This window comes from Vombatus ursinus, unplaced genomic scaffold (assembly GCF_900497805.2).
Source record: "Vombatus ursinus unplaced genomic scaffold, bare-nosed wombat genome assembly UNPS02014793.1, whole genome shotgun sequence".
In the NCBI taxonomy this organism is placed as follows: domain Eukaryota; kingdom Metazoa; phylum Chordata; class Mammalia; order Diprotodontia; family Vombatidae; genus Vombatus; species Vombatus ursinus.
In genome coordinates this window covers 5664695-5735498 of record NW_020954571.1, presented here as the reverse complement: position 1 = coordinate 5735498, position 70804 = coordinate 5664695, and the positions used below count along the sequence as shown (strand labels likewise).

General features: G+C 42.9%; 3 protein-coding genes across 6 annotated transcripts in view; 2 read left to right on the top strand and 1 right to left on the bottom strand.

Moving 5' to 3' along the window:
* ADAMTS13 (ADAM metallopeptidase with thrombospondin type 1 motif 13) overlaps positions 1–9610 on the top strand; it is a 58619-nt gene extending 49009 nt beyond the window's left edge. For 2 of the 3 annotated variants that reach the window (XM_027869765.1, XM_027869764.1), the window contains 6 exons: positions 1011–1215; positions 1942–2263; positions 4159–4305; positions 4789–4965; positions 6729–6913; positions 8748–9610. In XM_027869765.1, coding sequence (XP_027725566.1) covers positions 1011–1215; positions 1942–2263; positions 4159–4305; positions 4789–4965; positions 6729–6913; positions 8748–8900 — 1189 coding nt within the window. In that variant the 3' untranslated portion in view covers positions 8901–9610. The remainder of the gene's footprint in view (positions 1–1010; positions 1216–1941; positions 2264–4158; positions 4306–4788; positions 4966–6728; positions 6914–8747) is intronic. The other variant, XM_027869766.1, reaches the window with a different exon arrangement.
* A 13610-nt stretch (positions 9611–23220) lies between these two features.
* On the top strand, positions 23221–41363 carry CACFD1 (calcium channel flower domain containing 1). Its single transcript, XM_027869639.1, has 5 exons — positions 23221–23391; positions 31931–32003; positions 34221–34346; positions 35449–35556; positions 36872–41363. The coding sequence occupies exons 1-5, from the start codon at positions 23271–23273 to the stop codon at positions 36960–36962; spliced, it is 519 nt and encodes a 172-aa protein (XP_027725440.1). The 5' UTR covers positions 23221–23270; the 3' UTR covers positions 36963–41363.
* A 1462-nt stretch (positions 41364–42825) lies between these two features.
* Positions 42826–54907, bottom strand: SLC2A6 (solute carrier family 2 member 6). Of its 2 annotated transcripts, none has more exons than XM_027869816.1 (10): positions 54615–54907; positions 52477–52639; positions 51654–51860; positions 49894–49993; positions 48017–48228; positions 47287–47439; positions 46510–46618; positions 46255–46425; positions 45263–45408; positions 42826–44060 (listed from the first exon to the last, which is right to left on the bottom strand). In XM_027869816.1, the coding sequence occupies exons 1-10, from the start codon at positions 54701–54703 to the stop codon at positions 43905–43907; spliced, it is 1506 nt and encodes a 501-aa protein (XP_027725617.1). In that variant the 5' UTR covers positions 54704–54907; the 3' UTR covers positions 42826–43904. The 2 variants fall into 2 exon arrangements, with proteins under 2 accessions (XP_027725617.1, XP_027725618.1); XM_027869817.1 differs by having other exon boundaries at positions 52477–52598.
* Positions 54908–70804: the final 15897 nt, after the last annotated feature.

The window sequence follows — 70804 nt, the reverse complement described above, 5'->3', positions numbered from 1 at the left end:
ATGCTGCCTTTCAGGAAGGACATTGACAAGCTGGGATGCGTCCTGAAGAGAATGACTTGGGATAGTGAGGGGACTGGAAATCATGTCATATGAGAACAGATCAGAGGAATTCAAGTTGATTAGCCCAGAGAGGAGGAAACTTGGTGGGGACATGATAGCTATCTTTAAGTATTTTGTTGTGGAAGGGGGCAAAGGATTCAATTCATTCTGCTTGGTCATGGAGGGTAGAACTGGGAATAAGAGGTGGAAGCAGATTTTGGCTCAGGATAAGGAAAAACTTTCTAATAATTATATTTCTGCATGAATGGATCCATGATGTCACTGGCCTGGGTATTCCATCCACTAGGGTAGGTCATCACCCATCCCTACCCTCTCACTCTGTGTATTACTTGTTTATGTCTTTCTGTAAATCCTCTGTCTAGGACTGCCATGATGCATTGGACAACTTCCTTTTACTATTTAGTGGATGGCAAAAGATAGACCTGGCTGGTCCATCTACTACTTGTCACTCTTGCTCTGTGGTCAGCCCACCTCCTTTTCCAGGAGTGTCAGTGTCTTTTATGCCATTTCTTATGCATAAGTCAGTTTTGGAAATAAGTTATAGGCAATTTATACCCCCAGCGTATCTTTGTGTTGTCCTTGGGGTTCCTTGCAATTGTGAATCTTCTTAGCTGGTGGTTCCAGGGTTCCCAGGCATATAGCATCTTTTAAAAATACATTAGTATTTTTTAAAAGGGGGGTAAGTGGGGTGGGGCTTTGTAGCAGCAATTGGGTTAACGTCACTGCCCAAAGACAGAAGGTAGTGAGGTCCCAGTTACTGGAGACCTTCAAGCAGGGGGTGCATGACTATATTGTCAGGGATGTGGTAAAATTATATTTCTATTCAGACACAGGTGATAGCTGTGGTTCCTTCCAGCTCTCAAAATCTATGATTCTGAGCACATCCTTGTGAACAACAGGATGGCTAAGTCCTCTGCCTCTGTCTCATTGATGTTTTCTTTTTGATATAGGTGGAAAGTAGCGTCAACCAGCTCATGCTCAGCTAGCTGTGGTCTGGGCACAGCCATGCGCTCAATGATCTGTGTGCAGCTGGATCATGGAGAGGAGGCAGAGGTGGAAGACAAAGCCTGTGCCCCCCTGGAGAGGCCCCCAGCTAGCATCCCTTGCTTTATAACAGACTGTAGCTACCAATGGCATTTCAGTGACTGGATGGAGGTATTCACTTTAGCCAGCTTTGGAGTGCACCCTGGGAAGAGGAAAGGGTATCTGTTTTCCCATCCAGGGGCCTTTAAATATTTGTTATGATTCTCTGAAAAAGTTTGAAGGAAAATTAAACCTAATTTGTAGCCCTGTGTCAGTGTCGGAACTTGGAGCAGCAGCATTGGCATGTTGAGACTAGGTTGGGAGGCTGGAACTGAGAGAAGGGAAGGTCTGCTGTAGTCAGCTAGGCTAGTTGGTGGGCCAGCAGTAGTGTCCAGGGGTCCGAAAGCACGTATGAATCCAAAGGCAGGGCAAGCAAGTGTTTGTGAAACCAGGCAGGCAGTTGAGAATCAGGAGGTGCCACAAACTCAGTTAAAAGGTAAGGCAGCTGGTGGGGAGTCTGGGTACCCACGGGAAGCGAAGGGGTAGGTGGAGCAGACATGAGAAAGCACTCTAGGGGTCAGCACCAAAGGGTCTTTGATTCTGAAGTGATCTTCTATTTAGCCATGAGGCTTCCGATATGTTTCCTGTCGGGGCAGAAGCCAGCCCCAGGGTTTAACCACTTGAGTGTTTGGAGGTATAAGTGGATTGCTGGAAAGGCCTTAGAGGAAATGGGGATATGTGCAAAGGCAGATCCTGATACCCTGGCCCCTTCCCTGTAAGGTAGGTGAGGTGTTTGAGTTTTACCCTTCAGACATCTCTTTGCCGTATATCACAACTTAGCCACCCTTTCTTCTACAGTGTTCTGTCTCATGTGGGAATGGAATCCAGCGCCGCCATGATTTCTGTGTCAGACCCCACCAGACCCATACTCCAGTACCTGCCATCTTCTGCCAGCACATTCCCAAGCCTGTAACTGTGAGGGGCTGCTCAGCCGGGCCCTGTGAGAGGCAGGTGATCCCCAAACCGAAGGCAAAGGAGGAAGCCACTGCTGCTATAAGCCAAACAACAGCAGCTCCTGCTCTTACCTTTGAGAGTCCCCAGTACAGAGCCCTGGCTGTCCCCAACCACCTCCTTTCTTCATCTATTCAACCCAAGGAAACCCCAAAGCAGGAAAACACTGGTAAGTCTAGTTATGTTTTATTTCTTTTTTGACCAGATGGAATCTTGTCTGGAACCACAATTCAGACGAATGATGGTTTCATAAGGGAGTCAGAAAAAACTTGGGACAGTCATTACTTCCTCTGTGGCTAAGGGGAAAGCCTGAAGGCCACTTATTTTCTTAACTGGTTCTCTTAGAACCAAGAGTTAACTAGGGAAAAATGAGAGAAAAGAAGAAGAGGGGGATATTAGGCAATGCGGCAGCAGCAACTACTTTCCCAACCCAAAACATGCCCCTAATTATACTTTGCCAGGGAATCAAGAAGTGTGGTCGTACCACAGTATGGGACATGGGAAGGAGTTGAGCCTAGGCTCATAGGACTTGAGAGGGAATTCCAGTTCTGTTGTAAACCTGGACAAATCACTGAATCTGGGCTGGACTCTGTTTCCTCATGTTTAAAATGAAGATGTTGGACTAGATGACTTCTAAGGTCCTTCCCAGCTCTACATCTATGATACTGTGGATCCTACTCAATGGATAGACCTTTAAGTTGTGATTCTGATTGACGTTAAAGAATCAGTTAGATGGCACAATACATAGAGGCTGGGCTGGAGTCAGGAAGACCTGAATTCAAATCCATCCCAGATACTTGCTGGCTGTGTGATCCTGGGCAAGTTGCTAAACTTCTGGCTCAGTTTCCTCATGGTAAAAGGAGATAATAATAGCAACTAGTTTCCAGAGTTGTAATGATCCAATGAGGTTATATCTGTAAGACCCTTAACAATGCCTGGCAAAAAGTAGGTGTTTAATGAATGTCTTCCTTCCTCCTCCCCTTGCTCCCTCCCTCCCTCCCTTCCTTCCTTTTTCATTATGCCAATCCAAATGGAGACTTAATGAAATCCTAAATAATGAGTGGGTCAAAAAATAAACCATTGAAACAATGAATAATTATGTGAAAGATAATGATGAAATAATATACCAAAATTTTGGGGATACAGCTAAGAAATTATATACCTAAAGCATGAATTAACAAAATAGAAAAAACAAAATTAACAAAATAAAAATTAATGAACTGAATATGCAGTTTTAAAAATTAGAAAGCCAACAAATAAGCAAATTTAAAACAAGCACAAAAGGGGAGGCAGTAAAAATTAGAGGAGAAATAAACTGGAAACCAAAAATACTATAGAAATGATAAACAAAATTAAAAGCTAATTCTTTGAAAAGACTAATAGTGATAAACCTTTAGCCAAGACAATTAATAAGAGGAGGGCAGAAAAATCAAATTAATAAAATAGCAACTGAACAAAGCACAATCACAACAAAACTAGCAAGAATTTTTAAAAATGATCAGAATACACTATGCAGTTATATATGCTACCAAAATTGAGAACACAGAGAAATAAAGGAATACCTTCCAAAATATAAATATAATATATAAATAAAATATAATATCTTGAATAATCTGATCTCATGAAAGGAATTAGAAGCAGCTATAAAGAAACTACTAAAGGAAAAAACTGGTCTTGATAGATTCACAGAAGAATTCTTTTAAAGAACAGTTAGCACAAATACACAAATTATTCTCAAAAACGGAGAAGCAAAGCATTCTTTCATGATTTTAGGAGTAGATTCCTTTTATGAGACAAATGTAGTCCTAATATCTAAACCAGGAAAGGATAAAGCCTAGAAGGAGATTTTAAATTAATGTTATTAATGAATATCAGTTAAAAAACATTTTATCACAATACCTGTAAAAAACAGTAAAAACAACTTCCAGTACTGGGGAATACATCAACACTGTTCCTCTGAGCTCTGAGTACAGTCCAATACCATTTGCTTCCCTATTTCCTCTCCTTCTTCCTTCATCCCTCAACTGCATACATGATCACCATGGGTTTCTGCTCCCTCTTTAGGTACCTGTGGAAAGCAATACCTTGGGCCTATAGGGACCATCAACATGACTGGCATGCAGGTGACCAAGTGTGCAGTAGCCATCGGACGACCTCTGGGGGAGGTGGTGGCCTTCCAAGTCCTGGAGAGCTCCCTCAACTGCAGTGTTGGTTTGTTTGGGTGGCCATTTAGTTTGTCTTATGCCCTCTCGCTGAAACTTCCTTTCATGTCCTTCCTTGTGGGCGCATGTGGACACCCCTACACGACTTTAGGGTCCTTAAAGTCTGTAATTGTTTAAGGAGTCATGCTGTAGTTTGGGGTGCTCAGGTCATTCTGGCTGAGGGTCCCCCTAAAGGAGACTGTTTTCTATCAGCTCTATTTCCCACTCCATCACTGAATGCTGCAATGACAGAACTGATCTTGATGCCAAATGAGCCCTTTCCAATGCCTCTGCTATTTCCCTATCCTCTGACAAGAAGGGGAACAGAGCTGTACTACTATATAATTAAATATTGCTGAAGTGCTTGTGGTCTTGAGGGGTTGCCCAGAAACTGGAGCTGGGACCCGTGTGGTCTCTTACTTCTGAGCCCTCAATCAGGCCTTAAACTGAGGACTTAATAATGTCTGAACCACGTTTCATTGACTTATTTAAGGGGAGATGCTGCTGTTTTGGGGACGGCTCACCTGGAGGAAAACCTGCAAGAATTTGGCAGGTGTGACATTCATCTCCAAAACCAACACTCTGGTGGTGAGACAGCGCCTGGTATTCCCAGGAAATGGGGTGGTGCTACAGTATTGGAGCCAAGTAGCCACAGAAAATTATCACAAAGGTATCAGGGTAGGTGGGGAAGAGGGGGGATTACCGGGGGCATGTTGGAGCTAGCTCTTCAGAGTCTTGAGAGCCAGTTATTAAAATTTCAATGTGTCAGAAATTGGCAAATACTACAAAATAGGGCTTGATTTATTGTTTTGTTGATTGTCTAGACTTAATAAAGTGATGGAGAAAATATTAATAATACAGATGAGATTTTTAGCTAGGACTTAAAGGAAGCCAGGAAAGTCAGTAGGTGATATTGAGGAGAGAGAATGTTCCAGGCGTGGCGGATATCCGGAGAAAATTTCTGGAACTGAGAGCTGGAATGCCTCATTTGTCGAACAACCAGGAGGCCAGTGTCACTGGGTCAAAGAGTGTGAGGGGATGGAAGTGTAAGGTGTAAGAAGGGTGAAAAGTTAGGAGGCGGTTAGATTATAAAGGGCTTTGAATAGCAAACAGAGGTTTTTGTATTTGATGCTGGAAGAGATAAAGGAGTCACTGGAGTTTACTGAGTAGGGGGAAGGAGTTTTGACATGGTTGGATATGCACTTTAGGAAAATCACTCTGGTGGCTGAATGGAGGATGGATTGGAGCGATGAGAGGGCTGAAGCAGGCTGATCCAGGAGGCTATTGAGGCATGAGGAAATGAGGGGCTTGCCCTAGAGTCCTGGCAGTATCAGAGGAGAGAAGGGGGAGTATTTGAGAGATGCCACAAAGGTGAAATCGGCGGGCCTTGGCAATAAATTGGGCATGAGGTGGGGTGTGTGTAAGAGAGTGAGGAATCCAGGCCGACTCATAGGTTATGAGTCTGAGGGACTGGGAGGATGGTGGTGCCATCTATAATAATAGGGAAGTTAGGAGCAGGGGAGGTTTAAGCGGAAAGATAATGAATTCTGTTTTGTACATATTGAGTTTAAGACGTCTACTGGACACCCAATTTGAGATGTCTGGAAGATACTTGGAGATGTGAGTTTGAAGGTCAACAGAGAGGATGGGGAAGGAAAGGTAGATTTGAGAATCATCAGCACAGAGATGGTAATTAAATCCATGGGAGCTGGTGAGATCACCAAGAGAAGTAGTGTAGTGGGAGAAGACAGCCCAACACTGAGGGACATTTATATTTAGAGGGTATAGTCTGGATAAAGACCCAGCAAAGCAGACAGAGAAGAAGCAGTCAGGTAGGTAGGAGGAAAACTAGGAGAGAGTAGTGTCCTGAAAACCTGGAGACAATAGGGCATCAAGGCAGAGAGGGGAGATGAAACATTTCTATATATTTTGGTCTAGACTTGAGATTTCATTGTGCAGGGTTTTCTCAGTGAGGAAGCTTCCTTTACCAATGCAGACCAGTAAGAATTTGTGACTTGTCCAAGTCACATAGCCAGTATGTTTCAGAGATGGGACTTTTAACAAACCTCTTTTTGATGCCAACTTTTTATCTACTATGCTAGACAACTTCTTACAATACACATAAAGAAAGAGGGGCAAAAAAAGTGATATGTGAGATCCAAGGAGGAAATGGTTGTTACCCACCGAAAGGATATGGGAGGCCCACTAATGGACTTTTCTCTCACACTTTTTGGCCCTCTAAATGGATGATCCTTCCTCTTAAGATTGGCTCTAGATGTTAGGTTGGGCCAGAATAAGTCATACAGAAAACTTTTACCACTTTGCAGGCCACTGTAGCCCTCTCTATTGTTGTGTTCTATTGTGTTTTTCATATTCTCAAAGCATTTATTTGTCTACAATTGGTTTACTTTCCCCCCAATTTTTCTTTCCCAGAATGTGATGTGCAACTCTTTGGTCCTAGAGGGGAAATAGTGAATCCTCCACAGGAGCACAATGTAAGAAATCAAGGAGGATGTCGAGTCTTCATCAATGTGGCTCCAGAAGCCCGGATAGCCATCCATGCCCTGACCATTGATCTGGGGACAGAAGCTAATCAGACTTCTGACAGCTACATTTTGGTGAGGCTACCAGGAAAAGGGTAGGACTGGGTCCTCCTCAGTGTTTTAGGTACTAGTATATCTTAGAGACAGGAAGCTGGGCTAGATCAGTCAATCAATAAGCATTTATTAAGTGCCTACTATGTGTGCTAGGCACTACACTGTGCTAGGCACTGAGGATACAAAGACAAAAAATGAAATAGCTCCCAACCCCTCAGTAAGGTTTCCCTTTGGTTCTCTGATTCCATAGTAATTTTACTTTCTTTTACTCCAAAATGAGAGGGTTAGAGAAGATGATCTCTGAGGCCACTCATAATATTAAAATTCTCTGAATATATGTCATTCGTTCAACAGACATTTTTTTTTTGCTTTTTTTTTCCATGAGGCAATTGGGGTTAAGTGATTTGCCCAAGGTCACACTGCTAGTATGTCAACAGACATTTTATTAAAAGTGCCTACTATGTGTACAATACTGCTGGGCACTGATTCTAGTCAATAGAACATCAGTGAAAGAAAGGAATTTCAAATAGGAGTTAAACAGAAAAGGCTTTCCCCCATTTTATCAGAATCAATTTACAGCATAATTTAAATGCATTTAAACCCTAGTTTAACTTTGTTGTTAGTGGTTGAATATAACATGGACACTTTTGATTTTCTGTTATTATGAGATAGATGTGGACATTCAGAAGGACATTATCTGACCCATGCCCATAATACTGTGAAATTTTTTCTAACACGGTGTATCATAAACCATGCATGTGGTCCTTAATTAAGAAGTAATTTGTTTGCATTTGGAAATGCTACTCTTAGGAGTAGGGACATCTCTTCCTGTTTTGGAATATTAATGTTTCCAGGTTACCATTTAAAGGACTAGGGACTGAACCTGTGATTTCACTATTATAGGGAACTTCCAGGTGAGGAAATGTCCTCTCCCAGGCTGATAGCTTCTCTGCAACTTGTAGTCTTAGAGGTGGCCTAGGGTACTAAAAAGTTAAGTAACTTTCCTAGGGTCTGGTAGCCAGGGTGTCTGAGGCTAGACTTAACTGAGGTATTTCTAGTTTTAAGGCTGGCTCTTAAGCACTGCACTGTGTTGTTGTTTAGTTCTTCAGTTATGTCTGACTCTTTGTGACCCCATTTGGGGTTTTCTTGGCAAAGACACTGGAGTGGTTTGCCATTTTCTTCTCCAGTTCATTTTACAGATGAGGAAATTGAGGCAAACAGTGTGAAGTGACTTGCCCAGGGTCACACAGCTAGTAAGTGTCTGAGGCCAGATTTGAACTGCAGAGTCTGCTCTATCTGCTATACCACTTAGGGCCCTCCCTTGACTTACTTCTTAAATAGGCCTAATCACTGAATGGGCATTGCCTCCCTCAAAGTGAGAACCTGAAAAGATCTTAGCTTAAAAAGGCCAAGGTCTCCCACTGCATCCTGGACCATATCTCCAGTTGTCCTGATTTATATCTGGCCACTGGACCCAGATGGCTCTGGAGGAGAAAGTGAGGCTGGTAACTTTGCACAGACCTCCTTCACTTAAATCCAGTTCAATTGTCTGTCATGGCATCACCTTCCTGATGTTATGGTCCTCTTTGAGAATGAAGGACAAACCATAACACAACAGCTGCCCTAGCACTACACCATATATAATTTCCCTTCTAAACATGAGAAACATGAGAAATTTAAATGAGAAAATGAAAACAAAGACCCTTTAATTTTTATAGTAACTGGTTTGAGTTTTCTGTCAATCCCACAGTAGCTCAGTAACATCAGTCTTTTAAAATGGGACACAGAATAAAGAGATCTTGCCTGAAAGCTATTTCCGTGTGGGCTGACACCCTCCTATTCTTTTTCCTTCTAGATCCGTGACATGCACAGCATGAAGATGGTAACATTCCACGGACAGCAGTTATTCTACTGGGAGTCAGTGGGGAGCCAAGCCGAAATTGAGTTCAGTGAGAGCTTCCAAGAGGACCACATCAGTTTTCGGGGTCAATACTGGATCCTTAAATAGAGTGAAGGGAAAATCTTTATCTGGAAATGACCTAGGGTGGGACAGGCCAACCCCCTTAGGCTTCTGAGAGCTTATTCTTAATTTTACTATTGACTTTTCTGCCAATCATATCCCATGTCTGAGCCTCAGCTCAGTCATCTATCTGCCCTTCAGGGATAATAATCCATCCCCTAAAAGGGATTAAGGAATTAAATATAAGGATGGCTTTTGAGATTGTGGGCCAGAAGAAGCTACTCAACTTTTAAATTTATTTCTATCTTTGCCACTATGTGGTATCACTCATATCTCCTTCCCCACCTGTATTGCATGCCTAGAGGGGAAGGCTGAAATGTCTGGAGAAGCTGCTTTTAAGAATCTGATCTTTTTACTGGTGGTTTGGGGGTGGAAGCTCTCCAATTCTTGGAGCCCTTGGGTAGATGGGGCTCACTTTTCCTGAGGGAAGTGGATTGAAAACCAAAAGGACCTGCTTCTACCACTCACTGTGTGACCTTGGGTCTCTCTGGGCCTCAGATTTCCAATCTGTAAAATGAGGGAGTTGGACTCTGGAGTCCCATTTCAGCTCTGACATTCTAGGGTTGTCCTTTGGGCATTTTCTCATAGTGTCCAGAAAGGTATGAGTCAGGGAGATATCTGAGTAATTAAGAAGGGACTTTGCACAGATACAAGGCACCACCTAACTCCACGTATATCAATAAATATGTGAAACAGTTTCTGTTTTGCGTCCTTCATTTAGTCCTATCTAAACTAACTCTCAAAAAGGACTACACTAAAGTATTTTCTCTTTATGGAGAAAAGCAGGATCTAAGGAGCTGGAAGAACTGTTAATAACTCATATGGGTGCATTACTTAGTTTACTGAGTGCTTTTCTCATAACAGTTCTGTTAAGTAAGTAGTACAATTAGTGCTGGTGATACAAATATGAAAAAGAGACAGTTCCTGCCTTCTAGGAGCTTACAGTGTAATGAAGGAAGACGGCATACAAAAAGAAGCTGATAAGTGGCTGGGAGTACCAAGAGTCCAGGGAGCATAAGGCTGGAGGGTGGGGGGTAGGAGAGGCATGATATTCCATAGAGTAAAAATCAAGACCCCTCTGGATCACTGCTTTGTCAAGGTGGAAGGGTTTGCATAGCTCAATGAAACTTTGAGCTATGCTGTGCAGGGTTACCCAAGATGAACAAGTCATAGTGGAGAGTTTAGACAAAAGGCAATCCACTGGAGAAGGAAATGGCAAACCACTCCAGTATCTTTGCCAGGAAAATCCCATGCACAGTATCAAAGTGATAAAATATATGGAAAATGAGCCCCTCAGGTCAGAAGGTATCTACATCATTGAGAAAGAGCTAAGGACAACTACAGATAGCTCCACAAAGAATGACGTGACTGGGCCAAAGCCAAAAGGAAGCTCAGCTGTGGATATGTCTAGTGATAAAAGGAAAGTCCAACGCTGCAAAGATCAATATTGCATAAGAACCTCGAATGTTAAGATCTATGAATTAAGGTAAGCTAGAGGTGGTCAAACAGGAGATGGAAAGCTTAAACATTGATATCTTGCATATCAGCGAACTTAAATGGATGAGAATGGGTAAATTTAATTCAGGTGATCATCATATATACTACTTTGGGCAAAAATCCTTTAGAAGAAATAGAGTAGCCCTCATAATTGATAAGAGGGTGAGAAAAGCAGTACTGGGGTATAATCTCAAAATGACAGAATGAGTTCTCTGCAAATTCAAGGCAAGCCATTCAATATCACAGTAATACAAGTCCATGCTCCAACCACTAATGCCAAAGAGGCCAAAATTGCTCAATTCTAAGAAGACATACAACATGTTCTAGAAATTATACCAAAAAAGATGTCACATTCATTAAAAGGTATTGGAATGCTCACGTAGGAAATCAAAAGATAATGGGAATAACAGACAAGTTTGGCCTTGTAGTACAAAATGGAGCAGACCACAGACTAGAGTTTTTTTGAGATAACTCACTAGTCATAGCAAATACTCTTTCAACAACCCAAAAGGTGACTCTATCCATGGACATCACCAGATGGCCAATATCAAAATCAGATTGATTATCTACTTTGCCACCAAAGGAGGAAAAGCTCTATACAGTCAGTTAAAACAAGACCTGGAGCTGATTGTGGATCAGATCACAAGCTTATTGCCTAATTTAGACTTAATTTGAAGAAAGACAGAAAACCATCAGGTTGTCAAGGCATGACCTAAATAACATTCCTTATTAATATGAAGTGGAAGTGATGAATAGATTTAAGGGATTAGATCAAGTAGATAGAGTTCCTGAAGAACCACGAACAGAAGTTTGAAATACTGTACAGGAAACAGCCACAAAACACATCCCAGAGAAAAACAAGAGTAAGAAAGGAAATGGCTCTCTGATGAGGCTTTAGCTGGGGAAAGGATACATGAGGAAAGAAGGAAAGTGAAGGGAAAGGAGAAAGGGAAAGATAAACCCAACCAAATGCAGAATTCCAGAGAATAACAAGGAGACATAAGGTTTTCTTAAATGAGCAATGTATTAAAATTATCTGAAATAGAAAATAATTTTGAGGTACAAAGTTTCTGAGTAAATAAATAATGATTTAATAGTAATATTTGATAGGTTACCATTAAATCAGGTAACTAATTCCTCAGTAATTAGTGACAAAGGAGTGATTTACAGAATTTATTTTTATAAGAGAAAAGAGGAATAAAAAAATTACAGCAATCTCGGGAAACTTGTCTTGAACATAATTCAACAGGACAAGGCAGGTCATCTGTCCAGTTTGCTTCTCTCAGGCTTTTTTAACCCAAATTTGTACTGTGGCAGCATTCAGTTATCAAAGTGAGATTACCCCAGATATCCTTGCCCTACAGCTGATGCCTTTTATAATCAGAAAGCTTACTTTAAAGGGGCCACTATTTTGAACTAAGACTGGGAAAGAGGAACTTGTGGTTTGTAGTTAGGAGTCATCCTCCAGCTGCCAGAAAGGGAAACTCAACCTCAATTTATACCTAACCTCTAGCTCAAGGGAAAAAAAAAAGGAGCTTATCTACTAAGACTGGAAAGACGAAATTAACCTTTAGTCAACCTCCTTAACTTAAACCTTTAAAAAGAGTCTTATAATCCTGTGATTATTTTATTCCTACAAAGATATATGTCTTACCCTAAATTATCTACTGTTAAATGAGAAAGTCTTATTAATCCACCTATTCACTAAATCTATAGGTAACCCAGACTTAATAGAATATCTATGTTTGGTATAGTTGTTAGGGCTAGCTTTTCCTAAAGAAGGAAGCTTAATCTCCCAATCAAACTAAAAAATAAATCAAAGTAATCAATACTAACTGATTTAAAAGGTATTTCTTTTCAAATGCAAAGAAACAGAAGAAAACAATAGAATGGGAAAAACATGAAATTGACAAGAAAATTAGAGATATCAATGGAACATTTCAAGCAAAAATGGGCATATAAAAGAAAAAAATGGTAAAGACTTAATAGAATTAGAAGAGATTAAGAATAGGTGGCAAGAATATACAGAAGAACTATACAAGAAAGATCTTAACATCACTGATAACCATGATGGTATGGTTACTGATCTAGAGCCATACATCCTTGGAGAATGAAGGCAAGTGGGCCTTAGGAAGCATTGCTAACAATAAATCTAGTGGAGGTGATAGAATTCTGTTGCCAGCAACTAAGAATCACACCTGATGGGAGAGCGTGAACTGAAGAAACATGGGCCAGGCAGGTCAGCCAAGACTGAACCATTTATTCATCTGAGGGTCACAGCATATATAGGAAAAAGTTTGGAACTTCAAAGGATCCCTTGTATGGGAAAACTATGCATATTCTGTAACTGTTACTGATAACTTTCAAGGTTCAGAGCTCGGTAAAAAAATGCTTTCAGGACATACATCAAAGGAGCATACAATAAAAGTATCAAGAAAAAAGGATTACATACATTTTAAACAAATGGTTACAAGATGGAGATTAACAGTGAATTAACAGGCCTTGACAATCATTCTCAGGGCTGTCTCAGGTTCTTATCTCAAAGTTATGTGACTAGTCCTCCCTAGTTTGCCACGTGTTATCCTTCATGCCAGACTTCTATAGTGTCACGGTAGGGCAGTTCCAGGAGCCCCTTAATGAATAGAAGAGTGGTGAGCCAACATCCTGATTAAGTGAGCCCTTGAAGGTAAGAACAGGTAGGAGTTAAATTCCAACCTGAATTCTTTAACCCTTTTCTGGACTGATCAGAGCTGGCCCTCGACATCTCCCCCTTTTAATTTTTGTTGAAGCTTGAGGTGATGAATATCTGTGGCTAGAGACTTTAACCATGACTTTATCAGTGCAGCTGCACATGGGAGAATAAGGCAAACTAGGATTAATAAAATTCCCCAAGAAAAAAGATGAAGTAATAAATCAGTGATATTTTTGGAAATATTTAACGAGGCCAATTTTTCTAAGATCTCTTGTGCTAAACTCTGAGGATTCATCCCTGGGAATAGACTGTCAGAAATAGCCTGGGTTACATTTGTAAGAAAAGATAAATCAGCTGCATTACTGCTGTTTTGCCAAACACCTTCTAAATGATTCTTGATCATATCCCAATGTACTATACAATGTATAACTAGAGTTATAAGCTATGGGAGTAACATATTATAGTAAAACGATAATCACATTTCAATTTTGCTCTAAATTCTGATTCTGCAAGTTCATCTCCAATTTATAGCACAGATTGCTCTAACAGATTAACTTCATATGATAAATCCCTACCAACAGCTTCTTGAGCTCGTAAGGCTAAGCTAATATTTTTTGCAAGCTCATTTACAAATCGTGAATCTTGTATCTCTGACTGCAAAGCAATAGAAGACAGGGTGGATATAATAATTAAGGAAGTGACAGAAATTAATCCAGTAATGAGAAACCCAACAAATCTTTTTGACCTGTGTAGTGATGATGAGATGAGTTGAAGGGCATGTTCCCTAGAAGATTGGAACCATTCATGAGAAAGGTTAGTGGGAAAAAACAGCAAAGGACGGTTGCTGAACCAATAGAACAATTTTGTCATTTTGATCAATACATTGCTTGATAATACAATTAAGCCAGGTTACATTCCATTCTAAAGTACTGGATTGTGTCAAGTTCACAAATCCAGGTTCTAAACCATTGGAGAAGGAGGAAGCTATCATAAATGCTTGTGGGGTTTTATACAAGCTTTAAAGGAAAATAAGTCCAATGCTGGTCACAATGTCCATATGATGGCTGGGTAGAGAGCAGGGGAATCATTGCAAGTCTTTCTTTCTCTTCATAGTTCACTTCCATTTCTGCTGCAGGTTCAATTCTTTCATCTGGGCGGTGAGTAGTGGAACAGTTTCGAACATTTTTGTCTGGAATCCAGACAGGTTTATCAAAGGTTTCTGGAAAGACACAAACATACCCTTGCCCCCAGGTTAATAATGGATCTGGATCTTCCCACTTCCCTGTAAGTGGGTCCTTCCACATAACTCTGGCTTCAGGTAACCTGCGTTTTTGAAAGTGTTTTTCTGCAGGTGTAATCCCATCTTTATTGACATTCAAAAAGTTTAAGGTATATAAAATCTGGGCTAATTGTCTGGAGGGGGTAGTAGTCCACACTCCCCCTTTTTGTTTATTTAAGTAAGTTTTGATGTCTTTTTTTTTTTTTTTTTTTTACTAAGGCTTGTCCTGTAGGATTGTATGGTATTCCTGTAATTAAAGCAATATTATAATATGAAAAAGAGAAAAAAGAACTGATATAAGCAGGAACATTATCAGTTTTTAATTGTTTTGGAATGCCCAAACAAGCAAAAGACAGAAGCATATGATTAATAACGTTTGGTAGCTTCTCCAGATTGAGGGGAAGCAAAGGTGAATGAAAAATAAGTATCTACTGTAACATGTACTTAAAACAGTTTCCCAAAAGAAGATACGTGAGTTACGTCCATTTGCCAAACGTGGTTGGGTTGTAAACCCCTAGGATTTATAGTAGTAGAGGAAGGAGTTGAATATATAACACATTGAGAAGAGCTTTTAACTATTTGTTTGTCTTGTTCTCTAGTAATATGAAATTGTCCATGGAGTGTGTTGCATTTTGATGAAACTAAGTATGGGCATCAATAGCCTTTTGAATTTGTAGGGGCAATAAAATTGGAAAAAATTGTAATTGATAATCAATTTTTGCATTACCAGTGCTTAAGGATCCAGGAAGATTAGAATGAGTCCTAATATGAGTGATATAAATAGGGTTATTACGGTAACGAAGTAGTGGTTGTAGTTGCTGAAACAAAGAATACAAATCAGGTGCTAGGACATGTTTAAGTTTTATGGTCTCAATATTTTGGCACACATGTATGGAGTATTTACTATCAGATATAACATTGAGAGGGTTGAAAACATCCTCTAATAACAGTATAATAGCAGACAGTATGCATTGTTGGTGAAAGGAAATAAAATATCTGGAAAAATTCAAGGGTATTTTGAAAAGAAAGTGAATAATTTCAAAGACGGGGGATGATTGTCTAGTTTCCCAGTGTAAACCATAATGACTACTTGCCATTCTTCTGAAAAGGCAATTAGAGAATTAAGTTGTTGTTTATTGTATGGTTGATGAATAATAGGAATTAGATTGCCAGAAAGTAAAAGATATCGTTTATGTAAATGTAGTATTAAAATTGCAACCATACTAGTATATATAGTTAGTGAATTAGGGAATTGATGGGGAAGGTGTATCCACTTTAGGATTCCAGAATTTTGAAATAATGCACCAGTAGGGGAAACAGGAGTATCTAATATGACCCCCTGTACTTCTTCATTGGGGTTAATTTGAGTAAGCTGAGGCTCAGAGATTTTTGAATCTACTAATTGGAGTTCCTTTTTCGCTTCAGAAGTGAGATGGGGGTGGGGGTGGGGGTGTCTTCTCTAAAGGTAGCAAAAAGGTTAGATAGCTGTTCAGTTGTTATAGATATGGAAGGTCGGAGCCAATTGATGTCTCTTAAGCAAGGGAATAATTCCCTGTTGAGAAACAGGGTGTTGAGATAAAAAAATTTTTCCATAAAGGAGTGGCCGGTACAAAAAAAAGTGTGACAAAGACGTCTGAGGTGGTTACATTAGGAAGGGGGTTTCTTGCAAAAATTGCCTTAAACAAAACAGGTTCTAATTTAAACCTTACTATTGAATAGATACACAATCTTAAACTTGTTTATCCTTCTCTAATTATACTTCAGAAATTGAATCTTTTACATATGATAAATTCAAACACTGATTTTACACTTACTTAGGCCATGGGATAACTACAAATTCAGATTAAAAACAGCAAGATTTCACATACTTACATAGTGCTCATGTCTTTTATTAACCAGTTGCTCTGATCAGAGAAATCTACTATAAAAGGAAAAGTCAGGGACATGTGACATAAAAAATATGACAAGATAGAACATCCTTAGCTCTATTTGAATTCAGATAAGAGTCACAGTTCTCCAATCATGCAGTATCAATTTCACATAATAGCCAGACTCAGGAATAGTCAGGTGGGAAACATTCCTTCTCAAAGGAACACAGTGGGGAAACTAAGCCAGGAGGATCCCATCCTAGATTGAGGCTAAGATTGTCCTCACGGCCTTTTCCCAGATGCAGACCTTGATGTGTTAATAGTACAGGATCACATTCCCTCTGAGTAACTTGTGGCATTTCTCTCAGATACTGATTTAATAGAGACTACTATATTCAAATTCAAACTCAAAACAAAATTAATTATAGTTCCAAGAGCCTTTTACCTCAAACAGCAAGTTTCACCAATCACAGCTTAAAGCCAGATACAGTTAATTTTACTCTCATGGAGTTGCAATAAGCAATAAAGATTTACCAGGACTCACATACATAAGAGATTTCATTTAACATTTTTCCTTTTCAAAATTTAAACTTGTCCTGGTGTAAAAGCCAATCATTAGAAATCATTTCTACACACTTGCAAATTCTCAGCAAGCTAAGTTCATTGTTTAGGAACTGCATAACCTAAACAAATTCTTTTCTCAGGGCAGATGGCCTTGCCCACACAGGTGGTTTCCAAGGGCCTTGGCAAGTTTACAAAATAAGGGGAATTGCTTTATACCCAGGGAGGGGCTAATCTTGGTACCCCTGCCTGCTGAGTCCAATATCCCAAGGAGGACTGTTTTGAATGGGCGGAACCAAGCTGGATAAGGCTTTTACCCAATCCCCTTCTTTTCACACAGTAATCAATTAACAATTCTAGGTTTTAACATTAAAACAGTAACTTCAAATAACTTAGTTAACAATCTTATAACTTTCACAAGTGATAGTCACATTGTTTTAGCTATAAGCCCTTCTTTAACTACAGGTAAAGGTGGAAATACCTGGTTTTCTAAATGGCAGTTACAAAACATTATAATACAGGGCTAATAAGGCTGACAAAGTAATATAATTGGTTTTACACAATTTTTTTCACTGTCCTTTAGTTTCTTTAAGTTCATACTATAATAACATCCAAATTATGAAAAACTGCTTGACATAATGTGAGGGATTGTCTGATGTTGGCTACGTGCCACGTGGGGGTTGTGGCAAGATGGGGCAGGGACAAGATATTAGGAAGTAACTGGAGCTCACGCTCCCGAGGCAGGGGGCTGTGCCATGTGGAGTTGTGGTGAACTGGGGTAGGAACAGGATACGGGGAAGTAGCCGGAGCATGTGCTCCTGAGGCAGGGGGCTGTGCCACGTGGGAGTGGGACGGCAGAGAATGAGCTCCCTTTGTCATGTCCTCTCCCTAGGTGTAGCGCTAACCCCAGACGTCTCCTTCCTGTATCTGGGCCTAGCCTCCTGTGTCACATCCTATCCCTTGGTGCAGCGCTAACCCCAGACATCCCCTTCCGGTATCTGATCCTACAATCATTCACTGGTAGGCGGGCTGAGGAGGAGGGGCTAGGAAGGTATACAGGGGTGGTAGGGGTCGGAGCTCGTTCTCTCTTGCTCCTGCTCTCTTGCTCTTGCTTTCCTGCTTGGCCTTGCTGTGATGGCCTCTGAATAAAGTTCTAGTGTTTGCACCTCCTGATAGGCTCGTCTCTGTGTTTATCCGGGTGGGCTCTGAAGACTGGTAAGTATGACCCTGGCAGCCTGCTCCTGTTAGAAGGAGAGTGCACGGCGTGACCGGCACAACATAACAATAAAAAACTTTACCAATTTGCAATAATTCTAGATGTTTAAAATTTGAAACAAACATAGTCCCAATTAAGTGACTCCCATTCTTTTGAGTGCATTTCCAAATTTCCTTACATAGAAAATCGGGCATCTCTTCACCATTGACATTGTATACTGGTCACCTCTAATTAAGGAACTAATAATAATAGTTGTTAACATTTTTAGTGTCTGTCCTCTGCTAGGTATTGTGTTAGGCACCTTCCAATCATGTGAGATAAACTGAGGTAACTTGCTTAATGTCACCCAGTTAACAAATTTCAGATCCATACATTTTCCCAATTTACCTTAGTGCCAAACAGTATAATAAATTTTGACTTAAGCATTAAGTTAAAAACATCACATTTCATTTAAAATATTACCAGAATGAATTAAATTACCTTTTAGTTGTGTTCCGGTACACAAAAACTTTTCTCTTGTGTGAGGCAGAAAAGATTAAGTGCTACCTCTATTTTTGATCCCCCTTTTTGTTTCTTGTCTTTCCCTCCACATTCAAAACTTGGCCAGAGTTAGAATGTAGAGAGAGAGAGAAGATTTATTTTTCCCAACAATTCTTCAAAAGTTTCAAAACCAAACCCTCTGTACACATTGTTCTTGCAAATAGATTATACTTTTCTTTTTACCTATACTTCTTTAATTTCTATATGCTTAAACTTTGTTACCTTTTCTTCTGATGGATTTTGATTAAATTCCTTTTAAAACTGCATATATCTTATTTCTTTCTAATTTTGACCTGACAGTTCAAGGATCCTTCTTAACTTGCCTTTTACCAATATATAACCTAAATAATGAAGTATTTTCTCTCTTTCTCTGTCCCATTCATCCACTCCTCTGAGGCTGCTGTAATCAGGGAGGGGCGGGGGGGGGGGGGGGGGGAAGAAAGCGGCATTCCAGAGTCCAGCTGCAGTCTTGGCAACTGGAATGCTATTTTTGCTACCTGGCTACAAAGGATGACAAATTACACACAGGACACTCATTCATACCACACAGACAAACACAGAACAGATACATAATTATGACAGGGAAAATCAAAAAACTGGAGTTAGCTTCTCATATAGTTATCATAATAATTAATTTTTCAAAACAAAAAATCCCCCCTTTCTGGACATATTTTAGCAATGGTACACTAGTCAAAAAGATAAAGAACAGTAGTTGCAATATTGTCTAATAAGGTCATGACATAAGGAGCGGTAGGGCCATAAGCCGAAGCTGCCTGTTTAAGTTCTTTTAGTATTTTGAAATTTAAGGTTTCATGTTGTCTTATAATATTAGCAGGATTTGCTGGATAACGGATCTCAAGGACAGGAAGAGCTTGAAGAAACTCAGATGGTACTGTTTCTTCAGATTTTAATGCTCCAAGGATGGCTCTCTGAACTGGAGCAGAGGCCTCTTTAAACATATTATCAGGAAAAGGCTCTGGTGGAGATGGAGGTGGAAAGGGCTGTGTCAGGCAAGCTAAGAAATCTGTAAAGGTTTCTTGAGCACCCTGTTTTATTTTAGTGAAGGAGGTTCCCCTATCCTGTGTTCCGGGTACTTCTTCCCCTATTTCCTCTGCTCTTTTTATTGCCTCTTCTAAAAGTCCTTTACACTGAACTTTCATCCCCTTTGGTAGTTCGTTCTGATGTTCCTGACTATTTTCCTCTCTATAGGAAGGACATCTATAAGAGGGTGGGGGTCTTAACAGGGCTGTAGGTTGTGTGTACATTAATTCACCCTCATCATTCTTTCTAATTTTTTGCTGCTCATTAAATACCTGACTTATCTCTTCTTCCTCTTCAGTCCCTGCCCCTGCATCTTTTTTCAGGATTTTTGTTGCTAAAGGTACTTTTTCTGGAGGAGTGAGGCAGATTTTTAACCCACTCCATATGGAAAATACAGCTATGGAAAATGCACCTGGACCAACTTCCTTGGAATATTCACTCATTTGTCTGCCCACCGTCTCCCACTTTTCTAAGTCTATGTTTTCCTTTTGTGGAAACCACAGGTAGCATGTTTCAACACTGTCTAAAAATTCCTGTAACTGACTGCTTGTGATAAGTAAACCCCTTTCTTTCACTATTTTCTGTAAGAGTCTCAAATAATATTCTCTATCTTTGTTCCCACTTTGTGTTTGACCCATACTTTCGACCTTAAGTGCGCCTCTTAAAACCGAAAGTATGTGCTCTTGGCTGTTCCAAAGTGATGCTGTTTTCTTCTGCTCTAAATACCGAGCCCCTTTGTTTCTTTTCCCTACTATTCCACTTAGCCTGGTGTCCCCTTTAGCCCTAAAACTGCTAAAGGTATGTATTTTGTGCTTTTTGCTCTCTTACCTTGTTTCCACAGCGTCGAGCTGCCAAGGTGTTTCTTTGTCCTTTTTATTTTCTCCAGAGTCCTAAGAGAGCTGCTCCCCTCAAACCGTTGCTTTCAGGTCCCTGTCTAGGCGCCACTTGTTACCAGCAACTAAGAATCACACCTGATGGGAGAGCGTGAACTGAAGAAACATGGGCCAGGCAGGTCAGCCAAGACTGAACCATTTATTCATCTGAGGGTCACAGCATATATAGGAAAAAGTTTGGAACTTCAAAGAATTCCTTGTATGGGAAAACTATGCATATTCTGTAACTGTTACTGATAACTTTCAAGGTTCAGAGCTCGGTAAAAAAATGTTTTCAGGACATACATCAAAGGAGCATACAATAAAAGTATCAAGAAGAAAGGATTACATACATTTTAAACCAACTGGTTACAAGATAGAGATAAACAGTCAATTAACAGGCCTTGACAATCATTCTCAGGGCTGTCTCAGGTTCTTATCTCAAAGTATGTGACTAGTCCTCCCTAGTTTGCCACATGTTATCCCTCATGCCAGACTTTTATAGTGTCACAGTAGGGCAGTTCCAGGAGCCCCTTAATGAATAGAAGAGTGGTGAGCCAACAGCCCTTGAAGGTAAGAACAGGTAGGAGTTAAATTCCAACCTGAAATCTTCAATCCTTTTCTGGTCTGATCAGAGCTGGCCCTCGACAGATTTTTAGCTGAGCTATTTAAAATCCTAAAAGATGATGCTGTTAAAGTTCTACACTCAATATGCCAGCAAATTTGGAAAACTCAACAGTGGCCACTAGATTGGAAAAAGATCAGTTTATGTCCCAATCCTAAAGAAGGGCAATGCCAAAGAATGTTCAAATTACCAAAAAAATTGTGTTCATTTCACACACCAATAAGTTTATGCTTAAGATTCTGCAAGCTAGGCTTCAGTAACATTTGAACTGGGAAGTGCAGGCTGGCTTTTGAAGAGGCAGTGAAACTAGAGACCAAATTGCCAGTATTCACTAGATTATAGAGAAAGCAAGGGAGTTCCAGAAAAACATCTACTTCTGCTTCATTGACTATATACTAAATTTAGCTTTTGACTATGTGGATCACAACAAAATCTGGCAAATCCTCAAAGAGATGGGAGTACCAGATCATCTTACCTGTCTCCTAAGGAATCTGTATATAGGTCAAGAAGTAATAGTTGAACTGAACATGGAACAACTGATTAGTTTAAGATTGGAAGGGAGTATGAAAAGGCTGGATATTTTCACCTTATTTAACTTTTATGCAGAGGATATCATGAGAAATGCCAGGCAGGTTGAATCAAAAGTCAGAATTAAGGTTGCTGGGAGAAATATCAGCAATCTCAGATATGCAGGCAATACTACTCTGAAAGCAGAAAGTGAAGAAGAATTAAGAAGCCTCTTGATGAGGTGAAAGCATCTAGTAAAAAAGTTGGCTTGAAGCTTAACTTAAAAAAAAAACACAAAAACCCAAGATCATGGCATCATGTCCCATCACTTTCTGGCAAATAGATAGAGAAGAAACGGAAGCAGTGACAGATTTTATATTCTTTGGGCTGAATGATCACTGCAGACAGACAATGAAGCCATGAAATTAAAAGACACCTGTTCCTTGGAAGGAAAATTATGGCAAATCTGGAGAGCATGCTAAAAATCAGAAACATCATGTTGCCAACCAAGGTTTGTATATTTAAAGCTATGGTTTTTCCAGTAGTAATGTATGGCTCTGAGAGTCAGATTATTAGGAAAGCTGAGCACTGAAGAATCAACACTTAAGGTGATGGAGAAGAGTTTTTTGAGAGCTCACTGGACATCAAGATGATCAAATCAGTTAATACTTAAAGAAATTAATTCAGACTATTCATTGGAAGGACAAATACTAAAACTTAAATACTTTTACCACATAATGAGAAGACTAGACTCAATGAGATTCCCTGATGTTGAGAAAGATTAAAAGCAAAAGGAGAAGGGGAAGATAGAGGATGAGATGGATTGATAGTGTCATAGAAACACTGAACATGAGCTTGGACAGACATCAGGAGATAATGGACTTGGTGTGCTATGGTCCAAGGGGTCACAAAGAGTCAGATGCGCCTAAATAACAAAAACCAAGAAGAGCTGTGGTGGAAGATGGAGTTAACAGAACGTTGTGAACCTTCTATAAAGGAAGGCTTTGCAGGAGTTGAGCACTTTTCCCTCCAATTAAAGGGGAGAGGTGATTGAGGGTGAGTCGAGGTGTTGAGTATCAAATCCTGAATCATTCTTCGTGGAGATAAGATTGCAGGTTATGCTGGGGCGGAGCACTTTGCAGAAAGCGTAAGGGATGGATTATGCTCAGTCAGAGCCAGGGTTCCAACCACATGTCCTTGTTCTTTCCATCACTAACCTGCAGAGTCATCTTGGGGGGTCACTTTACCTTAGAGTCGGTTTTTCCATGTGTTAAATTTCGGTAACGCCTACATGCCCTTCGAATCTCCAGAAGCCTCAGTCTAAACTTCGAGCTCAGAGGGAAGCACCAGCCTCTCCCGACCCTCACCTAGGCAGTACCAGTACCAGCCCCGCCCCCTCTACAAGCTCCTCCCCACGTTAGTTAGGTGGGCGGATCCCGCAGCTGCTCGCACCTGTGGAGGCTGCCCCAAGCCACACCCCAATATGCTAATAAGACGGGCGGTCCCACAACTCCTGAGCCACATCCCCCACAATTCAGCGCGCCTTCGGCGACGTGGAGCTGCCGATGGGTGGCGGAGGGGGCGCCCTATTGTGACGGGATCCGGCGAGGAAGGGGATTAGGGGGAACCGGGGGAGAACTTCTCCCGCCCGGACGGCACCATGAGCTCCCTGGGTGGGGAGACCTCGTCGTCCGACGCCTCCTCTCCGCCCCCACAGGACGACGGCATGATGTGGTGGTACCGTTGGCTGTGCCGGTTGGCCGGGGTCATGGGGGGCATCTGTGAGTATTCCCCGCCCCCACCCGTCGGCTCGCTCCCTTCTCCCCAGCCCCTTGGGTTAGGCTCGCGCGCACGCGCGCCTCCTATGTGAGCCGTCCTCCTCCCACGCCACCCCCTCCCCATCTTTTACACGCTTCCTGTAGGTCACCTCTCCCCCTCCCCTACTGGAGTCTCTGTCCGGGATGAAATGCCTGACCGAACCTCCAGCCCCCGGGCTTTTGCCTCCCCCACGCCCCGACCGTCTGGGATCCTGGTTCTCCATACGTGTTATATGGAAAAGCACGTTTTGTTTAGGGGGAGGGCTAGGAATGAAGCAGCGCATCCATCTTTTCCTTCCCGACATCCCCCTGCTGTCGATCTCCCAACAGCATTATCCTTATTCACGGCAGCAGTTGGTTGGAAACGTCTTTTTGTCGAGTAGAGTCTTTGGCTTCGTCCTTTCTCACCAGCTCCCCTTCCCGTGGCTTCTCTGTTCCCCCACTCCCCCAATAAATAAATAAAAAGCCCGTGCAACTCTATTCTGACACAGCAGAATGTCACAACAGGAAGCGGATGAGGAAAAATTTCCTAGGGGGATATTCTAGTTGTTAAATACCTACTATGTTCAAAGCTCTGTGTCTGGTGCAAATGAAGAACAGAACTGACCTGGCCCTCAGGGATGTCAGCACATAGACTGGGGAGCATAGATTTAGAGTTGGAAGAGCCTTTAGAAATAAGAATAATTAGTAGCCAACACTTGTATAGTGTTATTATTGTTATAAGTTATAATACTATTATATAGTATTATTATGTGCCAGGCACTGAACTAAGAGCTTTGCAATTATCTCATTTAATCCTTACGAGAAACCTGGGAGGTAGGTAGATACTATTATCCCCATTTTACAAATGAGGAAACCGAGGCAGAGGTGGAGTGGTTTACCCAGAGTCACACTGCATGTGGGACAGTAGGCTCAATAGGACTATGTTACTGGATAGGATCTAGATGAAAGAATAAGGGTTGGCCTTGGGTAGGGATAGTGGACCTCCTACCATTAGCTCAACTTTGCGATGGGAGAGTTGCTAAGCTACTAATGGAAAAGGTTCTGAGCCCTAAGATATAGATGGGAAGGAAATGGCTGGTGATCTGATGTCACAGAATACAGGTACAACAGATATTTGTAGAAATAATAAACGTATTCTTGGTCGGGTGGGAGGGAGGTGAAACTCATTGTTAGGTAGGGCAGAGGAGACTAGTGGGCCTCTCCTCCTTGGCAGCTTAAACTGGCACACTAAGGAAAGAATTTTCTCAACTCCCAGCTCTGACAAATGCTTGATCTCAGGTTGAGGTTCTTCCTGCTAACCAACCCACTTCTAGTTTTTCCTCTTTCACATTTGATTATGTGTGCTTGGTTACAGTTAGGGATAGGGAGTGGACCTGTGATGTTATTGGTATAGAGAGCTCTCCACATGAGGATATTCCCTTTTACCAATACAGGTCAGAAGTAGATTGAGGAACTGGATTTGAAGAAGTATCAGTCTGTATACTGAAACCTTCTATTTTGAGGACAGGATTTAGGTCAGAAAGACTGTGAACCAGGCACTGAACTCATTGCAGAAAGGAGAATGGCATGGAGGTTGGTAGAGAAAGACCACCAGGACCTGGATTTGTTGATAGTGCGATTTAAATGCTAGTTATTTAAATAGTGTAAACCTCAAAAGAAGAGAAGTTGCTGAGTGATGGTGTTTAGAGGGAAAGTCTAGAAGTAGTAATGAGGAGCAAGTAGTATTCTAACTTCCCCAATGAGACCAGTGAATAGTGGGGTATATGAGAGAAAGTATAGAAAGGAAGGAAAATGAATTTTTGAAAGAGCAACTATTGCATTCCAAAGATTTCCACCCCCCACATATATGTGTGTATATACATACATGTGTTATATATGTAATATATATGTATTTACATGTATGTGTATATTATCTGCTTAGCCATGCCTCCCTTTTTCCCCACTAATATTAAGCATTGAGTGTGCTAGAGAGGTTAAAAAGGAGGAAGGGATGGTGGGGTGGAGGTGGGGAGATTTGGGAAAGTGACAGATCTCTGGGCGTCTGAAATAGTTGTTATATAGGAGACAAAAAAGCCCAGCCACCTCAGTTGGATCAGGGTAGAGGCAAAGAATCCTATATACCTCAGTAGTCCCTGATGGCATTATAGTCCAATAATGGATGTTCTTAATGATACCTTTCATTAAGTAAAATTTTAACTGTATCTACATTTTAAGAAGGCAAGGAAAGTGTGTCATACATTCAGTTCATTTTAACGAACATTTATTTTGCACCTTGTGTTAGGCATCCAAAATGAAAAAATGATCATTGCCCTCAAGGAGCTTACCTGTTTTACTGAAGGGTTAGGACATTTAAACAAATGAATAACAAGATAATTTGAGCAGGGAACACCGCTAAGGGGATTAGGAAAGACTCTTGGTAGGAAGTGGTGTCTGAATTATCTTTTTCTTATTTTTTTCCCAATTATCAACCATTTATTGTCCCCCCCCAAAAAAAAACCTTATAACAGGCATAGTCAAACAATGCAAATTCCCATATTTGCAGTGTTTAAAACTATGTATCTCATTCTGCATTTTAGTCTGTCAACTCTGTCAAGGAGGTGGATAGCATTTTTCGTCATTGGTTCTTTAGAATCATGACTAAACAGTATCTTGGTCAGAATTAAAAATTGTTTATTTTTATAATGATGATGTTATGATATACATTGTTCTTCTGGTTATATTCACTTTCTTCTGCAACAAGTCTCTGATTTCTATGAAACCATCTCTTACTTTTCTTATAGCACAGTAGTATTCCATTATATTCATATACATAATTTGTTCAACTATTCCCCGCCAGATGGACACCCCATTAGGTTCCAGTTCTTTGCCATTACAAAAAGACCTGCTATAAATATTTTTGTCCATGTAGGACCTTTTACTCTTTCTTTAATTTTTTTGGGCTATTAATGGGTGAAAGGATATGCATAGTTAAGTAATTTGGGGGGCATAGTTTGAATTGCTTTCCAGAATGCTTGGACCAATTTACAGCATCGCCAGCCATGCGTCCATGCTCTTGTTTTCCTGCAGCCCCTCTAACTTTGTCCTTGTCCTTTTTTGTCCACTTTGCCAATCTGATGGGTGTGAGGCGGACCTCTGCATTGATTTAATTTGCATTTCTCTAATTATTAGTGATTTGGCCTTAGGTAGTTTGAATTTCTTTTCATAAAACTGCCTGAACCTAAGTTGAGTCTTGAAGAAAGCTGAAGATCCTAAGAGAGGAGATAAAAGAGGGAATGCATTAAGCTCAGATCAATGCATTGACTAGCCATGACTCCAGAGAATCAAGGCTGAAGCATGCTGCCCGATTCCTCATAAATGATGGACTAGAAGTACTGAAGGAAACAAGACATTTTTGATGATTGCCAGTATGTGCAATTGTTTGACAGTGCTTATTTGTTACAAGGGAGGGTTTTATTAAAAAATGGGTAAGAAGGGACTAGTAATAATGATACCTGCCCCCCCCAAAAAAAGAAAAAGAAAATAGGGTCATTGAAGTATTTTTTAAAAAAATAAACAAAAATGCACAGAAGAGAACAGAAGGAAGTTCAGAGGGACTCATATTCTATTTATTATATTTTTTTTTAAAGTGATGTGTAATAGAGATTTATGATTTCTCATATAATCTTTGTTTATTTACTTCCCTGGCTTTCTTCAAGATCGATCCATCTTCTGCAGTAGGCTTGCTGGTCATTCCCACTACTAGTGTCTTCCTTTTGAGATTACTTTCCATTTACAGTGTATATATCTTTTATATATATATATATATACATTATATATATGTGTGTGTATATATATATATATAAAAATATATAAAATCTTGCATGTCTTCTCCACCATTAGAATTTGACTTCCCTGAGAAACTCAGACTTTGTTTTTACCTTCTGAATCTCAGCACTTAACACAGTGTTTGGCATATAATGAATACTTAATAAATGTTTGTTGATTGACTCCAACAGAAATGGTTCTGTTTCTTGGTGTTTCTAAAATTCAGAATAACAGAATAAATTATTAAAGCTTAAAAAAGGAGGAGGCTGGTACATTTCAAGCATGCAGGACAACTTGAGAGAGGAGATAGAGTGCTGAGTTAAAGGAACAGAATGTAGGGCAGTTTGGATGAAATGTAGAGTACATGAAAAGGGGAGTCATATGAAATTAGCCTGGAAAGATAGGCAGTAGCCAAACTGAAGGTCTTTAAATGCTAAGTTGAGAAGTTTGTGTTTTATCTTAGAGGCATAAGGGAAGCACTAAAGATTCTTGAGAAGCCGAATGTGCTTTTGGCACCCAGTGGAGGATGAATTAGAGACTGAATATATTGGAAACAGGGGGATCAATTAGGAGGTTGTTGCTATGCGGCAGGACAAGTGATGAAGGCCTGAATTAGGGTGGTGTCCTGAACTAGAGCCTGGCCATTAAAAAGATTTATAGTTAGATGGAAAAGTACAAGGGGACTGGAGTCAGGAAGGCTGGAGTTCAAATCTGATCTCAGACACTTCCTAGTTGTGTGACCCTGGGTGACTCATTTAACCTCTGTTTGGCTCAATTTCCTTATCTGTAAAACAGGGATATAATAGCATCTACCTTGCAGGGTTGCTGTGAAAACCAAATTAAATCATTGTAAAGTGCTTAGCACAGTGGCATATAGTAAGTGCTACATAAATGTTAGTTATTATTATTATTATTATCACAATGGAATAATCATTAGTTACTTGGAATATTTACTTGTGGGGAATAGCTCTTTCCCTCAGTGACAGCTTAATGTAGTACTGCTGTAGTTTCAATGTTCCTGCTTATCCCTGGCCTTGAAACAACAAAGCGATTTAGAAGTCAATATAATTCTTTAAATACTTATTGAACAGTGGTCATAGGATTGTGACATTTAAAAAGTTTAAGAGATGTAGTTTCTGAGTAATTAATCATTTTATTAATAATACTAGCATACTATTAATGAAATGGTCAGTGACACTCTCCAATGTCAAAGACCCTCATGGAACCCAGTCAACACTTATATGCCCTTGGAAGGGTTCAGGTTCCTGAGGATGGCAATCAGCTCTGATTGGTTAACAAGTAATGAGAGAGAATGAATATTATAATGAGAGGTGGACCTATACTAATGAGGAGTCAGAGACCATGACTTTGAACATGTCATTTACTTCCAAATCACCCCAGTTTTGGGCAATTTAATCAAAGAATTTACTTCCACCCAGACCTGAAGAACATCATGGGCTTCCCCACTTAGATGGGTTCTGAATAAGATTGTTAGGAAAGTTAATTCAGTCTTATTATCTGTAGTGCCCTTCCCGGAGTGAAAGAGCTACAGGCTTCTGAAAAAGTCCTGATCCTAATCCAATAATTGATTATTAATATGAGAGCGAAATAATAATTTCTTTTAGGATCGAAGATCTTCAGGGCCTTAATGGTGATCTTGTTCAACCTCATTTTACATTTTAGGAAAATGAGGCTCAAATTGGTTAATCAACTTGTCCAGAGTCATTGGGATAATTAAGTTTCAGAGGCAGAATTTAAAGCCAGTTTGTCTGACTGCAGGACCAATGCTCTTCTAGATCTCTGCCATGGAGCCCAGGCTAAGGTCAATAAACCCTCAGGCTACAAAGGTTATTAAGACACAGTTGCTGCCCTCATAAAACTCACAATTTAGTAGGGGAGACCAAATATTCACCTAGAAGTATAATGCCAGTTGGAATGTCAGAAGCATTTAAAAGAGTGCTATGTGACTTTGAAAGAGGATGGAATTGACTTTTGACCAGGAAGATTTCTCAAAGACTTCTTGGTAAAGAAGAGGCCTTGAGTCAGTCAACAAGCATTCATTAAATGCTTGCTTTTGTACCAGGCTCTGTGCTGAACACTGGGGATACAAAAAAGGCAAGAACAGGCTCCCTGCCCTAAAGGAGCTCGCATTTTAGTAGGGATCAGTAGGGTTTCAATAGCAGAGATGGATGAGGAAACAAGGAAGAGTAGAAAACTATGGAGACATGTGAGGTCTGTAAAGTATTAGGCTTCTTCTCTTCTCTCTTTAATGAAAGAGCCCTGACCTGTCAAAGTAATCTAGAAATCAAAAGAAATTATATAGGTATGTTGGGGTCCTTTTAAAAAAATTTGTTTTTAAAAATTCTGAACTTAAATAAAACAAGCATTTCCATAACTAAGTGGAGTAGAAAAAAAGAGGATTGAACCTGAAACTGCAACTCTACTTGCTATTCATTTTAAATATACAACAAAATTATCATGTGACTTTCGTTTTTTCCTCCTCCCATCTCTAAAGCGATGGCTGCCATTAGACACAAATATGTATATATATCTCAATTCTTTCTCTGGATGCAGATAGCATCTTCCCTCATAGCACCCGACATTTGTAGTTAATATGGGGATTTATAATAGTCAGAATGACTTGGTGGCTCAGTGTTCTTAAAACAGTATTGCTGTTGGTATGTTGGGGTCCTAACTGTCAGAGGAATCCTGTGAAGCCCAAAGCCTTCAGTCTTCTGTTTTCTTTACCATATAACCCAGTTAAAGAATACAAAACAAACAAAAAAAACCTTTTTAATTTTTTCACAAGGAAAGAAAACATTAGAGAAAAGAACTACTTTTCTTCCTGCAAGTTCCCAATAGAACCCTTGCTCCTAAACTTTCCATTCTGTCTGTACTCCCTACCCTGACTGACTTGTGTGAGCAAATCCTCAGCTGATGAAGAATCGTGGTGGTGGGGGTCCAGAAGTTTAGTTTTGTCACCATTTGGGCCATCATCCTGTATTACCTGGAGTTAAGTACTGCCAACACTGCACTTTGGCCTCCCCAGCTGTGAAATAAGGAGTCTGGACTAAATGTTCTAAAGTTTTATGATTCTGTGACCGACTCCCCCTCCCAGGTTGTTAGTTTGTTCTCCTTCCTCAAATTACCACGTGTTTCATGCTCTGCATAGAAGGTCAACTTCTTGAGGGCTAGAAGCCTGTTATTATTATTTTTTAATCTTTGTGTCTCTACATCTAGCACAATGCCTTGTGTGTAAGAGGTGCTAATATAATAGATGTTCTTTGAATTGAATTAATCCAGAACTTAGGTAGCAAGCCTCATCAGCAGCAGAAGGAAGAATAGCCCCTGGAGTCTTCTTGCGGGAGGGTAGATGACTGGCTTTGGGCCTGGCTTGTTCATTTCCTTCCTCTATCTCCTGTAACCCAGATAAAATTTCACTGGAGAAATCCAGTCCGTGTTAGCCAGATCAGGTGCAGAAAAGCTGGTGCAAGTTTAATGGATTGTTTGATGGCTGCCTCACCCTGCTGTGAGGCCTCAGGCTTCTTTTCCTTGCTTAGTTGTCATATTTGAGCTTAGGATCTACCTTCCTCTCTTTGTAGTGAGCTTCTCTGTGCCTGGAAGAGGCACCAGTGCCCCCATGCTCAAGTGAGTTTGACTCAGTTTTGCTCATTCTCCTTAACCACATCTTTCCCAGAGCACAGGTTCTGGTCACATCACTTGCTCAATAAATCCCAGTGGCTCTCTTCTGCCTCTAGAGTAAAGTACTGGCTCCTCTTTTTGGGGTTTAAAGTGATACCCAGTCTAGCTCCATCCTACCTTTCCAGCCTTTTGATACATTACTTCCCTTTACACACACAGTGGTCCAGCCAGACTCGTCTTCTTTGCTGTTCCTCACATTGAGCACTCTATCACCTGACTCCATGTCTTTGTCCTCCAGACCTGGAATGCCCACTCTCCTCTCCTCCAGCTCTTAGATCTCTGGTTTCTTTCCAGGCTAAGCCCAAGCATCATCTTCTGTGTGAAGCCTTACCTGATCCCAATGCTGCTAATCTTCCCCCCTTCCTCCCCAATCCCCCCTTTACCTTCGTTTGTATATACTTATCTGGATATATATTCTTTCCCTATAGCATGAAAGCTTCTTAGGGACAATGGATGGTTTCCTTTCTGTCCCTTATGTTTGCCAGTAGACAGATTTCTTCTACCCTCAATAGGTATCCCTCAGTAGAATGAGAGCAAAAATCCCTAGGACATAGTAGCCAAGGGCCAGCACATAATAGATTTAATAAATGCTTGTTGATTGATTTCCTCTTGTCCCATCCTCATTGTCTAGTATGACTCTTCATTGAGAGCTCACTGCTTTCAGAGCACTGGTCTGGATTCCAGGGAAAATACTAGAGAAGACCATATTCCTGTCTGCCATAGAGTCAGATTTCTTGCACTGTAGTAGTGTCAGCATGAAGTTGGGTGAAGAGAACTGAACTTGACCTTGTCCTCTGATTCCCTGTGTGACTTTGCTTCTCTGAGCTTATTTCTCAAATAAGTAAATATGTATAAAAGTACTTTGTAAAGTTTAAGTTGTTAGACAAACCTAAGGGATTTTAGTTATTTAATAATGCAGAGTTCCAGCCAGGATTCCTGCTTGGCATTGTTTCTTTTTTGCTGCTAATTCTAGTAAATATCTCTTGTTTTCAAGCTTGTGCAATTTCTGGCCTCTTCAACTGTATCACCATTCACCCACTCAACATTGCAGCTGGTGTGTGGATGATGTAAGTAACACCATTGATCTTGCCTCTGTTGGGTGGTCTGTTGAGTGGATGTGATTTTCAGGTCAGGGCTCTTTTTTTTTTTTTTTAACATTCATATATATGTTCTACCCCTCTTTTTGAAGCAACTGGCCGATAGAAGCACTGGGCCTGGAGTCAGGAAGACCTGGATTCAAATATGCCTTTAGATACTATTTGACCATGGGCAAGTCACTTAAGCCTTCTTTGTCTTAGTTTCTTCAGTTGTAAAATGGGGAGAATAATAGTACTTACCTCCCAAGATTCTTGTGAGGATTAAATGAGATATTTGTAAAGTGCTTAGCATAGTGTCTAGTACCTAGTAAGTGCTTAATAAACCTTTCCTTCCTCCTTCCTTCCTCCCTCCCTCACTCCCTCCCTGCTTCCCTTCTTCCTTCCTCCTCCTTCCTTCTTCCTTCCTCCTCTCCTTCCCTCACTCCTTTCCTACCTAGATTCAGATAGGGAGTCTCATACTCAGACTCTTATCGGAGCATTATGCATGGGTTTCCACATTGTAAAAAGAATTTGGAAAAAATGAATATCTTGTTGGGACCCTGAGCAGCAGCAGAACTGGGAATATCAGGTGGATGCCAGGACTATGAGAACCAGGCTGTAATATAGGAGTATGTAGGTACAAGTGGCATTAATAAACTTGGGGTAGGAAGATTGGGGATTCTGTACAAGGTACCAACTATCAGAATACCCTGAAATCAGCCTGATAGTGAGTCAAGGTCTACCTCAATCATATGATTTTTAGTTATTTCTTTCTGGTGTTTCTGCCTCTGTTTCTATTAATTCATAGTCTTTTATTGTGTTGGAACTCTTCTTTATTTGTTTTTGAGGTTTTTTTTTCTTTAAAAATTATTTTTTGAGAGTTTCTAGTAGTTACTTTTCATTTTAGTGTTTTTGTGCCTATTTTTGAAGGGAATATTGAGGAATTGGGCTTTTTTCCCACCTCCCACGCTCCTGTCTCCCACTCTTACATGCTTCCTGCTGGAGTGGAAACTAGTCCCTTCACATAGATGGTGAGGTCATGGGTGGGAGAAGCAGGTCAGTGATAGCATCTCGTTGGGGGGGGCAGAGGTATTGGGTAAAGCTAGATATAGACCTTGGAGAAGGTCCAGAGAGGAGCTCCCAAAGAGATAGAAAGTAGGCCATTTTTCAAGAGTTGGTAGAGAAGAAAAGGTCAATATTCCTCATATGACTGAAAAGTTAGTTGCAAAGAATAAGCTGAGCAGTTCCACTGAGGATCAAATAAGAGAAAACAGGGAGTTGCTAACTAGATGTATCAGGTAGTTTTAAAAATTATATGTAAAGGGAGTTTGGTTAAACATAAAGAACTTGCTTTTCATAGATTACAAATGCAAAGAATTAAAAACTAAAGAGGAGTGGGGAGTAGTAGTTTATGTCCAGAGAATTTTATAAAGATAGCTGTCTATTTGTTCCTACTGGCTTATATATTCATAGAATGGCAGAATTATAAGAGGTGTAGGAGAGTTTAGAAACTGTAATTCAAACCCTTGTTTTAAAGAGGAGGACAGCTGAAGCCCGAAAGGCAGTGCCGTATCCAGGATTACATGGTGAGTTAATAGTGGAACGCCCTGCCCAGCTAAGAGTGGGCTGGATAATATGGTCATTTGGGGTCCCTGCAGCTCCAAGGGTCTTGAGTCTAACTTGTTTTTAAATTATTTTTCTGCTAAGCAGAGATTTTTTCCCCCCAGCTATCATTTGGCCAGTGGGCACATTCTTAAAAATCAGATAATTTATGTAAAACACTTGCTTCTGTGATAGTCAATAAGAAGAGTATAGGAGAAGTATGAGACCTAGAATCTCACCTCAAGGAATTTACATGGTAGTTGGAAAAATAAAATGAACATCTAGAAAACAGTTAGAGAATAAGTGCTAAATTGTGGTGGTGCTATGTGCAGTAGCATTCCAAGAAGGGTGAGGTTTGTGGCCTTAGGGCCAAGGATAGCTTCCTGGAGGAAGTACAGCTTGAACTATCCCTTGTAGAATGGGTAGGATTAAGATCCGTGGCTGAGAAACTTGGGAGAGCATTTTACATCCTTCTTAGAGTCCTTTTCCTTAACAATATGAATGACAGATTAGCATGCTTGGGACAAGTCATTGAGTGGGGTTTGGTTTGCCCTGTACAATTGGCCAGCCATTTGACTTTCACCATTTCTCTTCTGCCTCCTACAGGTTAAATGCCTTCATTTTATTTTTGTGTGAGGCACCTTTCTGTTGCCAGTTCATCGAGTTTGCAAATACAATTGCTGACAAGGCTGACCGGCTAAGGTCTTGGCAGAAGGCTGTTTTCTACTGTGGGTAAGGAGACCTGACCAGCAGTCAGAAAAACTTCATGGCATTAACTGTTTGTTGGCTTCTGGCCTGGAGCACAATGGCTAGGACTGCTAGATGCAAACTATTCCAAATGGTTTTCCCTTTTCAAATCCATTGTTTTCCCACTTAAACATTACCTGCTAGGAGAATAGGAACTGAGATTGAGCAAGTAGAGAGGAGAAGATTGAGGGGTAGCTTCATAACAGTATTTACCATAATTCTGTGAAGAGCTTAGCTTCGCATTTGCTTGTAGATACTCTGCTGAAGTTACTTCACTAAGTATTTACTGAGCACTCAAGTTAGCCTGTATTAGCTACTCTGTGGAGATGGAGAGTCAGAGAGACAGGAGACATTGTCCCTACATGCAAGCTTACAGTCATAGTAGAATAAATGTAAGACATATGTATCCATGAAACAGAATGGTGGAGACACACTGTGGCCAAACACAGAATCAGATGAATGCCTCAGTACTGAGGCAATATCTCCCTTGCATATCAGATGTGGAAATTTTGGGTGCTTGTCTCTGTGCTAAGTGCTATGGTGATACAGAAAAGTATGAAACCCTGAAATTCCCCCTGTAGCTCAGATATAGGATGCAACAGGAATAGATCCTCTATTGTAAAAAGAGGACTGACCAGGGAGTTGAGACCCAGGTTCTAGGCCTAGCTTTGCCACTAATTTGCTGTGTGACTTTAGATAAGTCATAGTCTGTCTCTGGACCTTGGTCTCCCCATCTTTAAAAGGAGAGGGTTGGATTAGAATCATAGGTTCCTCCTCCTGGGGGGCTCTGGAACGATCCAGGGAGGCAAGTAGCCTTGGGTGATACAAAATTTTTTTTAAAAAAATGCTAAAGGGTTAAAGAAAGTAGATTTCCAGGGTGGTGCTGGGTAATTTTTTTTTTTAAAGGGGGCAGTAGGCCTAATAAATTTGGGAACTTCTGGACTAGATGATCTCCAAGTGGAAGATCAGAGTGAGGTGGAGTTGGTCTGGAAATTAAGGGGGGCAACTGTACTTACAAGTAAGTGTGGAGGAGTCTGCCTCTAAGGAGCCCCCCTAATCTCTGGTTTTCTTGTCTGTTTCTCCACAGGATGGCAGTTTTCCCCATAGTCATCAGCCTGACTCTGACCACCCTCCTGGGAAACGCTATTGCCTTCTGCACAGGCGTGCTTTATGGACTTTCTGCACTTGGCAAAAAGTACGTCTGCTTCTTCAGCTAATTTTGATGTTGCCAAGTCATTTGTTGTTGTTGACTGTCCTGACACCTGTAACTAAGGAGGATCTGGAGGTTCTTTCCATTTTAAGTCAAGACCATGTAGTAATGCAGCGGCTGACCAAGATCATCAGTTCAGCTTTTCTGATGGCTTAATACCCCCTTTAAGGTCCCAAGGGAGCACATTACGGAGAAAGACAGGCTAAACATGCCCGAGACTCCTGGCATGTCATCCTCTGGCTGGAGAGTTCCATTGGGTTTCTCTGACAGTCTACAGGGGTACTCTTTCAGGAAAACCAAAGGGCTGAGCAGAGCCAGTCACCAAATCAGTTGGGGGTCAAATGCAAAGACTCATGGAGTTGAAGAATATGACATTGTAGAAACAAAGAGTAGGTATGAGTAGGAGATGGGGCATCAGTGACACTCAGGTTGGTAATCTCTCTGGTTTTCTGACTCCCTAGCAGGTTATTTCTTACCAACTCCTGGAGTTTAGCTGGAGGCCAGATGAGAACAGGAAGCTCCAGCATAGCAGATAGAGTACCAAACTTGGAGTCAGGAGACCTGAGTCTACCACTAACCACCTGTGGGACCTTAGCAAATTGCTTCCCTTTTCTGGGCCTCAGTTTCCCCATCTTTAAAATAAGGGAGTCAGACTAGCCAGGGTTGGGGAACCTGCAGCTTTGAGGCCATATGTGGTCCTCTGGGTCCTCAAGTGTGGCCTTTTGACTGAATCCACACTTCATAGAACAAATCCCCTTAATGAAAGGATTTGTTCTGTAAAACTTGGACTCGGTCAAAAAGCTGCACCCAGGGACCTAGAAGGCCACATGTGGCCTCGAGGCTGCAGGTTCCCTACCCCTGGACTAGACCATCTCTAAAGTCCCTTCCTGCTCTGTGATTCCCTATGGGTGTGGTTGGTCTTTGGGAAGAATTGGTGCCAGAGGACAGTAATCCCAGTCAGCTTCGAGGCAGAACAATTGACAGCAGAATAGCCCATCTCACAATAGGACTGTGGATATGACAAGTTGGGGACAGGGTCGGTCAAACTATTTCTGGTTTAAAACTCACCAAGTAAAACACCCTATGCTCACAAAACTTAGCATCTCCCTACATCTCTCCTAACAAAATTGACCCAAGGGACCAAGTTCCTTAGAACCTGTAACTAATGTTTATAGAGTTTTGGTGTAGCTTAATCCACCCTAAATTCAGTCTCAACCTACAGGAGGAAAATTATAGTTTACTTCTTGATTCTTACTCATTGCTCTGTCTGACGGTATCATGACTCCTTTTTTCCTCATAGGGGTGATGCAATTTCCTATGCAAGGATCCAGCAGCAGAAGCAGCAGGCAGATGAGGAGAAACTGACAGGGACCCTCGAAGGGGAGCTGTGAGCATCTGGCCCAGGATCGGGGCCTTCCTCTGTGGCCTTAAGATGAGCCTTTCTTCTCTAGTTCCGGTTTGCTGGCCTTCACACCTTCCCTTTCTGTGGGAGGACAGACACTTGGTCAAAGTGGAGTGGAGAAGACAAGGACTATGTGTCAGCACATGGCAACTTTGAGAAAAGCATTTAATTAGAGAGTCTTGGACAGTGCCTAGTGTATAGTGAGTGCTTGGGAAACACTAACTCAGGTGTTCCTGCCTCTCCATCTTTCTCACCCTGTCAGTTGAAGACATTCTTGCATCCTTCACCAGACTTGCATCTTTTGACCTGGATCTGCCTATTGACTCCAGGTCAGCCAGGGATGAAATTAACAAGGTCTGCGGCAGGCACTACAGAAAATTGGAGCAGAAATCATGAATCACAAGACAGGTCTGGAAGACAGGAGTCCTGTGGAAGAAGTTTGGCTGCCCAGCTTCCTGGGGCCATGAGTTCTTCAGTTGGAAATGGTGCAGAGCAAGCAACTTTCACATTTGCTGCCCCTATAGACTAGTTTGTGACTGGCTGCCAGATTGACTTTCATACTTAATATATTTTGAAAATTATCTAATGACCCAATAGAGGTGTGGGAGTAAACACTGCTTCCCCATTTCCACTACCTGAAACTAACTGAAAGAATCTTTCATCCCTGTTCTTCAGAGGTAGAAGATACCTGGGATTCTGGCCTTGCTGTACAGGACAGGGCAAAACATTCCCATTACATCTGTTACATCAAACTGACATTCAAGGCCATTTCTGAATCAGGGACAAAGTGTGGTTCAGTGATGGCAGGGGCTGCATTTCAAGAGGCCAGAGTCTGGTTTTCAATCTGCCTTCACTAGGAGTCAGGTTCAGGAGGTCAGGGCCAGAGCTATCTGTAGGCATGAGGCATCATCTTGATCTTGGGCCCAGCTTAGCCTCCTATTTCTTCCTCTTTGCCTTTTGTCCCTCCATTTCCCCCACTTGCTACATCAAGTTATGGAACTTTGAAAGCTCTGGATCCTTATAAGCTGTCTGTAAAGGATCTTCCAGTTTCTCTGATCACCTCTTCTTTATATCTCACTGGGGATGCAAAAGGCTTTGGAGTGAAAAGATAGACTTGAGCTTATTAATATGTGAGATGTGTCTCCTCCCAGTAGTTTCTTTGACCCTACCCTGGTAGTGCTGGGGTCAGCTGGAGCTCAGGGCTAGGATAACTGGCTACTGTGCTCCCCTCAGCATGCTACAGGCCCAGGAAGGTTCTTGACTGGTTCCTACAGGAGGGAGAATAACCTGAAACCATGGGAAGTGTTGGGGGAAGAGCAGTCCCAGTGATATTCCCTTCACTTACCTCTGAATTTTCATGGGATTTTATGCAAATCACTCTACATGCCATCCTGCCTGTCACTTGGTGATTCCCCATTGGCCTCCTGGGACCAGGGGGTAGCCAAGCCCCGCTATCAGCAGGAGGTGCTTGGTGCTAAGGTGTACAGAGAAGCACTCCTGAGCCTTCCTCTAGGTGAGCCTAGAGCAGGGGCTCTGATGCAGGTCTTCTTCAGTGACCCAGGTCCCACATGTGTGGGAAATAGCTCAAGTCAATTTAGAACTGACCAAAATAGAACCTTCCTCTATGGCCTCTTGGACTGTAGTTTTGGGTTCATTATCTCTGAAGATGGATCTGTCTTTCAGACCAATGGGGATGTGGGCAGAAATCACACCAGCTGACTCCGAAGCCCAAAGTCCCTACTTGTACCATCCATTCTTAAATGTTTGCACTTGCTGTTCTTTCCCATGTTGAGATATATTCCCCGCATTATACCTTTTCTTCCTCCAAGCCCTCAAGCCCAGTGAATCATCTTGTATGAGCTACAGTAGAGATGCAGGTGTCTGGTAATGAATCCAGGGTGAGATATATGGCATACTACCCCAAATTAAAGGCAGGAATGGTGGTTTTGGCCTGAGGCTGCTCTACATTGTGGCATTAACATCTGTCCTAGATTGGGATCTGGGCATGGAGAGGAAGCTCACGTTAGAATCATTTCTTCTTCCACCACAAGCTATTTGCTTCCTGGACTACTCACTAATCTCATTTGCCACCCTTCCTTTTCAGACATATCTCCTCCAGTGCCTGTGACTTCAAACTACACATCACTACAGTAATCATTCAGTCTTTATGCAATGGTCTGATCTGAGCTGGTATAAAAGTTTCACTTGATCCTATCTTATGCTGGGACAAGAATGATCCTCTCTGGAGTTCCTTTGGTCACTGGCCCTAAAGGACTTCCAGGGTTGCTGCTGAATGGGGAGTACTAGAGGACAGCCCAGCCAAGGCATGAAATAGACCCATGCACTTAGTTGTGCCAGGTTGGCTTGGGGAAGGTGGGGGGAGGCTGGGGATATGGGTCCTCTGCTAATATTTCAGAAGATTTTACCTTGTGGGAAGGTGTTTCACACCTTCCTTTCTTCTTGCTGCAATTTTAATTACTTACTGATTCCAGGTAGATCTGGGAGTTAGGTATAGAGAACAGACTTTATCTGTCACCTTCCATCCCTCAAGGGCTTTGGACTTAGCTTGTGAGAGTACAAACTGTTTGGGAGCTGGACACCCAAACTGAGCCATTGTGTGTATCTCTAGGAGAATTTATATCCCAGACTTCCCCACTGGCAAGGTCATTGCTCACTGGAATTCATCCTAACCTTTGAGTTTTTGACCAGATGAAACCTTTGGGGGTTTGTTGCTGATGTTACTCTTTTGTATTTTTTAAGACAATGATATAACTGACCTCTACCTGTTTGCGTCCTGTGGCCTAGGTGGCTTCTTCCTATCACTTATCAGTATCCTTAACTGACATCCAGGTCACTGATGGCAGCAGTCAGCATTTATTAGTCCCTAGGACATGTAAGGACCTGTCACTGTTAAAATTTTCAGAAGAACTAGTGTAGGCCCTTATAGTGGGCCAGGCCTTATTCCTTTTTGGGTGCAAAGGGATTGATTGATCCCTATATAATATTTTATATCGGCTATCAGAGGCCCAACTATTGTACAAGTAAAAACACTATAGAGCTGGTACATCTCAAGCAAGAAAGAGTCATAATAATGTCTAACATATAACACTAGTCATAATCTCACAGGAGCCTTGTGACCAGGAAGGGCTGAGTAATGGTTGGATGTTAAACACTTCATCAGGAGCTGTGGGCATCCTGGACAGTGTCACTAGAAGTGCAAAACTAGATAAGTGAGGCATTAAACCTTTTCTAGAAAATGTTAGATCTCCCCATTGTCACAGTCATGGTATGGTTGACTTTGTGGAAACAGGTAAGCATATTAGTATGGAACCATACTGTCCACAGAGCCAGATCAAGCTTAGTCTCAGCAAGCTATTTAAGGATAAAATGAGATTTGGCTCTCTGGAGAAAGTCATATGTGCCTTCAGGGAGGTAGCCCATTTCTCTTTGGAGATATTTTTTAGTTCACGGATCACTACAGTGACCCTCAGCCATAAGTGGCCCAAACAGGATCTGAAGAGCATTGTATTGAGAGCATTGTTGGAGAAGGCAGCAAATGCTTGCAGGATTATCCCATCTTTTTGTGTATGCAGTGAAGACCATTCTACCTCCTTATAGAGTGAAGTGGGAGATTTCTGTCGTCTTTTTGAAAAATCAAGCAAAAACTAAGCAGCAGAGATCTCACTCCAGAGGGGTTGCAGTATACAGAGGAGTCTGGTAGTGGATCTGAATGATTCTCCTGTCAGGCCTACATTTGCCTTTCTGGCCCCTTTGACGGTTTGTATTGTCTGCCTATCTATATATATACTACTGTAGTTCAGGCAGTTACTCAGGGAATTCAGGTGACATTTAGGTTGAGTGTTATGACACCTTATTCCTGTGCTCTGTTTAAGTTTGCTAGTGGATACCAAATCCCTGAGAAGCAGCCTTCATAAGGTGGGCAGACACCATCCTCAGGGGTTGCTGTGAGTGTCCAACCTAAACCAAGAAAGGAGGGTGTTTGTTTTTCAGACGTGAGGATTTTGGTGCATTGGTGCTTTGAATCGGTGATAAAATTGGAAGGAATTTTCAAGGTCATCTAGTAGAACTCTCTTAACAGATGAGATTGTGACCCAGAGAGGAGAGATGTCACGTAGAGTTTATGGCAAAAGCCAAGACTAGTACCCAGGTTTCCTGCTTCACAGGCCAGTGTTCTTCCCATTGCACTATATAATATCCAAAATAAAGGGCAAAGGGAGTCTGAGGAAGATCTGTCTATCCTGAGCCACGGGGGGTTTTGCTGTAGACTTGAATATTTATTTCCTCTTCCAGAATTTTTTCTATCTAGATTTTCCTTGTTTAGGTTTCCAGTGTAATTTGCATTTTGAGCAATAAAATGTGGCATTTGTCAGTATGACTTTTTTTTTTTAAAGCTTTCCTTTTCTGAATGTGTGAACCTGAAAACAAGTGAGATGGGTTGCTTACCAAACGGAAGTTTGGGGCAGGAATAACTACGTTAGTCATATCATAGGGACCACCAAAGTTGTTGCCATTGGGGATGACTACCAGGATAAGGCATAAAGAAGATTGAGTAAAATTCTCTATAAAGTCTCTAGAAGCTTTTGGATGAAGCAGATATTGGAGCACAGAGTTCTTTCGCATTAGGTCAGTAGGTTAGGTCTGGGAGGCAGAACTTTCAGATAGAGGGTCCCCTTGCTGTGTGCAGCTGTGAGAGCTGTGTGTGTGTGTAGCTGTGAGAGCTGTGTGTGTGTGTGTGTGTGCGCGTATAAAGAGAGCATGAGTTGAGAGTGAGCTATATTAACTTCTACACAAATGTGTTAATCATTTCTTTCCTGGTGGTAGGAGGTGCTCAGGAGCAATCCTAGGGCCTTGGGCACCTACAGAACTTTAGAATCTTAGGGATTATTAAGGGTTCAGAGGTTACAGAATTTTAGAGTTGGGTGGAAACTTAGTGGCTATCTGTTCAACTTCCTGTCCCATGCAGGAATCACTTCTATGGCGAATTTGACAGGTGACTAATCTGGCTCTGAATACTTCTACTGATAGGGACCTCACTAAATTTTGAGGTCACTATATGTTGGATGACTGTAAAAGTTCATTCTTACTTTGAGCTGAAACCTGTCTCCTGGTAATTCAATCTAACTGTGACCTCTGGAACCAATTATAACAAATCTAATCCCTCTTCAGATATTTAAACCAGCGGTTACATTCTCTACCTTGACCACCCTTCCTCAACCCCATCAAACCTTTTCTAGGCTACTGAGGAAGCTTCACAGTTTTGCCAAAACCTAGCTCTCCTGGGGCAGGGGTGAGGAACTGACTATCTCTGACAGTGGTAATTAAGGCTAGATGAGGAAAGGTTTCCATACTAAATGACTCTTATGTTATCAGGGCAAAGTTGGTTAGGCCATGACTGGATGGAAAGAGACGGCCAATTGTTGTACTTCCAAGCCTGACAAATACTGTGAACCAAGCCTGAGCTGGGGTGAGGATGTATTTGGGGAACCCAGATTTCTCCAGTGATTTGTCCTGTGCCCTCTGAAAAGTTCTGTTTGGGTTTTTATTTCATGGAAAATGGGCAACCCAGCTAGTTATGGAATTCTGTACAAAAAGAGATCAGGTTCTGGATTTAGTCTCCTTTGTGGGCCAGGGAGCTTTGCTCTCCCACAATCACAGCATGTAAGGACTGGAAGTGACCTTAGGGATTATCTAGTCCACCTCCATTTTACAAAGGTGAAGACTGAACCCCAAGGTGTGGAAAAGATTATGTAGTAAGTGGTGGTGGTAGTAGTAGTAGTCAAAGGAGGTTTGCTCTGTTCTATGAGTACAGACTGGACCCTGATCCCAGCTAATTATCTTGAAAGTTTATTAATCATGAGCAGCTGGGCAAGTGAATGTGGATGGTTTAGGTTAACTCAATCCCACTATAACCCACCCCCCCCCTTGGAAATAATGCATAAAGTATATCATCTTCATTTACAAAGGGCTTTAGACATGGACTTACTGGGGGATTTGTGTGAAATGTGAGCAGCAGGAGGGTGTTTTCATTCTTTTTCTCCTCTCTAAAGAGGTTGTGGACTGGCCAGCTCCCGTCCTCTCCTTTCTTCTCCCCTAAGGGGAAAAGGCAGTGTGAGGTCATGGGGGGAAACCTCAGAGCTAGGTGACAGCTTTCCACCCAACCTGGGGCTTGATTTCAACAGCTCCACTGTTAAGTTCCTGTGACCTGTGTTCTGCCTCCCCTTCAGATCTCTGGGGTCTTTGATAAATGTCCCAGGCAACAGCCATTGACCAGTTATTGGTGAGTAGGTTCTTGCCTCACCAGTCCCCAGAAGCCACATCCCCCTAGAGGTACATATCAATCAGTAACAAGGATTTCTCATGTTATTATAGGGTTTCCTGGTTACCAAAATACAGTCAAATTCACTATTTTGTTTGATCCTCATGATCACTCTGCTGCAAAGCAGGCAGGGTAGGAATTCTGATGCCCAATGAACAGGGAAGGTAATGGGGTGAGAGAGAGGTTGGTGGCAGAGCCAGGCTTTGGAGCTGGCTCTTCTCCTTGTCTAGTGCTCTCTTGGATCTTGATTCTCTGATCTCAGTTGATTAATGAAAACTAGCCCCTTGTCTCTGGCCTTCTCCCTGGGCTCTGCTTGCTTGGCCCACAGAATCTAGCAGTCTGGGGGCAGTGTGACTCTAGAGGTTTCCAGGTGGAGTTGGAGGGCCATATTCAAATCAACTCTATGTATAGCGGGAGGCTGAGACCAGGAATCTCTGGAGACAGAGCTGGGCACCACTTCTCGATCAGAAGGTAGTGTCAGTTCTTCCCACTTCCATCTGGTGTTGCTGTCACCTCCTGATCCCTGCCTCTGAGGACCCCCCAGTCCCCCAAAGTCTGATCTCTCCTCCTGGCCCGGGAGGCTGAGGCACCTTCCTATCTCAGGAAGGACCTTCGCCCTGTCCTGAAGAATGATTCAATTTGTTCCAAGGTCCGGCGCCTGGTTTCTGGCACGCAACAGGCTGTGAAGACTAGATTCACCAGGCACACAGCAGCAAAGAAGTAAAATGGGACTTGAAGGCCAAAAGCATTCTGTAGAATATAGGGAAGGGAAAAGGGGAGGGATGAGAACAGCCCAGTTAGTATCAATGTGTTGCATGGAGAGACAGACCCTTTGCTCTAAAGCCCCAGGAAGCAGCTGAGTCTTGAAACTACTTGGCAGTTGTTGACAAGCAACCTCAGGGATGTTTTCATTACATCCTTGCCTCACTCAGAAACCTTCCCTGGCTCCCCCTTGCCTGCATAACAAGACCTAAGCTCCTCAGCCTGGCCCTTCAAGGCCCAGGCTACCTTTCTAACTTCATCTCACACTACTCTCCTCTACTTGGAGCCTCTGCACCTGTGATATGGTTCACAAAATAGGCTGCATGCTTTCACTCCATAAATTGGATAAACCTTTTTATTTTATTTTTCTTTAAGGCAATTGGGGTTAAGTGACTTGCCCAGAGCCACACAGCTAGTAAGTGTTAAGTGTTTGGTCTGAGGTCGGATTTGAACTCAGGTCCTCCTGACTTCAGGGCCGGTGCTCTATCCACTTCACCACCTAGCTGCCCCCTAATAATCCTTTTTAACTACCTATCTATGCAAGCCCTTCTGACTTTGCCCATGACACTTCCCCTGTGTAGAACGTACACTTCTATGTCTTGACCTCTGAAATCTTATGTCTTAAATGCTACTTCCTCCAAGAATGCTTCTCTGACATGTGCCGCCTCCCAGGGACTCTTTCCTTCTTGACAAACGACAGGTGTAAGGAGGGCCAAGTTAGAGTTATTTAACGTTTGCATTGAGGTTAGTGAATTTCTTTCAGCTCATGTCCTGCCCTGGGAGCTAGCAGAGAGAGCCTAGTGAGTGACTTTTGTCCTGCATTCCCGCAGCTACGCCTAAATGGCTGCCCTCCTTACACTTGTACTTTTGCCACATCACATTTTGCCTTATATTCATTGAAATTTTTTCTCCCTGCTATGACACTATAAACTCCACGAGAGCAGAGAGTGTCCCCAACACCCAGCGTGGTGCATTACTTATATCAAGCAAATGTTATTAGAACAAATGAACTAATAAAAGAATGAATGGATGAATGAATAAATGACCACATCCAGGGATGGAGCGCAGGTGGCTGGAGTCACTGACATTAGAACTGGATGGGTCATTTTGAAAGAATCCCCCCTTCTTAGCCCTTTCCCTCCCATCTCTATTGCCTATATCTGGACCTTGTGAAACGGAATGGGACTCACCTCCACCAGCAGGAAGGACTTAGTAAGCACGAAGGCTGTGAGCCAGCTGACCAGCACACAGAGCCCTGAGGCCACACCTCGGGCCTTCAGTGGGAGGATCTCAGACATGAGAAGCCATGTGATAGGGCCCCAGCCCATGGCATAGCCTGATGGAAAGAGAGTGAGCAAGACCCAAGGTGGGTAGTAGAGGGTGAAAATGACTCTGTGAAAAGAGAAAGCCCTGTTCCCTAAGGGAGTGACTACCCCCCACAGCCTACCCTTTCCAACCCCATTGCAGGGAACTTCTCCTCTATCTTGTTCGGTCATTTCAATTCCGTGGCACCATTTTCTTGGCAGAGATACTAGAGTGGTTTGCCATTTCTTTCTCCAGCTCTTTACAGATGAGGAAACTGATACAAACAGAGTTAAGTGACTTTCCCAGGGTCACATAGCTAGTAAATGTCTGAAGCCAAATTTGAACCCAGGTCTTTTTGACCCTAGGCCCAGTGCAGTATCCACTGTTCTGTCTTGGGAACCCTATAATCAGATAGGCTTCCTGAGACTATCAGTGTTGAGGCATCTGTCCACTCTACATCCCTACCACCAGCTACCCTCGGCCTCTATGCCTTTGATAATGCTGGCTCAGAGGGCGTCTTAGTCAGATTCGCCCCCTTCCCCACACACAGTTATCCACGCACCATAGTCCAGGCCCCCACCACATACATATCCTTAGATTCACATAGACCCAATCCACCACTCCACGCAAATCACAGACCATCTCCCCATTCACAAGCTCATACACTACAGTCACACACCAATCACCACTACGTAGGTACGCATAAAATATGCGTTTCATTCCAGAATCCCAATAACCCTTTTGGGTTCCAGGCAAGGCTTTGGGAACAGAACTGACCCAGGCCCCCCAGGATATGCTGATAGATTAACTTCTCCCACCCTCTCAACCCCTCATTCCTGCCCATACCCTGGGGGATGGAAACTCAGGCAGCACTTACCCATGATGAAGAGCATGGTGGCAAAGAGGGGTACCAGCATAAGGTAGCTCCCTGACCCTGAACTCTCAAGGGCCACATTGGTCAGATCCATGGTGGTATTGGAGACTGGCCGCTGTGGACCCAAGTGGATATAGAGTCCCAGGGCCAGGTTTGCCGCAAACATAATGGATGCTGTGAACCAAGAGGACAAGGAGGTCTCAAAACCAGGGATGAGCGTTGGAGGGCAATGGGGAGGGAGCAGGGCTGTGGCCATACCTGAGACGAAGAGAAGAATCTTACGACCTGCTCTGTCCATGGTGACAGCTGCGATTAGCACAGAGACGAGCCTCATGGCCCCCACGATGGCTGCATCCTCTTCTGGAGGCTAGGACACATGAGGTGGGGGATGTCAGTGCTCCCAAGCCTGGCCTCCCTCCTATCCTGGCAGCTTTCAAGGGCAGGACCAGGGCTGGGGCTTCCCAGGATTTAGGAGGTCCTATCAGTCTGCCCTTGGCTTTCAATGTCTCATGATGAGGTGAAGGAATGAAGGGGTTGGGGAGGGGAACTCACTGTCTCAGGGTTTAGTGCTATGTCCAGCTTCAATGCAGTGGCCATGGGATGGAGCTTGGGCATTTGAGGAGCCCCATAAAAGTTATGAAGAAGTTGTACTAGACTTTTCCTGACCCTTCCCCATCAAAACTCACCCATTCCATGTCCCATTTCCCCAGAATTCTCTGCTAGGTAATCAGACAGTTCAGTCTATGCTGCTTGTTTTGGGATATGATTGTGCCTGCCTTCCAAGAAATAGCCATACATTCTCACAGGGGCTTTCTGGAAAGTGTCTTAGCCCAAAGGAACCACTTTAATGGGGGGATTTCAGGTACTGGTGCAAGTAGTAGGCAGGGTACAGTGAGGCACATGGTATCCTCTTCAAGCATGCCCCACCCCCAATCCTCTAGTGATAGGTAGTGTCTTGCTCTCCTTATGGGTAAGGCAGATATCAGTCAGGTCCCTGGGCAAGCGGCATGGGGCAGGATTGGGTACTGTTCTCACCAGCAGGACAGCAGTGCTATGGAAGATAGACTGCAGGTAGACCAGGATGGGTGTGACACCTGTTAGCTGCTGCAGGAATCGCATCAGAACAGCAATGGCAATGGGCTTGTAGATGAAAGGGTCCCGTAACTCAGTCCACGACAGTCGACTGCTCTGGAGACATGGGGTAGGGGCTGAGGCATACGGGCATAGCCTTTTGGGGTTTCCTCCCCCAACAGCATCCTCCACAGCAACACACTTGGGGTGTCCTAGACTCTCTGTGCCTCATGTCTTTGTCCTTTTCTTCCCTCCCTCTCTTCTCTCTACCCAAAAGAATTGTGAGTTACAGCTCTAGTCATCCTCCCCTAAGAAGGATGAAGAACTTTGTACCTGCTTGAGGTACAAACTTAGGGTAGCCCATTGAAAGAAGGCCAATGAAGAGGAGCCCTGTCTGGGTCACCCAGTGGCTTCCCCTGAGGCAGGAGGCCCTGGCTCTTCTAGCCTAGGGATTCTTAACCTTTGTTGTGTCTTGGACCCCTTCATCAGCCTGGTGAAAGTTATAGACCCCTTCTCAGAATGTTTTTAAATGAATAAAATACATAGGACTACAAGGAAAGTCAATTATATTGAAATATAGTTATCAAATTTTTAAAAGTACATGGACTCTAGGTTAAGAACTCAGGACCAAGTCTTTATCATGTGATGCTCCCATTGGCACTCAGTTTCATATGGTAATGTCTGCCTCCCTTACCTGTTTCTGGACACTGTTCTGGATCTGCTGGAATTCCCTTTGGAAGTCTGTGTCATTCCCTCGGAGCCAGGCCAGGGCTTTCAGGGCTTCCTCTTCCTTGCCCTGGGAGAGGAGGAAGCGAGGGGAGTTGGGCATAAAGCACAGAAGTACCATCATGACAAATACGGGCACCTCTCCAGCCACCGCCAGCCAGCGCCAGGGCATCTTCAAGCCTGAGGAGTGGGGGAGTGGAGAGAGGGCAGAAGAAAGTTAGAGGAGGTCCTAGAATGGGACTGAAGGGATAGGGGAAGAGGTACTAGTCACAGGATATTACCTCTCTACACACTTCCCTGGGTCCCCAGGATCACCAGGCTGGGGATCCAAGGTGGAATCCTGCCTATCCTTCAAGGACCAGCCAGGACCTTCTCCGGGAAGCCTTCGTGGACCACCTTGGCCTACAGAGACCTCTCCTCCCATGGTACTTGCAGCTTCTATTCCTCATATGGCCTGAGTTATACACTATTTATATCAGAGGTTCTCAACCATTTTTTTTGGTCCCCATACCCTTGGTTTTCAGTATAATTTTCTTTACCCCCATTTAATCTGAAAGTAAAAAAAATTCTACTAAATTTCAGCAGAGTAATACAGTTATTGACCAAATATTCCCATACCCCTTGATAGCAATAATAAACTAACATTTCTACAGCATCTTAAAGTTTGCAAAGCACCTTACATATATTATCTCCTTTTAATCCTCACAACTCTATGAGGTAGGTACTATTATTACGAGGAAACTGAGGCTAAGGGAGGTTAAGTGACTTTTCCAGACCCACACAGCTAGTAAGTATCTGAGACAAGAATTTAACTCAGGTCTTCCTTGAATGAATTGGGATTAGGACAATGAGTGGTTAATTGTGGGAACTGGGTGAATCACACTGCCTCTATTTTGTGACTCATTCTGGAGCTACCTCGCTACCTCGGTTCCATTTCTATTCAATTATGGGTCTAGTCCAAATTCTGTCTTGTGAGAAAAGTTTATTCAATTGTGGGAACTGGCAGAAAACCTTATTGGATTGTTTGAACCTAGGCCTGTGTGGCTGGGAAACTAGATCACTTCTCCTTCATGTTTAGACACCCTTTACCAAGGACCAGAAACCCAGTCAGATCCAAAGGTTGATGCAAGGAGTTTTCTTCCACTTGCATATCTCAAGCAATCTTTATGTCTTACCTGAGAACTGGCCCTGTACCGATCAATCAATTATTGTTTCCTTGTTACTTTGATTGCTTACAGACACTTTGGCGAGTGGGATGCCTCCTTTTTTGATTTCAGTGAATTGTACCCATTCACTCTCCCCTCCCAACTTAGAAAGTCCCTAATCTTTTATCTAATTAGAAGTCAGATTATCTAACTTTGTATTGTTTCCTTTTAATTAATTGGCCTTATTTGATTAATTGTTTTTTAATGCATAAAACTCTGTCTCCTTGCCTCCTGTGTTTGGGGTCCAGTGCCTAAGCTGAGGAGGTCTGGTCCTGGTTTATTGGGCAATTTGCCTGCATTGCTTAATAAATCAATACACTCTGCAGATCAACCTTTGCTTCCTCAGTGACTTCATCCTTCTCCTGCCCCCTGGGCTACAGTTTAACCTCAGGTCGGGAACTCTGGGTCGAGGCTGCATTATGAATTATCGTTTCATGTTTCCCATCTCCCCAACTAAACTGTGAGCTCCCTGAGAGCAGCAACTTTGTTCTATTAAGCTAGAGATCCCTCCTCAGGGAATAGCCCGACAGTGATCAGGGCTTTGAACTAGTATGTACTTAGACAAATGTTTGTTTGTTGATTGACTGATTTGTAGTCTCCGCCTCCACCCCACCTCCCCCATCAGAGAAAAGATACTTGCCCAGAGCATAGAGCAAGAGGGACCCGAAGACAGCCATGATCTGGGGTGTGGCCCCCAGAGCCCCTCGAACTCCAGGGTGGGAGATCTCAGACACATAAACCTGTAAGACAAATCATGCTACATGGGAAAGAAGGATGAGTCAGGATGCCTGGGATCTTGGACCTGCCACTAATTGGCTGTTATGACATCAGGCAAATCACTACCTTCATCTGGTCCTTCTCTTTCCTTCTTGGTAAAGGGGGAGGAAATTGTTCTATGGTTTCTCAAATTCCTTCCAGCTGTAAGAGTCTCTAGTGCTATTGTTCTAAGTTCACAACTGGTCCAGGCCTCAAGTGAGAGAAGCTCTTCATTCCCAGCTTGAGGGAGGCCCAGCTTCCATGAGTACCACTCAGGAAACAAGAAAGTGATGCTAGGTGGGGGTCCTAGTCTGTGAGAGTCAAGAGATTGGGCCCTTTATCCTAGTGCTCAAACCAGATAGGACTGTAGATTTAGAACTAGAAAGGGCCTTTGAGGTCATTGGGTATAATCCTTTCATTTTACAGATGAGGAAACTGAGGCCCAGAGAGGTTGGGGGACTTAGCCAGGCTCATACAGCTAGTGTCTGATGTAGGATTTGAACTCCGTTCTCCCTGACTCCAAATCCAGGGATCAATCCATAATACCATCCTACCTTCCAAATAAATGTTTGTTGAATTGAGTTGACTTGACCTTACCCTACATCACTATGGACAAATCACCCATCTCCTCTGAGCCTCAGTTTTTCCTACGTGGAGGGTGACTGTGGCCTATCTCAGACTTGTCAGGGGACACTCACATGGCAAAAGGCTGCAAACACTATAAAAGAGACCTGCTTAGTAGCTGCTTTTGGCTTCCTGGACATCTGGTGCCGATTCTCCTGACACTGCTTCCCTCTTTGGCCTTTGCTTTGCCCCTATCAGGGTCCCTTTATCATCTGCCAGAATGTGCTGAGTGACAGATAGGGTAAGGCATCCCCAGAGGGAGCAAACAGAACAGTCACAGCCATGGGAAGTAATTAGAATAAGTGGAGGGTTGGGGTGTGGGAGGAGGGAAGGGCCTTTCTCTGCTTCCTCCCCTTGCTCAATTCGGACTTTCTTTGATTGAGCAATACCCTTGAGGTAAGAAGTAATTTTTGGTTGAAAACTGGCCAGGCTAGGGTAGCAGATGGTGGATAGACAAGAGGATGGAGAGAAGTCTCACTCAGAAACAGGTCTCCTAGGCTCGGGGTCAGTCACGACTCCCTGTGCACATGAAACATCCTCATGAGAAATCTGTAAAGTCATGGGATGTTAGACCTGGGAAGCACTCTAGAGATCATTTATTCTAACCCTTTCATTTTTGTAGATGAGGGAACAAAAAAGCCTAGACACATTCTGTGGCTTGCTTAAGTTAAGGTCATATCTATAAAAAGTGGGAGTGCCAGGTTTTGAACCTACATCCTCTGAATCCAATTTTAGCGCTTTAATTCAAGTCACTCATTTTACAAATGGAGAAATTGAGGCCCAGAGAGGGAAAAGCTTATCCAAAGACATGCAAGAAGTTAATGGAAAAGCAGAGCTGCCATTTACTTATACTAATGGCTAAGAAATGGAACATCTCAGTTAAAACACACCAGGAATTGGTTTTGACAACAAAGAGGAAAATTGAACCCCAAGTCATTGAGCTGCTGATTAGTCTTTCCCCAATGTCCCCAGGAGATGTCCTTTCTGGGATGTAAGGGCAGCTCTGGGGATTGTCCTTACTGGGATACAGGCAGCTGTGAGACCTCCCGCGAAGCCGGTCAGAATCCTTCCCAGCAAGAGCATCCACAGGCCCTGAGCTCCAGCCATGAGAGCGTAGCCAATAGCCGAGGGCACAGCAGAGAACATGATACTGAGCTTCCTGCCCAGGAGATCATTGAGCACCATGGCACTGAGGCCGCCAGCGGCTGCTCCCAAGGTGAACACGGACTGTGGAGAAAAGGGAGCTGCTAGGGTGACCATATCCAGACCTGGTTTACTTGGGTAGGACCCTCTCCTCCCCATCAGAAGCTGGAGATGCTCTTCCCTGCTAGGGGATGTGGCCACTGGACAGAGGTGTTGGGGTACCTAAAGCTCCTTCCCCCAAAGTGTGCCAGGCATGTACACCTGAATAGTGTCTAGGCAAGTACTAATTTGGAAGGCCTCTATGGGAGCCCCAGAGGCCTCCTGTTTAACCAGGTTGGGGGTGTCTGCTCTGTCCTGGGCTCTACCCTCCAGGGGGTGGGAATGGAGTAAATTTAGATCATGACCATGCATGGTACCAGTTCCTTCCAGTAACTCAGATCATTTTCACTTTTTATTTTCATTTCTTTGCAGAATTTTCCCAAAAGATATGTTGGGGCTAGAGGGGTGGGATGCAAAGAGGTCCTGGAAAATCCACAGAAGTTTGGGAATCAAAAGAAAAGTGTTCCAGGGGCTTCTCCAGGAGAAAGAGGTGTTGAAGGGTAAAAGATAGGGCCTGCCTCAGCATTCCAGTCACCCAGGGGCTGGGGGCAAAAGGAAGTTATCTTGTGAATTCCTGAGCCCGGGGATCCAGGATCCTTACCCCGAACCAGGATGACTCTGTCTTGGTCATTCGTAAAGCTGGGTTGGGGGATCTCTCAAGAGCTGGGATGACTGGGGATGTATAGACCAGAGCATAGCCAAAGCTGAAGTTTCCCAGCACTGCTGCAAAGGTAGCCAGGAACAGCCTCTTATTCTTCAGGGTTCTAGGGTAAGAAGAAAGGGGGAGAAAGGGGCCAAGGCAGGGCTACCTGTAAGGCCCCCAGCTCACTGCTTCCTACTCTTCCCACCCATGCCCATCACCTGTTCTACTCTATTCTGAACATCTCAGACCACATCTGAAGCTCACATATGCACAGAAGGTTAGAGCCAGAAGGCGTCTTGGAAAACTTCTAGTTCAATTCCTTCATTTTATAGATGGAGAAGTGGAGGTTCAGAGAAGTTAATGACTGGGACAAAGTCACACACCTTCAGTTCCAACCACCACAATTTAACAGAGACCTTAATAAATTGGAATGGGTCCAGAGGAAGAAAGGTGATCAGAGTTACTGATTCTTGGCATAATGATTTGTGTAAAGACCACATGAAAGAATTGGGGAATTTTAGTTTTGAGAACAGAAGGCTTGGTGGTCAGGGAGATAGACACTGTCTGCAGCTATCTAAAGGGTTGTCCTATGGAAGAGGAAGCTAACAATTTCTGTACAAACAGAGCTCGGACCATTGTCAGGATGAGCTAGAGTCAGTTTTTAATTGCCTACTGAGAGCTGATTGTTAAATTTTCAGCATGAGCATTTACACCTTGGAAACTTGCAAATGCTATTATTGTTTTATTTATTGTCTAGACTAGGCTTAAGAAAGTGATGGAGTTGCCTCACTAAAAAAAAAACATTCTACTGGACATCAAGTCACCTAACTCCAATTGCCTCATCAAAAAAAAGCAATGGAGTATTTTTGCTTTTTGGTGAGGCAATTGAGGTTAAGTGACTTGCCCAGGGTCACACAGCTAGTAAGTGTCAAGTGTTTAAGGTCGGATTTGAACTCAGGTCCTCCTGACTCCAAGGCCGGAGCTCTATCCACCGTACCACCTAGCTACACCGAGAAAAATGTTATTGATGTAGATTAAACTTTAAAAGTGTGTTGCATATACTTTAAAAAAAATTTGATAGCTGATTATATGTCAGCACACCCTGACTGTGGGCTAGGGAGACAGATTTCAATGTTCAATGTAAGGAAGTACTTCTTAACAATTTGTTGTTCAGTTGTTTTCAGTCTTAATATAAGCCAACCCAAACGAATCCCAGTTGTACAAATAATAATTGTTGTTCAGTTGTGTCTGACTTTGTGATGCCAAATGGGATTTTCTTGGCAAAGATACTGGAGTGGTTTGCCATTACCTTCTCCATCTCATTTTACAGATGAGGAAACTGAAGCAAACAGAGTTAAGTGACTTGCCCATACAACTAGTAAATTTCTGAGACTGTATTTGAACACAGGTCTTCCTAACTCTAGGCCTATCCACTTGACAGCCTAGCTGCCTCTTATTAACAATGAGCAATTCAATAATTAACAATTTAACAAATTCCCTCAACCCTAAGCCACTGAGTCTGTACTTCAGTGAGGTTACATCATGGGCTCTGCTCTCCTCCATGGCACAGCAAGCTTTACTTTCTCTTCACTGGCCTTAACTTTGTCATCCAGTCCTTATGTGAGAGCATGTGAATAGTTCCATGTACTCCTCTCTCAACATTAGAAAAGCAAATTCAAATACATGTCTTTTTTTTGTTGTTTGAATGAAAGGCATCATCTCTGGATACAAATGGTAACAGATTTTTTTTTTTCTATTTGTCCTGTCTCACTAGAGGGTCCCTGAACCACCTACAGATAGGAAGCATCAGGCCTTCCTAGGTTTGGCCCAGAGCTACCATCCCCTGCAGGCCAGCCCTGGGAGCATCCACACTATCAGATGATAGAGGGGGCCTGGGGCATCCAGACTAAGCGGCTGGTTCTTGCCTCTTGTCCTAGAGGGTAGGAGGGTAGGGAGGGTGTGGGGGAAGAGAGCTGGGACTTAGATTTCCCTAATGTGAGGACAGGAATCAAGAATCTAGCCTTCTCCTAGAGAGAAAAGAGAAGCAACTCAGTTTCTGTGCTCTCCCCACCCCCCTCGCACTCCCCATCTCTTACCTGATATAATTCTGTTCTTGTTGCTGGTCTGGCCTCTCCGGGAAAGTCTCATAGTCTGGCGTCTCACTTCCTAAAAGGGGTTGCTCCATAGTGATTGGGTCCAGGAGCCAACTGCCAGGCTCTGCCAATATCCTTGGTGACGGCTCCCTGAGATACTGCGGCCTTTTGAGTGACCCAGAGGCCCTCAGAAGGCAGGTTCTGATAGGGTAAATCTGTGTCCTGGGAGACTGGAGGAAGGGAGAACTCTGTCTTTAAACTGCCCCCAAATGAGGAAGTGGTCAGGGAGCCCGTCCCTTTGGAGGAAAGAGTCAGAGGAGGAAGAAATCACTATCTGCAGGCCACACCCAGCCGCCCCCCCCCCCCCCCCCCGCCCCCCAGGTCCCCTAGCTAGATTCAGGGTGGCTGGGATCCTGGGATGGACCAGAGCTTCTCCATCCGTCTGAGCCCCTCCCCATTCTCCTTCTTCATTCTGGACCAGCCAATCCTGGGCTCTGATTGGCTGCCTAGGAACACTGTGCTGCTCAGCCAGCACCAATGAGGAGGGACAGAACCTGTTCTGATGTTCCTTGGCAGGGTGGGCTGGCTAGGTGGGGTTGGGGGAGTTTCCCAGTTTAGGGATGTATCTAAGACCTCCTCCTTTTTGGCATAATGCCACACACACACACACACACACACACACACACACACACATATTCTATTTTTGTTTCACATAGACTCAGCCTCCATATGAGCTGAAAGGAAACTAGTCTACTTCATCCTACCCCACCCTATTTCACAGATGGTGAGACTAATCCCCAAGAGAGGAATGATTTAGTGAGGGTCACCTAGTAAATTTGTGGCAGGCATAGTATTAGGGTACAAAAGACAGGTTCAGGCTTCTTTACATCATACCTCACTGCTTACACACTGTACATTGTACAAATCATACCACTTTCCTGCTCAAAATGCTTTGATGACTCCTATGACCTCCCAAGTAAAGTTCAAACTTCCTGCCTGGCAGGAGGTATACCCAGGTCTGAAGGTCTCTTTACTCTGGGGACACCATACTTTAGTAGTCTTCTCTCATCTTATTCTCCTCCACCTCTGCATGTTAGACCAGATGACTCTGCTCCTCTAACATGCCCTGTACTTTCCTGCCTCCATGTCAAGGTCTTACCCAGACTTCTGGAAAAATCATCACTTTTCCTGATGAATTTGTACCCAGACTAATGGGAGAGACACCATGAAAACAACTATGTTCAAATAAGATCTAGACAAGATAAATTGGAGGTAAGCAGGCTGTTGTTCATCATTTGTTCTCCAAGAGGACCAATGACATCAGGAGGGGGATGTCTTGACTTGCAAGTGAATTGGATTTAAGTGAGGCAGAGCTGTGCAAAGTCATTGGCCCTATTTTCTCCTCTAGAATCATCAGAATCTGGGCAAGACCTAGGTCAAGATGACTGGCGATGGCCAAGAGCTAAGTGGGAGCTACTAGCATTGAGGATTGGGAAAACCTTCTTTCAGAAGGTGAGGCTTTAGCTGGAACTTGAAGGAAGCCAGTGAAGCCAGGAAATAGAGAGGAAGAAGGAGAATTCCCTGGGAAAGGGGGACAGCTAGCTAAAATGCAGGGAGTTGGGAAATGGAGTGTCAGCAATGAAGCCAATGTCATGGATCACAGAGTATAAGGTGGGGAGTAAGGCATAGGAAAAGTCAGAGGAGGCTAGGTTAGGAAGGGCTTTAAAAGCCCAGTGATAGGGAAGTGATAGAAGTGATATCTAAGGTTTATAGTGAAGTGCCCCAGGGATCTGTGCTGATAGAGAACTGTCTTGGAGCTGAGTTCAAGACCTGTCTCTTATACTTAACAGGATATGTGACCCTGGCAAATTGATTAACTTCTAGTACTCTTGGCAACTCTCTAAGACCATAACTGTTAGAGAAGCATTGGTGGAGAGAGTGTGTTCATCTGGGAGTGTTTTATACTAACAAAATCACAGGTGCAGTCTCTTTCCCTATCACTATTATTGACCCAGATAAAGGCATAAATCGATGGTTTTATCAAATAGATTACACAAAGATGGAAGGGACAGCTATAATGGCATAGTCAAGATCCCTAAAGGGCTTAGCAGGCTAGAGTATTGGAGTAAATGTAATAAAATGAAATTCAATAGGGATAAATATAATGTCTTACACTTAGTTTCAAAAATAGATTTCACAAATACAATATAGCAGAAACCATGGTAAGACATCTAGGTGGCACAATGGATAGAGTGCCGGGACTGGAGTCAGAAAGACCTGAGTTCAAATTTGGCCTGAGACACGTACTAGCTGTGTGACTCTGGGCAAGTCACTTAACCCCCTTTGCCTCAATTTCCTCATCTGTAAAATGAACTGGAAAAGAAATAGCAAATCACTCCAATATCTCTCAAGAAAACCAGAAATAGGGTCATGAAGTATAGGACTTCATTGAACAACAACAAATAGTTAGCCAACAGTTTTTTTCTGAAAAAGATCTGAAGGTTTTAGTGGACTGCAGATTCTATGTAAGTCTGCTGCAGGATATGGCAGCCCAAAAAGCCAGTGTAAACTTGAGCTGCTTTTGGCAAGCACAGCTTCTAGGAATGGGGAAGTGACAGGGCCAGAGCCACAGTCCTCAGCCCTGGTCAGACCATAGCTCTGGTGTTGTATGTAATTCTGGACATCACAGCTTATAGAGGACACTGATCAGCTGATGTGTCCAGAGCAAGATAACCAGGATGGTGAAGGGCCTTAAATCCGTGCTGTGGGAGGGTCAGATGAAGGAAAGGGGGATGTTTAACCTGTGGAAGAGAAGGCTCCCAGGGGTCATCATCATTGTTTCCAAGGATTTGAAAGGCTACCCTGTGGGAGAGGGATTCCACTTGTTTTGTTTGGCCCCAGAAATCAGAAGTGAAAGCATTTAGTAGAAATTACAAAGAGGCACATTTAGTCTTGACATCAGGAAAAAACTTTCTGACAATTAGCATTGTCCAAGAGTGGGATGGGCTGTCTCACAAGGTGCTGGGTTCCCCCTCCCTGCAGGCCTTCAAGTTGAGGCTAAATGACCACTTGTGAGTGATGCTGCAGTGGGAATTATTTAGGGCTATGAGTTGGCCACTAAAATTCTTTCCAACTCTCAAATTTTGTGATTTGTTGATTCTTGGCCAGGCCTTTCAGCCTCCCTTTAAAAGGGCAAGTCCAGGGGTGCATCTAGCTCAGGTGTGTAAACTGCCTGGGAATCAGTCCACCATAGTGTGATGTCAGAGAGGCAAGGGGAGAACACAGGGCAATGGTGTGTGTGTGTGTGTGTGTGTCTGTGTGTGTCTGTGTGTGTGTCTTTATGTCTGTGTGTTCTCGTGCACTTTATATGTTTTGGGGAGAGGCAGTTAGGGATTTCTCATCTTATCAAAAATTTAGCTTGATCTCTGGAAGCTAGAGGTCTGATTAAGGAGGTACCGTTAATAGCACAACAAAATCTTCCATGGTTGAAGAGGAAGGGAAGTTGAGGCCCCAGAACAATGTTAGGGGCACCCTTTCAACCTGTTAAATGAGGAGGTTGGATTAGATAATTGCTAAGGTCTCTTCTGGCTCTAAATCTATGATTATCTAAATAATGTGATCTCTTCATAGCCTTCTGGGACAAAGATACCAGGTGGAAGCCCCTTGCCCCCAAGGTGCCTGTTACTAACAGGCATTCCATGTGATTCCCCCCCCCAACTATCTTTCTAAGCTGTTTCTATTTCCTGAATTTTGTTCATATTCAAATATTTATGATTGATCCTAACTGCTTTGTGATACATGCATATTTGTTAATTCCATGCCAGGAAGAGTAAGATGTAAGATTCCAGTGACTAGCTGGGAACACATAGAATTTAAACAGGTCAGAGATTAAAATCTCCATTTGAAAACACTAAAGTTTCATCCTAATTGAGGGGTCCATGAACTGCACATGTTTGAGGATCTCATGTTCATAATTTTTTTGTTAATGATTTTGTAAAAATAAATTTCCTCTAAAAAGCAGAACTAAATTGGATCTGGGGATTTCCTTTGCCCTAGGCTAGACAGCAAGCTATTGTAACCAGACTAGTGTGACTCAGATCTCAACTTTACCTGAGCTAGGTGGAGTGGAGTTAAGATGTGGGTCAAGGGAAGGGCATATACTCTGGGGTTTTCTTGTGGGAAGAAGAAGTTGTAGTCAGGAAAGAATCTGCTCTTCCCCTTATTCATTGGAATAAGTTTCTAGCCCTTTGGGTGACTTGCCATACACCAGGACTAAGTTACTCTCTTGTTATCCTCCTGTGATTAAAACTGAGATATCAGCAGCATTCCTTTCCTTGTCCTGAAATTAAGAATCAAGACTTTCTTCTAGTAAAGACATGCTGACATCTAGAAGCTTGGTCTCCTGCTGCTTCCTTAGAAAAGGAGAGAAGGGGCTGGTCCCTCAATCAATCAACAAACATTTATTAAGCACTTATTGTGTGCCAGGCACTGTGCTAAACACTGGGGATATAAAAGAGCCAAAAGTTAGAAGGCGAGATCTGGAAGAGGATCTAACCAAAGAGACAGAGGAGAGGTCAGATAGGGAGGAAGAAAACCAGGACAGACTAGTGTTCCAAAAACCTGGAGAGAAGAAATTATCAAGAAGAGAGTAATCACCAGTGTCAAAGGCTACAGAGGTCAGATAGAATAAGGATTGAGAAAAGGCCATTGGATTCGGCAACTAAGAGATCATTAGTAACTTTGGATAGGACAGTTTTGGTGGAATGACAAGGTTGGAAGCTAGATTGAAAGGGGTTAAATTAAGAAGAGAGTTAGAGGAGAGAAAGTGGAGCTAATTATTCCTTGAAAGGCATTGAAAATATTCTTGAGACTTCATTGGCCCAGGTGACTGAAAACTTGGACCATGGAGGAAGCTTCCTGGTCACCTGACTAGAGAAAAGCCATCAGATGATGTCAGAGGCTCCTCACCTATGCTTTGAAATGCCAGACCATCAAAGGCTTAACCAAAAAATGGGAAACTATACTCAAGGATAGCTTGGTGTGGCACAGTAGGTAGACCACTGGGCTTGGAATCAGGAAGATGCCTCTTCATGAGTTCAAATCTGGCCTCAGATATGCAGTTTAATCTGCATTATTTACAGTTTTTCTGGCACTTTTCTAGATCAATCAACAAAACCAAGCCCTGATTTGTGGCATTTGCTGATTTCTAAGGTGTAAAAGCTCATTCTCTCAAGCCAGTTGGAGCTCAGATATATCACAAGCTGTGTGACCTTGGGTAAGTCACTTAACCCTGTTTGCCTCATTTTTTTCATCTGTAAATATGGAGCCGGAGAAGGAAATGGCAAACCACTCCAGTATCTGTCAAGAAAACCCCAAATGGGGTCATGGAGAATAGGACATGACTGAACTACAACATGCAATACTTAAATGAATAGAAACTTTAATCTCAATGAATATCCTTTCCTTGCTTGGAGATTTGGCCACACTAAAGCTTATCCCCCCACTAGGGGTGGGGCCCTGGCAAGTGTCTAGTTTGCGTCCTTGCTTTCAAGCCATTTCCCTCACTTTGAAATTAAACTTCTGTTTGATTCTGTTTGATTACTGACTCCCATCTCTAGCCTGCTTTGTTTGGCTCCAGTCATCCACAGGTTAGAGGCTGGTTCGGTCCAGCTGACATAACTTAAGGTAGGGTCACAGAACTAGTAAGTGTCTAAGGTTGGATTTGAACTCAGTTCTTGCTGACTTCAGACCCAGCACTGTGCTATCAGCTGCTTCTAAGAGTAAGGGTCTATTGGTAAATGTTTAACAACCAGCTTGGGGCGGGGAGGGGTACATACAGCACACTTTTAAGTTTAATCTGCATTATTTACAGTTACTCTGGCACTTTCCTAGATCAATCAACAAAACAAAGCCCTGATTTGTAGCATTTGCTGATTTCCAAGGTATAAAAGCTCATTCTCTCAAGCCAGTTGGAGCTGGTTACAGTGTCTCATTTCATTCCAGTCTCAAACCTGAGATACCAGCCTGGTGTAAACTCAGAGATCCCTCCTCATTTCATTAAATATTATTTATTTAATAAATTAGAAAAACTTCCTTTCTCATTAGCAGTTATTCCTAGCTCCATATGAATAAAATCTCTTAATTTCTTAGGATTGAATAAATATTAAAGATACTGAAAAATTCATTAACAATAAAAGAAATAATAAAATAAAACCATAGCTAATTATAGCTATTATTTTAGCCAGCCTAACCATCATAGCCAGAGGTATTTCAGACCCTTCGTCTAAGTGGAGAATACCTTGCTTCTGAGAACGTCATCCCCCACTATTGAATTCATACAAGTTAACAAAATTTCTTTGAAAGGATCTTCCTCATCCTCTTGGCAAGATAAAGGTTGCAATAATTTCATAAAGAAAATATCTCCGTTGTTTTTCAGTCTCTCTCAGGTTTTCTCCAGAGGTGATAGGAAAAGAGTTTTTCTCAAGGCATCAGACTGAAGTTCTTTCATGACAAACTCGTTATGGTATTACAGCAAAGAAACAGTTAAGTTGGTTTTAACAAGGAAGAGGTTTCTTTGCTCTGTCTTTGTTATTCTACAGCCTCCATTGAGCCAAGTTAAACTCACATAGAGGCCCTGACAGCAGAGAATGACAGTTGTACCAGTCACTCTCTTAAAGAGATGGTAACAGTTTCTATAGCATCTATAGGAGACGTTTTTCAAAGAGGTATTATACTCTCTCTGTGTCTCTCTGTGTCTCTCCGTCTCTGTGTTACACATTATACTGTTAAGTTATGGGATAAGCAGTACTATGCTTATTTATCATGTCATGCCACACACATGCTACACATATCATGCATGTCATGTCACACCATGTTATACACACCAGTGGCATGTCATGTAACCACATGTCATGCCATGCCCAATGCCACACATGTATCACACAATGTCATGTAATACCATGGCATACCACACATCATATCATGCTATGAAACACAGGTTATCTCTGTGTTGCACCAGTGCTATCCATGTGTCACATGTCAAACCTGCATCACACCAACGACACAATGTTGATGTCATACCTGTTTCATACTGTGTCACAACGTCATACGGTGTCACACACATGTCACATCATGTCACACACATGTCTGCAAGGGGCAGAAGAGATATAGGATGGATAGTTGGTTAGCAGGGATGGGAGGATCAAGCGAGAATTTTTTGAGGATGGAGGAGATAGGCTTGTTTGTAGGAAACTAGAGAAAGATTGAAAATCAGCAAAAAAAATGGAGGTGACAGAGGGGCTATCTGTTGGAGGAAATGGAACAGAATGGGATCGTTTGAGCAGGTAGAGGGATTAGCATCTTCACCTTGGGAAAAAGCATAAAGCAGGAGATAGTGGCAGAAGGCCCTAGAGTGATGGGATATGAAGAAGTGGGAGGAAGAGGGAATTCATGGCAAATGACCTTAATTTTTTTCTGTAAAATATGAGACAAGGTTCTCAGCTGAGATTAAGGAGAATGGGAGCCACGGAAGGTTGGAGGAGAGATGGAAAGGTTTGGAAGAGCTGCTGTGGAGGCTGGGATAGTGAGTTGATGAGGGAGGGATAGCAGGATTGCCTAGAAGTAGTGAGCGCCCAATTGAGATTGTGTAACATAAATTTGTAGAGGACCAAGTCACCACCATTGCATGATTTTCTCCACTTTTGTTCAGTAGCTGGAAGGCAACAAATGGTGGGAGTGATTCGAGTCTGAGGCTTGGCTGGTGTAATTGGTGATAAGATAAATAAGGGAACTAGGGATTCAAGAAGGGACAATGTAGAGTTGAAGGTCTGGTTTCCCTCAGACCCTCTTCTCTGAGATTGTGCCATGACCAGTTAGGCTCTCCTGCTGACTCCAATCCTTCTCCTTCCAGCCCTACAAGCCTTTGGCCCAGCCCCACTTCAAGAAGGTAAAGGAGAAAAAAGAGGGAGAAAGACAGCCTTTCTAAGCTCCTCCTTCCCTCCCTCATGCCTAGTAGTCATTCATAAACATTTATAAACAAATAAACATTTGTTGAGTACCTACTGTGTATCTGGCACTAGGCTAAGTGCTGGAAATTTAAAAAAAAAAAAAAAGGCGGAACAGTCCCTGCCCTCCAGGATCATGATGAAGCCCAGAGGAATACAGCCAGGTGGGAAGTGAAGAGATGGTTTCCCTGCACACCTTCCTTAAATGGTGGATCTGGGAGGAGCAACCCTCAGGTTGATGTAAACTTTCAGTCTAGAGGAGTGCTGCCAGGTGGGATATAAGGTGGCTGCCGTGGATGCCCTCATTAAGCGGAAACTCATTCGGGTTCCTCCCAATGATCCCTTTCCTCCCATTGCCAGCCAACCTGAACACTAACCACATCCTGGCTTGTGGGGCATCATTTTTTTCTGTATGGCCCTTGTCCCTAACTATACAGTGAGCTCCTAGAGAGCAAGGAACTGTCCTTATACATCTCAGCAGCACCCCCCCCCCCCACCTCACTTCCTCCCTCCAGTGCAAAGCATAGGACTTGGCTAGTCAGGGAGAGGAAGGGAGTAAGTGTTGTTATGGATGGTTATTCTACATCCTCCCCCCAAACACACACACACACACAAACACACACACACACACACACACACACACACACACACACAGTCTTTGTATCACCAGAATCAAGGCAGTTAGATGGCACAGTGGATAGAGCAATGGGCTGAGAATCAGGAAGACTTATCTTCCTGAATTCAAATTCAGCCTCAGACACTTACTAGCTGTGTGATCCTGGGCAAGTCACTTAACCCTGTTTACCTCAGTTTTCTTATCTGTAAAATGAACTGGAGAAGGAAATGGTGAACCTCTCTAGTGTCTTTGCCAAGAAAACCCCAAATGGGATCATGAAGAGATAGGACTGAAACAACTGAACAACAACATCCCCAGAACCTTTGCACGCAGGAGCCACTTCATAAACGTATATTGAAATTCTGCTCAGGTCTGGGTTGGACTTCTCTGCTCATCTTCCAGGTCTAGGATTCTGTGACTGTAGGAACTGGCGGTCTGACTAGGGAGGCCAAGACCACAAAATAGTCACTTTTTTCTTTAAAGCCAGGGTGTCCTGGCTCCCCGGCAGCATTTGGAAGAAGGGATCGGAGATAAGAAAAACACGTGGCAGAATGATGACTAGAGAGATTGCCTCCCCCTCCCAACTCAGGTTTTTTTTAAAAACAGTATGACAGAAAGATGATAAAGCGGGCTAGTGCTACCTCCTTGTGGCTATAGTCAGAATCGCAACCCTCAAGGACATCAACTTGGTGCCGCCCTGTGGCCAGAGTCAAAGTGGCACCTGCATCAGGCAAAAGGTTTCATGCAATGGGATGTCTTTTGGAGAACTGTCCTGTCTTGAGGACAGTCGGCACACACAGATTGGTTGGATGGAGCCAGGTGCCATTCTTCTAGTGGGTGATGTACCTACCCCTTTGGTGGAGTGGGCTGCAGGAGGGAAATTGAATTATAATCAAATCAACAATAAAACAAACTTTTGTTAAACCTCTAGTGTGTGCAAAGTGACATCTCCACCTATTTGGAGCTAATAACATGGGCTGGATTTCAACAGGTGGACAGAGGGAGAGAGGACATTCCAGGCTCTTTTGTGAGCAAATGCTCTTGGGCCAGGAGTTTTCCAGTTTTCCACTTCATGTCTGCCAGTCAACAAGCATTTGTTAAATACTTACTCTGTACCAGGCTCTGTGCCAAGGGCTGGGATACAAAGCAAGGCAAATAATAGTCCTTATTCTCAGGGAGCTCACAGTCTAATGGGGGAGACAATATGTAAACATCTATAATTAAGATATATTCAGGATAAACTGGAGATAAGCTTAGAGGGAAACACTAATGGGGACCATGAAAGACTTTTTGCAGAAGGTAGGATTCTAGCTGAGAAATGAAGGAAGCCAGGGAAGCCAGGAGAGAATTCCAGATATGGAGGATAGCCAATGAAAATGCATGGTGTCAGAGTCTGGAGATGGAGTGTCTTATGTGAGGAATAATTGGATCATGGAGGGGAAGACTGTATACGGGCCGCACGCCGGCCCTCTGCCAGTCGTGCGCCAGTACCCACTTCTCTTAAAAGAAGTGCACTTCTTAAAAGAAGTCTTACCCACTCCTGGGTCTTCGGTCCTCAGCCGGATCACCACACAGAGACAAGCCATTGGGAGGCACCAACACCAGAGCTTTATTCAGAGGCCAACACAGCAAACCATCATAGCAAGCCCGAACAGCAAGGCCAGAGCAACAGGGCAGGAGCCAGGGGAGAGCGCACGTGTGTGATCTGACCACGCTTGTTCCTAAGTACCTACTTAGCCCCTCCTCCCCAGCCCGCTACTAGCCAATGATTGTAGGGTCAGATACCGGAAGGGGCTGTCTGAGTTTAGCACACCAAGGGGGAGGGAGTGACGTAGGAGGCTAGGATTGGATACAGGAAGGAGGCATCTGGGATTGACGCATAGACAAGAGTACGTGACCTAGGAAGTCAGACTCAGGAGGGGACTGGGTCAGTGCTGCACAAAGGGACCCGGAGTTCAGGAAGGTCACAAGAGGCATCTGGGGATGACGTTGCATATAGGGAGGGGGCTAAGCAGAGGGAACTCAGTCCTCTGCCATCCCACTCCCACGTGGCACCGCCCCTTGCCTCAGGAGCTCAGGCTCGGCTACTTCCTTGCACCCAGCTTATCTCATAGCACTGCCCAATTGCCTCATGGCTTCTCCGTATCCAGCCCATCCCAGTACACACGACTCTGCCTACCACAGCCCCTGCCTCGACTTCCAAAATACCCAGATCTTACCCTACCCTTGCCACAGTACCCGACCTGGCAGCTGCCAACATCAGACAGTCCCTCACAAGACTGGAAAGGTCAGAAGGGGCCAAGTTATAAAGTTCTTTAAATGGAGGATTTTATATCTGAATCTCCAGGTAATAGGGAACCACTAGAGTTTATTGAATAAAGGAATGATATTGTCAGAACTGTTCCTTAGGAAGAGTAATTTGACAGATGAGTAGACTGGAATGGGGAAAGACTTGAGGCAGGGCGGCCAACCAGGAGGCTATTGTGATAGTTTGGGCATGAAGTGACAAGGGCCTGCACCACGGAAAGAACTGCTATGAGAGAAAGCTGAAAAGACAGGATGTCACTAAGTTGTAGAGGACCTCACATGCCCGGTGTGAGGAGTTTGCATTTTATGCTATAGTCTCTCTTCAATGGGGCAGCTAGGTAGCACAGTGGATAAAGGACCACATCTGGAGTCAGGAAGACCTGAATTCAAATCCACCTTCAGACACTTACTGTCTGTGTGGCCCTGTGTAAGTCATTTAACCCTGTCTGTCTCAGTTTTCTCATCTGTAAAATGAGTTGAAGAAGGAAATGATGAACCACTCCAGTATCTTTATCAAGAAAACCCCTAATGGGGTCATGAAGAGTCAGACACAACTGGAAATGACTGAACAGACTCTCTTCCCTTTTGCTTCTTAGAATCTCTAGCTTGTTTCTAGGCTCAGCTCATGTACCACCTCCTACAGGAAGTCTTTCTTGATCCTCCTAGTTGTTAATTATCTCTGTCTCTGTCTCCGGTCAAATTTCTCTCTCTCTCTCTCTCTCTCTCTCTCTCTCTCTCTCTCTCTCTCTCTCTCTCCCTCTCTCTTCCTCCCTCCCTCATTCCCTGTCTGTCTCTCTCCTCTCTCTGTCTGTCTCTGTCTCTCTCTTCCTCCCTCTCCCTCTCCCTCCCTCCCTCCATTCTTCTTCTTCTTCTACTTCTTCTTCTCTCTCTCTCTCCTCTCTCCAAGTTATCTTGTCATACACACACACGTATACTCCCTAGCAAAGTTCTAAAAATGTGCTAGAAGGAACAATGTCAAAGAAAAGCAAAATGAAATGGCTATAAACTCTCCCATCTAGTCCAGCACTGCATGCACACGCGCACGCGCACACACATATACACACACACACACAAGTATTTACTTTTCCATTTACATGTTATATATCTCAATAGAATCTAAATTCCTTGAAGGCAACAAACTGTTTTTCATTTTTGTCTTTGTATGCCTATTGTCCTAGTGAGGTCTTGACAGCAAATTGAGTCTGTTTTCAGAATGCCAACCTAGCTCATCGCCAGTCAGCTATGGCAGCCCATGAAACAATGGAAAATAGGAAAAGGGCCTTGGTCTTCCATGGCCCCCTTCCACTTCTGCAGTCATGGTGTCGGAGTGGTAGAAGAGAGAGCATAGGGTGCTAAGCATGTGGCATATAGAATGCTATAAACTTTAACATAGCTGCTAGTACTATAAATGTGAGATCTTTGTCCAGTGGCCAAGTGTTCTGGGGGCACTGAATCATCTTAATTTTGCCATTCCCACTTTAAATGGAACAAGTAGGAGGAAGGAAGTCAGACAGTCAACAAGCATTTATTAAGCCCTCACTTGAGTGCCAGGCACTCTGCTAAGAGCTGGGGCTGCAAAGAATTGGCCCTGCCCTCAAGGAGCTCACATTCTAATGGGGGAGACAACATGTATATAACTAGATGTGTACAAGATAGACTCAGTGTAAGTAGGAGGTAATCTCTGAGGGAAGTGGGAGTGTTTCATGCAGTGGGAGGGAGGGACTGGGAGAGGCTTTCTGCTGAAGGTGAGATTTGAGCAGAGTCTTGAAGGAGACCAGAGAAGCCAGAAGGAAGAGGTGAGGAGGGAAAGCCTTCCAGGTGTGGGGGACAGCCACTGACAAGGCACGAGGAAGAATGGCTCACAGAGGAATGGCTCTCAGAGTTGGTTTTATTGTGCACTCAAAAGACAACAAGGAACATCATTTCATTGGACATTTGAGCAATGTTCACAATAAGCACTGGCTAAATGACTCCCAAGAAAATAATTGTACTTCATATGCCTACATTTGTTAAGAAATTAATTCCCATCCCCACTGTCCCCAGATCACCGTAAACTTTAGTACTTGATAGTCCAGTGCATGGGTGGAAATCAGTGAGGATGGTGGGTGATTGGAAAATAAGGAACAGGAATAAGGAAGGAGAGAGGCTGAAGACTTCAAGACTATGTAGAAAAGTCTTACTCATAGATCACAAGTATTTTCTTTGGTGAGCACCAAATATTATATATGATGAAATTGATTATATTGTATCAGATAGGGAGCTCAACTCATTACTGATGTTGGAGATGCTCCTTTTTTAAATTAAGATATTTTAATTTGAAACTCTTGAACTTAACAAAACCAAATCAAATGAGCATTTCTGTGGACAAAGTAGAACAGAAAAAGAGGATTGTACATGAAACAGTTAATCTCTATTCTATATAGCTTACTTAAGTGAATGTGTAGCATTCCCTGTCCAAGTGGGCTTGGGCAGTTCCTTGAAAGACAGCCCTGATGATGTATAGGGAATTAAGATTCTTGATTGGTGGAAAGACTTCTGGGAGAGAAGTGAATTTGAAAGGGAGGAGAAGAGAGATATGAGGAAAACAGGCAAGGTGTCAATTTGGACACTAAGAGGAGCCCCTAGAGAGGCAGGCATGTAGGGAAAGCTCATACCCCTACCCTCCAACATGCCCATTGACCTTAGCAACTGAACTTGTAAAGACTGCTAAAAGCAAACTTTCTCAGATGACACTGTTCTCTCTTTGGTCAAGCTAAGATTTCATCTCACTCCTGCATTGCAGAACCCCTTTCCTCTTGCTTAATCTGTCACCTAAAGTAACTTGTGTGGCTTCCTCTCAGTTTCTATATTACTGCTTACTTTGATAAATACATTTGGTTGCTATCTATGATTGTCTTTTTTTTTTTTTGGCAATTGGCGTGAAGTGACTTGCCCAGGGTCACACAGCTAGTAAGTGTCAAGTGTTTGGTCTGAGGCCAGATTTGAACTCAGATCCTCCTGACTTCAGGGCCAGTGCTCTGTCCACTGCACTACCTAGCTGTCCCTATGATTGTCTTTTGTGTAATAAACATTTGGCGGGAGGGAAACTAAACTGGCTGAGATTAAACTATTATCTTCCCAATCTGGGGTGAGATTACTTCCTGTTGGAGTGATCAGGGACAATGACTTTTATCTTGAACCCTAATCAGATGTATAATAAATATAATGCTAGTCTAATATCCCCTTGGAGACAGAAGAGCAAAGGAGTGATTGCCCAGTCATGGCCAATCTCTTACTCTCCGTAAAGGCAGAAATAACAGTGTGCCTTGGAGACATGGGGTTGGACAGTCCAGATCTTAGATTATATCTTTCTAAGGATATCCCTGCAACAAGGATTTCCCTGGGTACATGTGACCTGGCTTAAACTATTACACATATAATAAATTCAACATATAGCTTTCAAAGCTGTCCTGTTTGCCTGTGTTTCCTTTTAGCTTTATTTATGTACATTATATATATATATATATATATATATATACACACACACACACATATGTGTATATACACACACATATATCTGTATATATCTATATCTATATATACACACATATATCTGTATATATCTATATCTATATATACACACTTTAATGACCCTCTTTTCTTTTTCTTTCTTTCTTTTTCTTTTGACATCTCTAATACTAACCCCTTCTTCCACCTACCTCTGCCTCCACCTTTGGAAAACCAAACCAAACCAAACTTTGTAACAAATAAACATCATCAAGCAAAACAACTTGTGGGAATGTCTCCTGAATCAGCCACATGTGTTTATAGTCAGACCACTGACTGAATCAGAGTGACTATGGAGGTAGAAGAAAGAATAAATATGGGGGAAAGATAGGTGTACAGGTGACACTGTCCAACCCAGGCCCATTCAAACAAATTATTGATAATGAAAAATGGGACATGGTTGGAAAAGAGGATATACACACTGACTATAATAATTTCATATAGATATTTAACTGATGCGAATCAATCATACCAAGACCAACAGAACCTGAAAAGCACCTTGACTTACTTGTCCAGTGGAGAGATATGGGAGACAAAAGTATGGCTGTTTTAGAATATAAACTTTTTTGTAGATTCTTACAGAAAAGACCAGTGGAAGATGGTGAGCAGTATAGCCTCATAAAACAAAGAAAAGTAGTTGGGGGTGAACCTAGTTTAAAGAAAGTTTTGTGAGAGATCCAACTAAGCAAAGGCACCCTTAGCATTTGTCCTGCTTTGGTGCTCACCAAGAACCATCTGATTGATTTTGCCTTGTTGTCTCCTGAGGGGAACATGCCCCTGAGGAGGTAGGGCTCTATGTGAGAAGTCTGAATCAGTCTTGGACCCAAGCTTGATCACCCCTGGCTAGATTAGTTAGATGGTGTTTCTAAATACTATCTGCAATTCTGAGGAAGATGAGAAGGTGAAGATTCAACTGGTAGTGACAGGATGAATTCATGTCTATGGAGCCTGCCTAAGTAAAATGACTATTCCCATTTTATAGATGTGTAAACCAAGGCTCAGAGAGATGATACAAGTCACTTATGGTCCTAATAAGTGGTAAGTCTTTGGTCTTTCTGAGCAGCCAGCTGCCTCTCTGTGCCCTAATCAGGGGCCAGTACTTAGCACCTCTCTTCAGGTGCCCCGGCACTGTGGGAATCTGCTCAGTTGGGTTTGGGGCAAGGCCTCTCTTCTTCCAGGCATGGAGGCTCCCTGTCATATGCTAGTCAGGTAAGCAGAGAAAGCCTCATCACAATAGAAATCAGAAAACTAAAGTATGGCTCTACTCAAGAAAAAAACACACACATAGATATACTGGTCTCAAAGCTAGCAATAGGATTTAGAGCCGGGAAGGACTTCACAGATCATCTGTAAGCCCAGTTCCCTTATTTTGCTCATGAGGAAAGTAAGGTCAAGAGAGGGTAAGTGGCCTGCCCAAGGTTGTATGAGTAGTAAGTGGGGATTTGAGGCCAAGATATACAATCACAATTAGAAGGATCCTCAGAGGTTAGATAACTCTTTTAGGTTTACAGATGAAGAAACTGAGGCCCAGGGAAGGTCAGTGACTTGCTTAAGGTCACACAGGGACTCAGAAGCATCAGAAGCAGGATTGGAATCCATGCTCTCTGACTCCTAAGCCAGGACTCATTCTGCTGTCTGACACTACCTCCATTTGTGGCAAAGAGAACAGGCCCAGGAAGGGCTACCTGTTTCCTGGAAGGGAATAGGGTTGAAATAGGACA

What these genes read in the sequence shown, in the direction of transcription:
- CACFD1 (XM_027869639.1), top strand. Translation starts at nt 23,271, where the DNA reads ATGAGCTCCCTGGGTGGGGAGACCTCGTCGTCCGACGCCTCCTCTCCG. An exon ending in CGGGGTCATGGGGGGCATCT is followed by an intron (nt 23,392 to 31,930) that starts GTGAGTATTCCC and finishes CTTGTTTTCAAG; the next exon opens with CTTGTGCAATTTCTGGCCTC. An exon ending in CTTTCTGCACTTGGCAAAAA is followed by an intron (nt 35,557 to 36,871) that starts GTACGTCTGCTT and finishes TTTTCCTCATAG; the next exon opens with GGGTGATGCAATTTCCTATG.
- SLC2A6 (XM_027869816.1), bottom strand. Translation starts at nt 54,703, where the DNA reads ATGGAGCAACCCCTTTTAGGAAGTGAGACGCCAGACTATGAGACTTTC. An exon ending in CAAGAACAGAATTATATCAG is followed by an intron (nt 52,640 to 54,614) that starts GTAAGAGATGGG and finishes TTCTTACCCTAG; the next exon opens with AACCCTGAAGAATAAGAGGC. An exon ending in CAGAGTCATCCTGGTTCGGG is followed by an intron (nt 51,861 to 52,476) that starts GTAAGGATCCTG and finishes TTTTCTCCACAG; the next exon opens with TCCGTGTTCACCTTGGGAGC.